The following is a 71,387-nucleotide window of genomic DNA, read 5'->3' on the forward strand; positions in this document are numbered from 1 at the left end:
CTCTTCTTTTCGAGACAGGGTTTCTCTGTGTAGTTTTGCGCCTCTCCTGGACTCTCTCTGTAGCCCAGGTAGGCCTCGAACTCACAGAGATCTGCCTGCCTCTTCCTCCCGAGTGCTGGGATTAAAGGCGTGCGCCACCACTGCCTGGTGAGAATATGCGCTCTTAAGATAACTAATTGCATCTAAAAAATTAACTAGTGGGTCTGGAGTGATGACCTGGTTGGTAAAGTGCCCACTGTGCAAATGAGGGCCTGGGTTCAGATCCCCAACACTGGTGTAAAGAGGTGGGTGCTGCAGTGCACATCCTTATTTACTGACTAGCCAGCCTAACTCCAGATTCAGTGAGAGAACCTGTCTCAGAAAATAAGACATAGCCAGGCAGTGGTGGCGCATGCCTTTAGTCCCAGCACTCAGGAGGCAGAGGCAGCTGGATCTCTGTGAGTTTGAGGCCAGCCTGGTCTACAGAGCTAGTTCCAGGACAGCCAAGGCTACACAAAGAAACCCTGTCTCAAAATAATAATAATAATAATAGTAATAATAATAATAATAATAATAATAATAATATGCAGAGGGCTGCAGAGATGGCTCAGCAGTTAAGAGCACTTCCTGCTCTTCTAGAGACCTGAGCTCCAATCCCTATAGGCAGCTGTTTAAAACTGCTTGTAACTGCAGCTCAAGGGAGTCAGATGCCCTCTTCTGGCTTCTTCAGGAATAGAAGCACACGCGTGCAACACACACACACACACACACACACACACACACACACACACACATATTTTTAAAGATATAAAACAATAGAAGACACCCAATGTTGATCTCAGCTGTCTACACTCACACACACATATGCATGTGCCCACATATATGCACATACATCTACACTCATGTGAACATGAACATACTCAAATCCCCCACACTCATATTAATTAGTAATTCAACCACCTTAAGCATAAATAATCACAAACTGATTTTTAACCTGAAGAAGATCCAAATGGTTTCAAAATGTAATTTTATCATTTTCTTCATAAACCTGGTTACTAAAAATAGAGAAAAAACCTTTGTCATAATCTTGCCACACACAAAAAAAGGGTCACTATTAAATATGTCCATGTCTGTATCTACATATCATTTTGCACATTTAAAGGTGTGTATAGCCAAATGTGGTGGCCTGAACAGAAATTTCCAGGAGTCAGAGAAGGAAGGATCATGTGAGCCTGTGAGCTTTGAGAAAAGTCCAAGCTGAATAGTGAGAAACTATCTCAGAAATAAAAAATAAATAAAAGTGTATCTAGGTTTCCACACGTGAGAGCATATTTCTTTTCATGATTAATGAATGATTTCTAAAACCAAGACTTCGAGAGCAAGAGACTCTCAACGAAGAGCTAAACAAGGCCTCTCGCAGGGTGAACAGCAGGCTAAATTCTACACAGAGCAAGAAGTCAGCCCCGTACACCTTGTTAAAGCTGGTGTCCCCAACGGGACGACCCATAACACACACAAGAGGGGTATCTGCTGTGTGCCCTGGTGTTTGAATTACCCTGTCACCTCCTGCCCTTCCTGACTCAGCTTCTTTTTTCCTGTGTGGCCACCCTGCACACGAGCTTTCTCCAGTATGACTGAATACCATCAGGCTGTGAATCTGGGTCGTTGTGCTTTTTCTCTTTACTGCTGAGGTCTCTACACCTTCCGTTTAGCACGTCTCTTTCCTTCTACCCTCACCATAACTGGTTCAAAATTGTTTTGTTTTGTGTTTGGGGGTGTGTGAGAGACAGGGTTTCTCTGTGTAGCTTTGCGCCTTTCCTGGAACTCACTCTGTAGACCAGGCTGGCCTCGAACTCACAGAGATCCGCCTGGCTCTGCCTCCCAAGTGCTGGGATTAAAGGTGAGTGCCACCACTGCCCAGTTTCAAAAACGTTTTTATATGGGGTATTTTATTAAAACATATCTCACCTCACACTTAGGGTCCAAACCAAACATCGCCAGTTCCCCTCACATTCCTTGTCACCTCTTTCTCCAGTGTTAAAGCTTTATCCTAACACTTGGGGATTGTCTCCAACTTCTCCCCTCCCTTTAACCTAAAGGACCTCTATTAAATGATCAGTGGGTACAGATGCTTGCCACCAAGCCTTACCACCTGAGTTTGATCCCCCCACCCCGCAACCCACATAGTGGAAATCAAGAACCAACTTCTTCAAGTTGTCCTTTGACCTCCATGTACATGCATATATGCACACAAAATAAGTGAGTGTGGGGCTGGAGAGATGGCTCAGAGGTTAAGAGTGCTGCTTGCTCTTCCAAAGGTCCTGAGTTCAATTCCCAGAAGCCACATGGTGGCTCACAACTATTTATAATGAGATCCTGTGCCTGCATGCATATATGCAAGCAGAACATTGAATACATAATAAATTTAAAAATCTTTTTTAAAAAGTAAGTTAATGCAAAAAAATTTGTTTAAAGATGTCTTCCAAGTTCATGTATTTCCACTTAATTTATCTTCAACTGAGCTGGGTCAAGACTGCCTAAGCAAACAGACTTGAATAAAATAACAATATGGTGAATGAAGTTAAGGTTCCTCTGCCCCAAGGCCTCTCTTCCTAGGCTACTCTGATGGTAAGGGTCATGAGATATAATGGAAGGAGACCTGGCCTTGAAGTCAGGATCCCAGAAGTATGTTCCATGTGCCCACTACCCTTAGTACAGCCTCTACAGGCTTCTTCCCTCTTTCTAGAACTGATTTCTTATCTGCAAAATTGATGCCTGAACTGTCCTATGGGCTCTAAGCTTCCTGCTCAAAAAGTGGTAACGACAACCTTCCCTCCAGCTAGGTCCACAGCTGGTACTGGGCATTTCCCAGCATGCACTGTTCTTTATATCCAGTCTTCTAATCCACTACATTGCCAGTGAGTCCTTTCCACCGTGAATGATGGCTCCTGCGTTCTCTTCCTTCTTCTTGTCTTTCCTTTATGCTACTCATTTTACAAGCGTTTATCAAGTGGGCACTGGTATACAGTGCACTTTCATACCCGTTGACAATGGTAGGTGAAGGAATGCTGTCTTCTATAGAGCTATAGTAATAAAAACAGCCTGACTGGTGTAAAAACAGACATACAGACCAATGGAATCTAACTGAGACCCTGACATTGATCCACACGCCTATGAACACCTGATATTTGACAAAGAAGCCAAAACTATACAATTGGGAAAAAAGTATCTTCAACAAATGGTGCTGGCACTACTGGATGTCAATATGTAAACGATTACAAATAGATCCATATCTGTCACCATGCACAAAACTCAAGTCCAAGTGGATCAAAGATCTCAACATAAATCCAGTTACACTAAACCTAATAGAAGAGAAAGTAGGAATTACTCTTAACACATTGGCACAGGAGATCACTTCCTAAATATAACCAACAGCACAAGCACTGAGCACAACAATTAATAAATGGGACCTCTTGAAACTGAGAAGCTTTTGTAGGGCAAAAGACATGGTCAATAAGACAAAAAGACAGCCTACAGAATGGGAAAAGACCTTTACCAACTCCACATCTGACAGAGGGCTGATCTCCACAGTATATAAAGAACTCAAGAAACTAGACATCAAAATACCAAACAATCTAATTAAAAAATGGGCTAAAGAGCTAAACAGAGAATTCTCAAAAGAATAATCACAAATGGCTGAAAGACATTTAAAGAAATGCTCAACATCCTTAATCATCAGAGAAATGCAAATCAAAACAACTCTGAGATACCACGTTACACCTATGATCAAAAACACTAATGACAGTCAATGTTGGAGAGGATGTGGAGCAAGGGGAACACTCCTCCACTGCTGGTGTGAGTGAAAACTTGTACAACCATTGTGGAAATCAGTATGGTGGCTTATCAGAAAATTGGGAATCGATCTACCTCAAGACCCAGCCATAACACTCTTGGGCATATACCCAAGGAATGCTCAACCATACCACAAAGATACATGCTCAACTATGTTCATAGCAGCACTATTTGTAATAGCCAGAACCTGGAAACAATCTAGATGACTGTCAACTGAAGAATGGATAAAGAAAATATGGTACATATACACAATGGAGTACTACTCAGCAGAGAAAAATAATGACAGCATGAAATTTGCAGGCAAATGGATGGAACTAGAAAATATCATCCTGAGTGAGGTAACCCAGACTCAGAAGGACAAACATGGTATGTACTCACTCATAAGGGGATTCTAGATATAAAGCAAAGAACAATCAGACTGCAACCCACAGAAACAGGGAGGCTACATAGCAGGGGGGATCCTAGGATGACTGTGGCTTATATAAGTTTTGGTTTTACTCAATTTCAGTGTAAATTGAAACATTTACACAGAAAACGTTTCAGTGAAACATTTCACTATTAGGATAAGAATTATACTGTATCAAGCTGATAATAGAAAAATAAATTATTTTTAAAAAGAATGCTTGTCCTCGGTTTATCTTTTATTTATTTATTTTTTTTTTGAGACTTGCATAACACAGGCAGATTCTTGTTACACTAGAGAGCTTCATACTAGTTGTTGGGAAAAACAGAAACTAACAAGACACACTGTTAAGGTTTTCTGAAAGAATGCGCTGATCTAAACTGAGGTAAAGGGGGAATAAACGGAATACGGATGTAAGAGGGATGTAAGAGGGATGTAAGAAGGAAGAAAATATGTGCTATATGCATGCTATTTTTGCCCCAAAGGCTGGAGAACAGCAGGGAAATTGGGAAATTTTTCTTCTTGCTTTTTTTCATTTTTGAGACAAGATCTCTATGTATCCCTGACTAGCTAAGGAGGAACTCTCCATGTAGACCAGGCTGGCCTGGAATTCACAGAAATCCACCTGCCTCTGCCTCTCAAGCGCTAAGATTAAAGGTGTGTGCTATCACGCCTACCCAAGGGAAATTTTTGTTTATTTGATTGGTTTGTTTTTTCAAGACAGAGTTTCTTTGTGTATCCCTAGCTGTCCTGGAACTAACTCTGTAGATCAGGCTGGCCTCGAACCAACAGAGATCCACTTGCTTCTGCCTCCGGAGGGCTGGCATTAAAGGCGTTTGCGTCTGGTCCAATGGAAATGCTTAAAAAGAGCATACCTGAGAATCCTGACCTGAGGACCGCAGTGGCAAGCCGCCAGGGGAGTTATGATAAATGGCCTTGACTATCACCCTAAATTTGGGTCTTATCCTAGAAAGATGGAATACTGACTGTACCTTCGGGCAATTCCTCTTTGGGTCTGTTCTGGGGCAGGTTGTGGTTACTGGACACTGAAATAATCAAAGATGATGGAGAGGGAAATGATGGCCTGCAAACCTTGTCCTGTCCAAGCTAACTGGCCTTGTCTGGGGACCACTAGTGAACAGTATCAACTCTCCTGTCAGGTGTCACAAAGAGCCAGTCCCCTGCTGGCCACCGGGCAGCTTCCCTGACGTCGCGAGACTTGCCCTGCGGGGGGTGGGGTGGGGGCGTTTTGGAGCATCTGGTCGCCTGGCAACCGTCCGCTGGCCTTGGAGGAGACTGGCACAAGGACACTGACCAAACCAGTTACAGACCGGATTGGACCCGGGAGCGGTGAGAAGTTTCTGCGCGCAGACTTTAATACTGGCTAAAATGCAGGTCCCTGGGCCCTGTCCCTAAACATCCAGAACCCCAGACACTGTCTGGAAGACTAGTTTGGACCAGCAGGCAAGGCTGGAAGCGTTCTAGAGGCCCGCGGCAGGGTGGAGAAGGGGTGAGAGAGCAGGACCCAGGCTTTGGAAAGTTTTAAGGGCGGGAGCCCGCCATTGAGAGCATCTGGAAGCCTCTGAGCACAGCGGCTCCCTAAGAGCGAATGTAGATAAAAACCAAACTCCAAAACTGCCCTCCCTGGGCGGCCTGCAGGAGCCCGGGGGATGAAAGGATCCATCGCATAGGTTCCCAGAGCGCCCCATACAGCTCTCAGCAATTCCCTCCGGCTCAGGGGAAGATGTGTCCTAGCAATTGAGCTGAATAACAGGTATCTAGGGATATTATGGGAAACGATTTCTTTTCAGGACACCCCACAAGTGTTACATCATTTTATTATAATGTTCTAACATGTATACAAATTCAACTACTGAGTGCAATGTAAGCCCCTAGGGCTTATTATTTCTCTAAAATAATGAAACTACAATTCTGGTAGTTTGAGTTGGTGCTGTCTTAATACAATGAGTGGTGGGCTTTTGACTAAACAGTTTTCATGAACGGCTACCTTGCATGCAGTTTATTATTATTTTATGCTGTGGGTTGATGTGAGGCTCTCCCTTTCCGTATTAGAGCCCTGGAAAATTTTCCTATAGTTTATTAATTACATCCATTGACCTTCTCTTGACTTAAAAACATTTTAAGTTTGCGTCTTCTTTTCCAAACAGTCTTGTGTAGCCCAGGCTATCCTAGCATTCACTTGTAGCCAGAGCTGCCCTTGAACTTGCTTCTTCAACCTCTTAAATTCTGGGATTATAAGTGTGTGCTACAAGCTCTGTTGCCTCTTTTCACATCTGATTAATTTTCAGAAGCTCCAACTTTTAGACCCAGAATTCAATTGTGGTGAAAGAATTAAGAATATACCACTCTGGCTGGGTGGTGGAGGCACAGGCCTTTAATCCCAGCACTTGGGAGGCAGTCAGTTGGATCTCTATGAGTTCCAGGAAAGGCACCAAAACTACACAGAGAAACCCTGTCTCGGAAAAAAAAAAAGAATATGCTGCTCTGGAATATGCCACTCTGGCACACTGACTAGTGTAGGTTATAAACACGTGAAATCAGGGCAGGGACAAGATCAGTGGCTGCCCACCTACCTGCCTGCCATCCTGCTTCCCATGTGAAAAGCCCTTTCCCGTTCAAGAGGGAAAAGAATCATTTTATCATCAAGGACAGGGCAATCTATAAAAACAAAACAAGCACCCCCCATTTTTATACTAACCCTTGTCTTCACTCTGGTCAGCTCCTTTTGCTCAAGCCCAAACCTTTCACGGTTTCAGAACCTGCTGGTCCTTTTCCAACCCAGCGTACAAGTGTCCTGAGTCTTCGTCATGAAGACTCACAACTCATTAAAAATCCAGGGCAGTTCCTAACAAACTCCTGAAAGGGTTTTTTCATGAAACATAAGAAAATAATGTTAAATATGCACATAAAAGAATTAATGACCAGGAATAACCAAAGAGAAGAGATGTTATTGGTTTGGACTTAGAAAACAGTGTTGCCATGCCAACAGAGGCATAAATGAAGGGAAGGAACAGTCATTTTGCGCAGTGTACCGGGTAACTAGTTCCCTCTAGGAAAAATACACATTCAAGTCTCTCTCACCTCATATGTTAAGTGCAATACTCCAGAGCTGTGTGTGGTAAACCAGAAGGCTCTCCAAAGCAAAAGACTAAACAGGAAGAAAGCAAGAGATAAAATACAGATACTGGTGACATGCAAAATTGTGAAGAAAAAACCCCGTACTTTTTAGGTATATGGGCATCTGAAACAAAACCAATATGTAAATAGCAATGTCCAAATTGAAGAAAATGTAGGGGGAGAAAAGTAGAGGGTTTTTTTGGTTTGCTTGTTTTAGTTCTCATACTGGGATGAATCCAGGACCTTGTGAATGCTAGACACACACTCAGACACACACACACACACACACACACACACACACACACACACACACACACACATAGACAAACAGACACACACACACACACACACACACACACAGACACACATAGACAGACACAAACACACACACACACACACACACCTGCATTTATTTTCTTTTTGGTTGTTTGAAGCAGGGTCTCATGTATTCCAGACTGGCCTAAAATTCATATATATAGCTGTGGCTGGCCTTGAACCCCTGATTGCTCCTGCATCCAACTCAGAAATACTGAGTTTATGAGCCATCATGTTAAACTTAAATTTATTAGTGTTTTATATTTTAAGCTTATGTATGGGCCTGTGGGTCTTATATAAAGTAATATTCTATTTGATAACCATGCCCCCATTTAATATAGTCCTGATGCTTTCAAGATTGAAGATTAAGATTAAATTAACTCCATCCGTGAACTAAACAGCAGTAGAATCATAATGATGATAAATATTTCTGACCTCTCACAGACACTGCACAGAACGCTCACAGACACAGCCAACCTTTTGATTTTGCAAGATGCTATTGTCATCTACAAAGTTCCCACTTGTGAGCCACACAGTTAAATTACAAAAAGTACAAAAAAAAAGACACTGGTTTAAAAAGTTTGCCATTTTGTGTTGCTTACATTCATAGCTGCCCTGGGGTGCATGCAGCATGCATGTTTGTTTTTGGTGTTTGGAGACAGGGTTTCTCTGTGTAGCCCTGACTGTCCTGGAACTCACTCTGTAGACCAGGCTGGCCTTGAACTCACATAGATCTAACTGCTTCTGACTCCCGAGTGCTGGGATTCAAGGTGTGTGCTACCACCACCGGGCCTTATGTAGTTATTTTAAGACAGGTTTTCACATATTTACCTGTCTGGCCTTAAACAGGAGAACTCAAGCAATCCTCCTGCCTCAGCCTCCCAAGCAGCTAGAGTGTAGGTAGTATCACCAGTGAAAGTTATTTATTTTATTAAATTTTTTTAGCATCGTATACATAATGAAACTACATAATATATAATCTACATAATACTATGTTTCGTTATATTTTCATAAATGCACATAAAGCAGTTTGATCATATCTCCCCACCCTTGTGACCTGCTCTTGGGCCCCCATTCCACTTTACCCCTTTCTTTTCTCAGCTAGCCCTTCCTCTACTTCTTTACCCTTTTCTGTCTGTTCTCAGTGTGCTTCATTCCACAGGAGCATGGGTACCTTAGCAGGGGTTACACCACTGGAAAAGAAAAGTCTCACCCTCCTCTGGATACCATTAGCGGCCTGTAGATCCTCAAGGGAGGTGGAGCCTGCTGAGACACACAGGCATCCAAACATCATGCGTGTGTGCATGTATACATGTATACACGTATACACACACACACACACACACTCACACACACACACAGATGTAATTCTAAACGGTCTTATTAAATAAGAAACACAGAGCCAAATAAAGAGTTAAAAGCCCAGAGATCAAGCAGTAGCCAAGAGCTAAGACCACCTTATCTGTCCACTCACTGCTGTCCTTCCCCTGAGAGAGACCTTCTTCCTATGTCCTGCCTTTTTATTGACTTTCTGTTCTGCCTTCTCATTGATTCTAAACCTGACTTCCTCATCACTGCCTGTCTATACCGATATCTCCAGGTCTTCTATGGTTGGTACTGGAATTTAAGGCATGTGTCACCATGCTGGCTGTGTCCTTGAACACACAGAGACTTTGCCTGTCATGTGACCGGATTAAGGGCGTGTGCTACCACTACCAGAGTTCTGCTTAATGGCTTGCTCTTAGCTCTGATGCCCCAGCAACTTTATTTATTAACATACAAATAAAATCACATTTTAGCACAAATAATTATCACCATACACACACACACATTTACACATGCGTCACAAAGGTCTGACTCTGTTTTTATTTATAATTTATTTTTTATGGTGCTAAGGATCAAATGTAGGTCCTCATGAATTCACCTTGCCTTAAATTTATTTTACAAAATACTTCAAGATGCTTTGCCAAGGAGCAGTGCCGCTAATATTTGAACTGTGCCATCTGCAGTGGAAATGTTGCATTACCTTGACTGTCGTTTTTCTGGCATGACATACAATATCTATGCATGTTTCTTATCATCCTGTGTGTAACTCAGGGTATTCACAGCATGTGTTCTGATTCGGAGATACTGCACCAGTTCCTGTGAGGAGTGAGACACTTGGCTCCTTTGTCAGCCGACACTTTGAAAAGCCTGGAGTAACTCTCTGGGACTTGGTTTCTCCACCTATGATCTAAGAGCATTGGACAGTTTTCCTGGAGGTCCTTTTTTACTCAGAGAGGATAACTAATCTTTTAAAAAAGCTGTTCTCCTCAGGGTAGGATATGTAGCCTGATAGTAAAGTGATTGCCTAGCATACAGTGACCCCCTGGATTCTCTCCAATGGAGGAGGAAAAGGAGGTCCCCACAACAAGTGGTTGATGCTCCAGGGGAGGAAAATATTGACAAATAGAAGGAAGGCATGGTGTGTTAAGCCTTTAATGCCAGAACTGGGGGCTAGTCAGAAAGATCCCAAATTGGAGACTAGCCTGGGCTACCCAAGTGAGACCCTCTAAAAATACAGAAGAGAAGGAGGCCAAGACTGCCACCAGTTTGTGTATTGGCTCAGGTCTATAATTCCAGAACTCAGGAAGGAGAGGCAGGGGCATGGCAGCAAGTTCCAGGGCAGCCAAGGCTACACAGCTAGATCCTGTTCCAAAAAAACAATAAAAGGCAAATAAGTAATGTGCATTTCATTCATTTTCCATGTTTTAAATGTTTTGTTCGTTCGTTTTTGTTTGTTTATTTTTGTTTTTAGATGGGGGTCTAACCATTCATGGAGCTAAGATACAGCTCATTGGCAGAACTCTAACCCAGTATGCTCAAGTTCCTGGGTTAATTCAATTGCACACAAAACTGCTTCTTTTGTTTTCTAATGAAATCTTGGATGGGACAATTATTGTTACTACTCAGAGATAAGTACTATAAACATTCTGAAATACTTCCTTAGCTATAGCTAGTTTTTTTTTTTTTTTTAAAAAAAGATTCATTTGTTTATTATGTATACAGTGTTCTGTTTGCACATATCCCTGCAGGCCAGAAGAGGGTGCCAGATCTCATTACAGATGGTTGTGAGCCACCATGTGGTTGCTGGAAATTGAACTCAGGACCTCTGGAAGAACAGCCAGTGTTTTTAACCTCTGAGCCATCTCTCCAGCCCAGCTATAGCTACTTTTAAGATCGTTTGTATAATAGCTTTATAACTTACCTATGTCTGTATGCATCTTTATATTTTTTATCCATTTATAATTAGTTTAACAATGATCTATTATTAAAATAGTCAATTTTTTCCAAATAAAGATGGGGGTCTAACTAGGTAACCTTGGATGACCTTGAACACACTCTGTAGATCAGGCTGGTGGTCTTGAACTCAAGTGATCCACCTGCCTCTGACTCCTGAGTGCTGGGATTAAAGGTGTGCTACCACACCTGGCCTTGGTTTTGAAGTTTTAAGGAAAGTATTGACTGTAAACATAGAAATTAACAGAAGGCATAAATGTCAACAGCCTAGCTTACTAAACAGTTGTACATGAGAAAGTTAAAGCGTCTCAACCTTTCCTAGAGATCTTATATCACAATACTCCCTTGTTCCCTTTAATTTTTAGAAAGTTGGAAGTAATACCTAAACCTACTTCTGGACATGGTGTTAAGACAGAGTTTTTGCTGAAAGTTTGAGTTACACAGAAACCATGGTTCGACTGACTCTGGATTTAATTGCCAAAAGCAACAATCTTAAACCCCGAAAAGAAGAAACAATCACACAATGCCTGAAGAAAATAACGCATGTGAATTTTTCGGACAGAAATATAGATGCCATTGTAAGGACTTTAAATTATTTTGTTTTTGCATAGTTAGCAATATAAACTTCATTGGTTTGAGGGCATACTCAATATTTTGATTAAACTTGTTAACTGTATTTTTACCAAGAAGCTTTATATTATGCTTCTATTTTAATTTCCTTCTGGTTACTTAGCATATTAAGTTTCTGTAAAATATAGCATTGTGTTTTACAAATATCTGTTAGACATACGATGCTATTTCTCTGGAATATACTTGTATATTTGAAAACTATTGCTTTTGTACCACACCAGAGCCCTGGAATACTTTTTAAACATCAAAATGTTAAAAAATAAAATAAAATAAGCTGGGCACTTGCCTGTGACACCAGCACTCATAGGCTGAGATAGGAGGATTTCAAGTTCAAAACCAGCCTGAGCTATACAGGGAGACATGTCTTAAGGAGGAAAAAATTAAGAATTCAAAAATTCAACAGTGGGGACAATATACCTCAGTGGCAGTGTGCACTCAGTGTATTCAAGGCCCTGTGTTAAATGCCCAGTCACTCCTTCTCTCCAATAAAAGTTCAAAGGTGAAGTTTTTGTATATAATTTAATTATGTTAATATATGTTATTCTCAGTCAGTTGTATTAGACAAGGTTTTTGTGTAGTCCTTGCTGTCCTGGAACTCTCTTTGCAGACCTGCCTCTGCGTCCCCAGTGCTGGGAGTAAAGGTGTGCCCCACCACAGCCTGGCTTGTTTTGTACTTTGTTTTGAGACAGTCTCTCTATGTAGTCTTGGCTGTCCTGAAACTCCATTTGTACGCCAGGTGGTACCTGAACTCTCAGAAACCCACCCGCCTTTATCTCCTCAGTGCTGGGATTAAAGGTGTTTCAAAACCACGTCAAGCTACTGGTATAATCACATAGTGGGTTGTAACGAACTACTGTTTTCACTGTTGTGAAGTCTGCAAGATATTACAGAGAAATGAAAGGTTGTTTTACAGTATGCAGATCAATAGCGCTATCATAGGTTTTTGTTTTTCAATTGATCCTCCTCCTTTTATTTGAGACAGGTCTCACTCTCTTGCTCTGGGTGACTTGCTGCTCACCTTGTAGACCAGGTGGTCTTGAACTTACAGAGATCCACTTACTTCAGCCTCCTTGGTGCTGAATTCAAAGATGTGTGTCGCCATTCCTGGCTTTAATCCATTACTCTTGACTACTGGATGGTTTCTAGTTCTCAGTATTAAAAGTTGTAACAGTTTCCTTCCAATCCAACAGAAGGATTAAACCTTGCTTTATAATGTTTGGACAATAATTTGTCCATTGTTTCAACTTTCAGGAGAGTCTCTAATTGTTTCCAAAGGAAAATTGCTTAAGAAATTCTTAAGAAACTCATTTTTCCTGGGAAAGTTACAGAATATTCTAAAGCCCAAAATTACATTGTGATCATTACAGTCTTATTTTGAGTGTGTGAAGTGCAGAGAGATGTTACTTTATCTCCTTAGGGAGATTTGTAGAATGCCAAAGTGAACATTTTTCTTAAAATTAAGCTTCCCGTGGGAAATAAATAGGACCTGTTTTGTTTTCTTTTCAGGATGACCTCTCTCTTTGCAAAAGCCTGAGTGTCTTATATTTATACGATAACCGCATTAGTCACGTCACTAACCTGAATTATTCCACCAATCTGACCCACCTGTACCTGCAGAACAACTGCATTTCCTGCATTGAGAACCTCAGGTCACTAAAGAAACTGGAAAAACTGTGAGCGCTTTTATTTGCAAATCCTCTTAACTGCTCTTCTTCTTTCTTTTGTGTGCATACTCTATGCAGGCAAGTATTTCCAGTGTCTGCATTAGGTTACAGAGCTACACTGAATGTATGCTTAAGTCTGATTCTCACAGGTTTCATGGAACAGGTCTCATTTTTGGCTTTTTGTTTTGTTTTGTTTTTTGTTTGTTTGTTTGTTTGTTTTGAGACAGGGTTTCTCTGTGTTGTTTTGGTGCCTGTCCTGGAACTCACTCTGTAGACCAGGATGGCCTCGAATTCACAGAGATCCGTCTGGCTCTGCCTCCCGAGTGCTGGGATTAAAGGCGTGTGCCACCACTGCCCAGCACAGGTCTCATTTTTAATTTTATTCTATTATATGTAATATATTCATATATAATATGACCATTTGTCTAATTAAACCTGACAAAGTGGTCACAGTGGCTCATGCTTGTAACCCCAGCAGTCAGAAGTCTGGGGCAAGAAGATTTCTACAAGTTCAGGGCTACATAATGAAGTCCTATCTCAAAAATTAAAAAAGTTTGATGTAGCTTTCTTTTGGTGAGGAGAATAAACTATTTAATGAGCTTTTCGGGATAAAGCATTCTCACATAAGTTTAATTGGTCAAAAAGGTTTTCATGGAGCTCAGGTAAATTCTGTGCTCTTCAGAATCACAAAGAGGCTTTGATTTCAAAAGGTTAAGGTCATAAACTGGTACAGATTTGATTGTTTACAAAATTGCTGATAATTATTACTAGAGAGATTAGAGAGATCACTCAGTGGTCAATTTCACACACAGCTCTCTCAGAGAACATGAGTTCAGTTCCCAGCACCCACATTGGGCTGCTCACAATGTAGCTCTAGCTCCAGGGAATCTGGTGCCCTGTTTTGGCCTCTGAGAGCACGTGAGCACACAAACAGCACACATACACGTACACATACACACATATACATAAATTGAAACTAAAATCATTTTTAAAATTATTATTACTAGGCAATGAAGATTGACAGATCCAGGTTCTCCAGATTGGATAGCTAGCATGTTTTTCTAAAAGTGGGCTGTAGTCTTCAGAATGGGTATAGAATGGCATGATGGGGAAACACTCACTAAATGTAGACTTCTGAGTTCCAGTCTAGATATCTAAACAGGCCGGACGGTGGTGGCACACGCCTTTAATCCCAGAGGGAGGCAGAGCCAGGCGGCTCTCTGTGAGTTCAAGGCTAGCCTGGTCTACAAAGCGAGTTCCAGGAAAGGCACAAAGCTACACAGAGAAACCCTGTGTCAAAAAACCATAAATAAATAAATAAATAAAATAAAAATAGATATCTAAATAGATCGTGGAAGTGAAGTTCAGAAACTGTTTGTAAACCCATAGTCTAGGTGATTCTTCTACACCCTAAGGTATGGGAGACAGTTTAGTACAGACTATTTCAACCCTCTCACTCAAAAAGTTGAAGATGTATATTATATACATGTATGAAATATCCTAATGAAACCCATTGGCTTGTCCAATTAATCAATGATAATGCATTTTAGACCAAATTAAGTATAACAATATAATTTGTGATTTAGATGAAACTTTCATTGGTTCAATAGAAAGACAACATTCTGTGCATATAATTCTTTAGCTGTGTGTGCATGCGCACATGTGCACACATTCTTGTGTGGGAATGAGGTATGAGCATGTGGAGGTCAGAGAACAACCTTCAGGGTTGGTCCTCACCTCCCACCTTGTTTGAGACAGGGTCTCCTTTATGCTCCAGGCTAGCTGACCCATGAGCTTCTGAGGATTCTTCTGTCTTCATCTCCTATCTCACTCTACGAGCTCTGGGATTATAGATGTGCACTAACAAGGCCAGCTTTCTGTGGGTTCTGGGGGTTCAAACTACAGTCCTCATGCTTGCAAAGCAAGTGGCTTACCCAGTGGCCATCTCCCCTGCCCTTCTTGTTATGTTTTTATCATCCTTAAAATCCACAGCATTCTCAGAACATCTGTTTGGAATCATGTTTATGTTTTGCAGGTATCTGGGAGGCAATTACATTGCGGTCATAGAAGGTTTGGAAGGACTGGAAGAATTGAGGGAGCTTCATGTTGAGAGCCAGAGGCTTCCCCTGGGAGAAAAGCTTCTGTTTGACCCGAGGACTCTTCGTTCTCTAGCAGTAAGGGCCATAGTGAAAGTCTGGACAGAATGCACTGATGGATGAGTCGCGGTGGAGCCAGAGGCGGGGAGGGCGTCCTTGGAGTGTGCACACAATCTTCCTGTTAATCTGCCCATTGAAAACCTGAGGTTGATTCTCTCATGCAGCCCCTCAGTGTGACAGAACTGTAAGACAGAACGGAGGCCTACCTCTCTAACTAGAAGGACTGAAAGAAGGTTTCGAACAGGTTATGTGAACTGAAGTTCTAATACAGGCCCATAATGTGGACACTGCTGATTATCATGGCTCATAGTTTTAGATTTTAGGGGAAACTTTAAGGAAAAGGGAGCGGACACTTATTTGGCCAGCTTTCTTTGTTTTTAGTTTTTCTGAGATACATCCTCAGGCTGGCGTCGGCCTCCCAAAGCTTGCGGGTGTGGGTGTGTGCACAAACCAGGTTTGAGGAGCCGGCTGTGGTGCTGGACAGCCAATCTTGGAGGAGGCGCTACTGTAAGGTGAGCTGCAGGAGTCATGGCTGGAGCTCACTGCTAGTCCTAAAACCCAGCTGGGTCTTTGTCAGTCCACCTTCACTTCTGGGCTGGGAGATTAATAAATGGGTCAGAGCTGTACAGCTTGCATCAGTTTTGATTAGAGGACCCAGAAATGGACGGACCATGTGTCTCAGACAACTGAGAAGTGGACCTTTAACTTAGAAGAAAGAAGTGACCCAGTGACTGTGCCACCTGCTCCCCATGGGCTCTGCTGTGTAGTCAGCAGCCACAGCTCAACCTCAGCTGCTACAGCTAGACTAGCCCCACTGAGGGGACAACCAGGCATGTCACCAACCAGTTCACCGGGGCTTTTCTCCTGGGTAGAAAGCATAGGTGCAGGGGGAGGCTTTGCAGGTGTGGCCTTTGGCGGGTGTTTTGTTTGGTGAATTGGATCCCAGCAGTAGGCACTGGGCCCCGGACTTGCCACATACTGAGTAAGTGTTCCGCCACTGCTCTGGTATCCATAGGCCTCTTTTTATTTTTTTGTTTTGAGACAAAGTGTCCCTAATTTGCCCAGGCTGGCCTTGACCCGAGTCTAGCACAGGTAGGCCTTGAACTTGTGATCCTTCTGCCTCTGCTTCCTGAGTGATGTAGGTTATAGGCTCTTTGGTAGCTCCATTTTGGACACTGGTGAACTTTGGGTTCGGGGACCCTTAGCTCTTTAAGTATTACAGCCCTCACAGAGGCCTGTGAAGTTCTGTAACCCTTGAAGTAACTGATGCTTCTGGGAAGGTGTGGGCATCAGGGTTCCTCATCCCTTGAGCGCAGCCAAGTGCTACAGCTATTGGGTCCGGATGTCTGAGATCCTTGTCCCTAAAGGCTTGACAGTTCTTCCGACGTCCAGGTCCTTCGGTCTCTCCTCTTTTCAGTAGCCTTCAGCTTCAGCTTCTCATCCTCTCCATCTTCCACACACTCTCTCTCCGCCTTGTTCCTGCACTGGCCACACTCTCAAACTGTCCAGCTGCCTCTACAGTTGTTAAAATGCAACTGGCCACCTTGCCCCTCTGCAGTCGTCACCATGCAGCTGGCTGCCTTGCTGCTTTTGCAGCTCCACCTGCATTGTTCAGCTATTGCAGGTGCTGCTTTGCTGTTTCTGCTGCCTCTTCCTTGTGTTACCATTTCAGCTCGGGGAAACTGCAGATAGGCACAAAAGGGGAACCGAGTGTGGCTGGCAGTGAGGGACCAATCACAGCACATCGAGCATGCAAATGAAGGCTTGTGTTTGCGCTCTCGCATATAAATGGAGATTTGGGTTTGCATCCATCGCTGCTTTGCCTGTTTATCATCAGTGGCAGTGGTCCCTCTGCTGGGCCAGGAGGAGAAATTGCTTCCTCTCTTGCCTATATGGAAATGGTTGCAAGGTCATCTACAGTTCACAGAGGTTTGTGTCAGCAAAATGTCTGGTATAAACTATTTGGAACAGTCCCGCACCTTTAGGAGTGGAGCAATTAGCAGTAATCCTTGTGTAGTTTTCTCAAGGTGTCCATTGGTGTGTAAAGCAGTTGATGCTGGCATATGGGTCATCTGGCTAGGTAGGTGGTCGGCACTCCTGCTAAAGGTTGTCAGGCAAGAAAGGGTCCAATGGCTGCCAGTTAGGAGTCAACGTGTGCTATCTCCCGAAGGATGTCTTCTGCTTATTCACAGGAAAGTGACCGTCAGAAGGAATGCTTCTATCAGGACCTGGCAGACCTTGTTAACACCAGTGGTGATCTTGTCACACTCCAGCAGTGCCTAACACACGCCGCCAGGAGGCATAGTGTCATCTTTGTTTCAGTTTTTATCACAGAAGACCACTGAAAACATTTTTTTGCTAGTTTAGTTTTTGTACAGATTCAAACAGATTCTGAAATTCTAAATATTAAAGCATCATTTTTTTCAATGATTTCAATTCTTAAAAAGTATTAGTGGCAAAGTCTCAAAAGGCCAGTGGGCAGGTGAATACAACAAAATCCATTATATCATGTACAGAGATGTCATAATGAGATGTATTATTTTATACAAATAATAGAGACTAATCATAGCTTCAAAATGTCAGAAAAGTTTTGTTTTTTGTTTTTTGTTTTTTGTTTTCTGAAGGTTGACTATGTGTGGCTGTCTTGGTGGGTAGATTTGATAGAGATTCCAAGGCCTCAGATCTTAAGATTGCTCATGTAGTATATTTATGTTCTCATTGTATTAGCTAACACTGAAATTATTACTATTTCAGTGCCTTCTGAGCAAGTGAATTCTCGAGAAAAAACTAAAGAGGGGAAGATAAAAATAAAAACCAGATATCCTTTCATGTCAGGTCATGTGAACTCTTCCCTGTATGAGATTTAGCACAAGAACAGGCATGTGCTAGACCTGCAGTAACCATTTTTATCTACACCAAGCTGTCGTTTCACTGGTTGTCTTTTCTCTTCAATTTGTAGCTTCCTTGCTTTATAATTTATATTGTATTCTGGAGGAGGAACAGGGGCCTTATGGAAGGAACCAGAGGCAAGTCAGTTCTATCACACACTACAGTTCTAAAAATTCCATATAAGAACAAAAACAAACAAACAAACAAACAACAACAACAAACCAGTGGAGCCAGGTGGCGGTGGTGGCACACACCTCTAATCCCAGCACTCAGGAGACAGAGGCAGGCGGATCTCTGTGAGTTCAAGCCCAGCCTGGTCTACAGAGTGAGTTGTGGGAAAGGCTCCAAAAGCTACAGAGAAACCCTGTAACCAAACAAATAAACAAACAAAAAACCAAACAAACAAACAAACAAACAAGCAAAAAAAAAAAAAAACACCCCAAACATTGGAACAGAGTCTCAGTGGCTTTTGTTCCTTGCCTGCAAAGCAGCTTGAACTGATGCTCTCAAAGCTTCTAAAGGACTGACACTTTTGTCCCCTGTATGTGGTGCTTAGATGACTTCCTAATGCTAATTTAGCTATTTTTCTTGCAGAAATCCCTCTCTGTTTTGAATATCGGCAACAACAACATTGATGACATAAAGGACTTAGAGATGCTGGAGAATCTCAATCACCTGATCGCGGTTGACAACCAGCTGGTACACGTGAAGGTAATGAGACGGAAGTCAGCCTCAAGTTTACACATGGAATTGTGGTTTTAAGATACACTTAGAAATATTCATAAAATATGTCACTTTCTAAAGGACTATTCTGTATTTATTCTAAAACTGTCTTTTGAATCTCTACTTTTTATATATAACTTCTTCCCTGTTTTCTCCTCCATACCCAAGGTCTCCATATCTCACCAATTTCTCTGAGGCGCTATACGCCTTTTTTAAATCTACATTATTTGTCCATCAACCTTTTTCTTCTAGAGGGAAAGTTTCTTCTTTTTAACTCTGTGTTCCCAGTGAATGAGTTTCTAGGAACTGTCACTACTCTAGCTGTCCCCTGATGCTATATGGATGGAAAGGTACAGAGACAGCAAGGTATTCTGTTTTGCACTAAGAACATGTCCTAGTGTACCATAGCATGTCATTACATTGATCATTTTACTCAGCTGTGTGTTGAACACATCGGATTTGTCTGGCATTGTACTGCAGAGGAAGGAAGAATTCAGGTCCAGGCATCAAGAATGTACAGGCTGAGCATAGTTTCACATACTTGTAATTCCCAAAACCTGGAAGACAGAAGTAGTATGGCTGATACAAGTTCAAGGCCAGCCTGGTCTACATAGCAAGACTGCCTCAAAAAGAAAAAGCTAGATGGTGAACATGCCAGGCATAGGGTATAACAGATGTGTTTCTCTGAGACGTTTGAGATGTTCGAAGAACCACAAAGAGGTCAGTTTACTATGGTAGGATTCCAGGGCTAGCCTTTATTTCTGATACATTGCAGGTGCCCAGAAAGTTCAGGAATAGAAGCAAGCCTGGAATATGAGATCAGAAAGAAAGACATAGGAGCCAGATCACAAGGTCCTCACAGGACATAATTATGACCTAGTTCTAAGTGCAGAGACAGTCATTGGAGGGAATGTATTTTTCAAAAGGATTTCTCTATCTTTTGCATGAAGAATCAATTTCAAGAATAAAGGCAAACATATGAGTTGGGAAGCTATTACAGGAAAGAAGTCACATAATGTGTTTGAGAAAAGAAGATGGTTGCTTGGAGATGAAGAGGAGGGGTGTGCTGGGTGTATTTTTAGGTAGAACCCATAGAATTTTCAGGGTGCGAGAATAAAATGTTAAGCACTCTATCCTAGTTAAAAGACTGAAGGCACAAAATAAACTTATTCAATGACATTATAGCAGAAATTTCCCCAAATCTGGGGAAAGAAATCCATATAAAAAAAAACAGGCGGATCTCTGTGAGTTCGAGGCCAGCCTGGTCTACCGAGTGAGATCCAGGAAAGGCACAAAGCTACACAGAGAAACCCTGTCTCGGAAAAACAACAACAACAAAAACAACAACAAACAACAACAAAAAAAAAAAAAACAAAAAAACCCAAAAAAAACCCCACAACAACAACAAAAAAAACAGGACAAGAAAAATGACTCTTTCACATCGTAGTACAGTTAAAATGTCAAAGTACAGAACAAAAGAAGAATATTGAAATCTGCAAGAGAGATGCCAAATCGATTACAAGATATGAACCTATTAGAAAAATGGGCAAAAAATGCCTCGGCTCAGGTTAGTGGACTCTGAATACAGACCCTGCCCAGGATGTATTTGAAGGTGCTTTTGTGATTTCAGTCTTCCCCTGAAGGCTTAGTGGAAGCTGGCATTGGGACCCAGCATCTGAATAGTAACTTCTTTCTTTGTATGTACTCTGAATCCAAGATCTCTGTTATGGCATGGAGTCTGCCATTCTCTTTGCCCTAACCTGCTGGTGAACGCTATGCCTTGGGGAAGAAATCTCTCGTGGGTGCCGAGCATAAGGTCACCGACTTCCATCCAAAAGGCTGTTAGCAGCAGACAGCTTTGTGCCATGGGGAGAAGACAGCCATCGTTAGAGACCACGCGCAGCAGCACGGTCATGACCTGAAGTGGTCAGCACTAGAGAGCAGCTGCTTCCGGATGGACACCAGAAGGTTCTACGAGTCCACAGGAACAGCTGAATGTAGTGATTACAGAGGGAGGTGGAATATGAAAATGAGGGCTTCCGCTGAGAACTTAGATTGTCTCTAAAAATAAAAATTCAGAATTTAAATTCAAATATATTACAAGTGGACTGTATAGTCACTCATCTTATTAAATAATCATAATTATAATAGATTACACAGTTCAATGAGAAATCCTGTTAGTCTTGTCCATAGATTTTTTTTATGTAGTATTGTAAAGTAGAAAATGATAGTGTTTATAGTATATTTTGGTGTGGAAAATAATTTTTTAAAATAGAAAAATGGCCAGGCGGCGGTGGCACACACCTTTAATCCCAGCACTCAGGAGACAGAGCCAGGTGGATCTCTGTGAGTTCGAGGCCAGCCTGGACTACAGAGTGAGCTCCAGGGCAGGCTCCAGAGCTACACAGAGAAACCCTATCTCAAAAGAAAAGAAAAAGAAAAATGACGACCTCTTAGAATGACTGTTACTGAGTCTTCCAATCAAGATTGCAACTTGAACAACGAGAAAGAAGACTGGCTATCTAATAGAACTTTATAAAAACACATATAGGGAAAAAAATAAAAGCAAGAACTACAAAGACTGCTTGGCTACTGAAATCTATGAGCTCAGTGTGGGGGAAAACAAAGAATTGAGTCATTAGGAAACTCAACACTCACAGACCATGAGCATGGCCTCACTTACTGACGCACGGGCTTTGGGCTTCAGGACATGGCCATAGCTCCTGTTTCTCTGGCTACCTGGAACTTCATCCCCTCCCGTCACTCCCGATCTACAGCTGTCAGGGGGTCCTTGTGCCATGTTGCTCTCAGCCTGCCCTCATCTCTCCGAAGCTGGCCCAGGTCAGGGACTTCTAGGCAAGAATAAATAAAAAGGTGTGTAAGATGCAGAAGAGGAAGCATGAGAAACAAACGCCTTCTTACCTTCCCTTGTGTGCACCTCTTGAAGACAGAACGTCTTCAAAACCTGCTCCATTGCACCTCTCCCTTTTAATTCCTGTCCTGCCTCTGATGCCAGGTCCTCCGCCCCTCTATTATTTATTCATCTCTTGTTCATTCATTGAAAACGCCTACTTTGTGGCAGTGCTGGCCAGGCAGTAGTGGAGACAACAGCCAGCGTGGAACAGACATGGCTGGTCCTTGAGAAACTCCTTGTAATAAAGGGAAGGAAAACATTCAGCATGTGATCACCAGGGGAAAAAGTAAAGTGAACATTGCAGACCAGCTGCCTTGGCTATAATAGTTTTGTTTATTCTAAGAGCACCCGGAGCCATTGGAGGTGTGAAGTAATTAGATGTTACCATTCAGAAAAGATTCTGCTTAACTAGGGTGTGAAGAATAGATTGGAGAAATCCAGGCCAACTAAGAAATGAGAAGTAGTAGAAACCTTAACAGTGGGGGTGGAAATGGAGGGGTCGAACAGTGGGCAAGACTTGGTTCTGAGGTGGATGTAGAGACTATTGAGCAGAGGTAAATGAGACATGGAAAACTCTAGAGTCAGGTTTGGGGAACAAGAAGACCGTGAATTTTGGTCATTCGGAGTCAGAGTGCCTTTGAAGCATTCCAGAAAAACACCTATGTGTGAGGCTACATACAGCATAGAGGCCAGATGATGTAGGACTCTTGAGCATATTGGTTGTCAATGAAAATGCCATCATGGATGCAAACATGGCGAAGGAATTATTTTCCGTGGAAGGTTTAAGCACAATGAACACCGAGGAGAACTTGTTCCTGTGAATGTGCTCTCTTCTGTGAGCCAGGGAGTGAGACAAGCATTGTTCTTGAAGGAGCAGACGGCAAGTGTAGAAAAGAAAGGGAATGTTGGATGGTTCCTGATGGGCTAACATGCCTGTTCTCAGTGGGAGCTGTCAGGCTCTGGAAATCCTGGTGCATTATGGGAGGTTTTATAGCACCGTCACCACACACGTTTTCTTCAGGCTCTTACTCAATTAAGTTAGTTCTTTTCATGAATGAACCCAGGTAACAGTTCACCATGCACACCATTGCCTTTTATGAGCTGTGCTCTCATTCTCAGAAACAACTGTTATAAAATAGTCCATTCATACATTGGAGATGTTGTGGCCAGAGGCTGGATCCTGATGGAGCCACAGACTCCTAGAGGCTCTGTGTAGCTTTCTGGAATGCAGAACCTCACAGGAAAAGTGAATGGTCCACAGATTATGATGCCCCAAGGAAGCGAGACTTACCGAGTCTGTGACTGGTAACACTTGATTCCCTGATAAGGTTATCAGGGCCTTTTCAGCCTGCGGGTGTACCCAGTGGTTGGGAAAAGGAAGGAATTGGTCTAAGCCCTCACTTCATAGCCTCCCATGGAGTCTAAGAACTCAGTAGTGGTAGTCATAACTTCTTCACCAGACATGATGCTCAGCACCTGCATTTAAACAAGGTCCCTTGTGATGCTTTTTAAGATTTAAAATTACATTGTAGTGTGTGTGTGTGTGTGTGTGTGTGTGTGTGTGTACATACAGCATGTGTGGTGTACAGAGGATTTGGGAGAGTTTTCTCCTTCAACCTTGTGAGATCCCAAGTCTGAACTCAAATAGTCTGGCTTGATGACCAGCGCCTTACCTGCTGACCCATCCCACAGGCTCCCCTTGGTGATCCGTGTGCATGGAAAACTTTGAGAAGCACTGTCTGGGGATGGTGGATAAAAGAAAGGATAACAGCCAGAGAAGGAAGACTGGAAATGAAGATGTAAGAGAGAAGACCCCAGAGGAGATGGCCAGGATCAAAAGGCTGATTAGTGGAGAAAGAAATAGCACTCTTCTTTTGTTGAGAAAAAGGGAAGGAGCTGTGAGATCACAGGCAGATACCTGAGAAAACATTAGTGAAACCTGACCTACTTCTCCTCCAGTAAAGTGCGGACCAAGGTCAGCTACTGGGGAGGAGGGCAAAGAGAAGTTTCAAGCCTAATAGTAATAATAATAATAGGAGAGGAAAGAGAAGTTTCAAGCCTAATAATAATAATAATGATGATGATGATGATGATGATGATATCTACTTTAACTCGTGGGCTCTACTTTAAATGACATTTCATGACTTTCTGATTTGCATTTCTTTCCTATAACCTCTTTAGATAGGCATGTATCAATATATAAAAACACCAAATGTTTTAATGATTTATAGTTCATCTTACATTGATGTAAGTTGCTTATGGGTACAGGTTAAGTCATGAGCATCACAAGACCAACATTATCCAAGTTGCTAGTGCTCTACGAAGTCAAATGCATGTCCAAAAGCAAACAAAACAAAACTTAAAAGAGCAACAACAAAAAATTCATAATCTCTGCCACAGTTATGTCTGCAAAGTTTGCCAAATCAATACGATGACCTGAGTTCATCTCACAGTCCGATTCATTAGTGATTTGCTCCATTGGTTTTCTGATGACCATTTATCATGAGGTATAGAATCTTCAGAATGAATGGGAAAAATAAAAAACTTGACATGCTTGCCTGTTATATAAACTAAATATTTGATTTATAATACACAAATGAACAAACCACAATAGCCTGTCATGTTTTCTTAGTTTCTAATTTATTCAACCTCTGCTCAATATTGATCCTGGCAAGCAGCGTGGCCCAAAGATAAATTTATTCATTCCACACTTTAGTCAGGAACAAGCCCAAAATTATAGATTTTCTCAGGCAGATGATGACAGGCAGTCAGAGCAATGACAAATGGCTGTCTTTAGACTTAGTAAGGACAGTTGGGCCAGACGTTTCCAATAAAGATTGGAGCGTGCTGGTCAGATACAGGTTCATCACCGTCATTAAAGCAGAGAACACTGCCTGCTACAGACACCCAAACGGGAGCAGGGTACCAGCCTGCAGGGGAAAGGGAATTGGCTCCTCAGTGTTTTGCGGCACTCTTCTGAACGATAGCATGACATGATCATTTATCAAACAGAGACTGTCCAGAAAAGTGTCTGGTTCCTTGAGTAATGTATTGAAGGGCAGGAGAGTGAAAGCATTTTATTAAGGACAGGAAGGCAATGAACAAGCAGAGCGTATCCAAAGGGTAATCGTATTTCAGAGCAGGATTAGTTTAGCCTTAAGTCAACATACGCTGGAGGGAGTATGTCCAGGGTCATTTATCAAGTGAGGAATAATTAACAAAACTCATGCATTGTTTTATCCATATCAGTTTAAAGTTCTCTTGTTATGGGTGTCATATTCAACAGCATGGGCATACAGCACCCAGTCCCTTCCTCATGGCTTTTAAAGTAAGAGATGCAGAATTTGACACGAAAAAGTCATGGCTGTGCTAAACATGGAACAGAGGTTTCAGAAAGGGCAAAATCTAAGGTCCAAGAATGGGGGTGAGGTCATGATTTTGAAGACTGCTTTCGTACGTGAAGGTAACTACTTGTTGGTCAATGGGTCAGAAGTTTCATCTTTAAATTTTGCTGTTAATCAAAATTAAGAGAAAGGGACTTAGTTGAAAAACAGCAGGGCAGGCAGAAAGGCAGAAAACAGACATATTTATGAACCTTCTGGTTTTGTTCTGGGCACTTTATATGCCATGACAATTAATTCTAATTGCAGCCACTTTATAAATAAAGACAGGAGGCTGGGTGTGTGGTGGCACATAGTTAATCCCAGCAAAGGCAGGTGGATCCCTGAGTTCAAGGCCAGCCTGGACTATAGAGCAAGTTCCAGGACAGACAGGGCTACACAGAGAAACCTGTCTCAAAAAGCCAAGTAATAATCATGATGATGATAATAATAATAAAACATCATGACATGTGCACAATGAGCTAAAGCCCGGGAGACAGAGGGCTGCTCCTGAAAAGACAGGTCCTGCCTTCACAAATGATTTTGATCCCACAGAGTCAAGCAGACTAAACTCTAGAGGTAGATATATATACCTACAGAAACTCACTATTTTGGAGAGATATCTACATTCTTATATTTGTTGCACCATTTTTCAAAAATAATAAAGATGCAGAGATGACTAAAGTGCATTATTTTCTTGGAGTAATTAATGTCCTTTATCTCATTTTTTTAAAAAACGAGTCTTTGGGCCATATAGAAGAAACATCCAAAGTATGTATCCTTTCCATTAAATAGTAGTTAAAATAGCATACTTTCAGAGAAGAAGGGGAGAAGGCAAGAAAAGGAACGGCAGGAAGATAAAGATTTGGTGCAGGTTTGCTACTGGCTGGGAAAAGAAGCGCTATAGTGAGGAAGAGGAGGTAAGGGCGGGGCAACCGGAAGCTGCCTCACGGTCACGTGACGTGTACACCGTGGATTAACTTAGTTTTTCTTGAAATTATCAACGAGTCCTCTTCTGGTAAGCTATAAAAGCATGCAAATGGTTATCACAAAAACTAGAACAAGACTGGATGTGGTGGTGCACGCCTTTAATCCCAGCACTCGGGAGGCAGAGGCAGGTGGATCTCTGTGAGTTAGAGGCCAGCCTGGGGTAAATAAAGATACCCTGTCCAAACAGTGGGGGCAACAACAAAAAAGTCAAAGAAAATTGTAACCACAGTAAGGTCATAATTTCAAAAGAAATCCCCATGTCCCCAACAGGTTAGCAGGGCGTCTAACAATGTGTTCAATGTGATCTATGGGTGATAAAGGGGCAGGTAATTTTCCTTTCTGTTTTGCGGTTTGACAGGGTTTTTTTCCCCACACTCCTCATTAAAAAATAGGCAACAATGCATATTGCCTCCAATGCTGACAGACTCTGCTGTTGTGTCATTTGGTGAACCAATGAGTATTATTGGGGTGACTTACAAGGAAGATTGGTGAGGGGTTCTTTACAGGAGCACAAATGACTCAGAGGCAGGGCATGATCAAACATCCTCTCTGCCTGGCGGCCGGCATGTGCACCACTCCTGAAAGCTGGGAACCCTGAGCACACTGCCCAGCCTGCAGGCACATCAACAGGCTGGGGAGTGTCCTTTGCAGGTGGCTCCTTGGTCTGAGCCTCTTCCTGGCAGCTCAGCTGGACCTGCTCCCTCCAGATAGTTCACCCTTTTGAGTGTCTGTCAGCAGTGGCTAATGGAGTGTTCACTCACTACTCTTCATTGACTTAATGAATTCCACTGAGAATATGGTATCTTCTGGAGAAAAGGTGTTTTCTTAGCTATAGATTGGGTCGATTTACAGGCAATGTAGTCAAGAGCTGTGATCCCCAACTTAGCACCTCAAATTGTGCCCCCTCCTTAGCCACCCCACTACAGTGTAGACCATGCTGGTGGTTGCACATGTGCTATGTGAGGAGTTAGAACTCCATGGGAAGCAGTTAGCAGTAGAAGAACTGATAATTCTAAAATTCCATGCCTTCCTCCCCCCCCCCCCATTATAGGATTTGGAGCTTTTACTGAAAAAACTGTTAAAGCTGTGGAAAATAGATCTAAATGGAAATCCTGTTTGTCTTAAGCCAAAATACAGGGACAAAGTGATACTGATGTCCAAGTCACTGGGTGAGTAGTGTTTTACATTAATCCAGCTTTTCAGAGAAAAGCATTTGTTTAACTTATACGTTATCATCAAGCTTTCAGAAATATAAATATAACATCTGGCTCTAGAAATTGGTCAACTTAAATGTATATGTTTGAATAATTACAAAGGTAAAAATAAGAAGTAATACTTGAAAAAAATTTTTCTATTCATAAATAAACCCCAGGCACACTTTTAGGAGAAAATGTGGCCACTACCTGCAAAACTGGTTAGCCATAAATGTGCTGACTTTCCTTGGAACAAATCCTTGGCAGACCCTTAGCCTCCTCAGCTCTTGGTCCTGCAGACAAACTGATGAAAGCCTGCTCACTTGTCATTGGCCAGACAGTGCCCTAAGAACGCATGGGAAGGGGGCCAGGGAGTCGTGCAAACTCTTTACAAACGACACCATTCCTGAGTCTACCCTATATTGGGGAAAATGGGCCAAAACACTTGGTTGGTGGTGCCAAAGTTATATGGCATCAGAGCGACAGGCAGGGCCATGTCACAAAGGAGCTTGAGAGAGTTTCCTGTGACAGAACTCTGGGCCATGCTGTACCTGGGTCTAAGAACTCATAAAAACTAAAATAGGGCAAAATGACTTCAAAACTCACAGCTAGTCAACCACAATGCTGGCTAGTGTGGTGATTCTCTGGTGTGGGAAGAAGCAGGTCAAATAATGCAAGACAGTTCTTCTCAAAATATATGTGCAGGAGCTGTCCACAGCCCACAGAAGCAGGGAATAAATAATACACAGAGATGAATGGTGTTGTGTTCCAAGTTCTGCAGAGGGCTGTGCTCTGCAGTCCCACCCTCTCTTATCTGATAGCACACACAACCGCGCTGGTCTGCTTTACTCAGCCAGAGGACAGAGGAGGTTCGGTTAATGTTTAGTGAGTAAGAATAGTCCACTATGAAGCCAGTGTGGTGGTGCCTGCCTTTAATCCTCACACTTGGGAGGCAGAGGCTAGAGAGTTGTGAGTTCAAGGACAGCCTGAGCTATATTGTGAGATCCAGACTCAGAAGAAAAAAATTCCAAATGGGCTGCAGTGTGATTCAGGGAGAGAGTACATGCCTACTACTCACTAGGCCCTGGGTTTAATCTTCAGCTCTATGAGACAGACAGACAGACAGACAAGAAGGAAGAAGAGGGGAGGGAGAACAAAAGATAAAAAACAAAATCTCCATTTTAAAACCATTTCTTGTCAGGCCGCGGTGGCGCACGCCTTTAATCCCAGCACTCGGGAGGCAGAGGCAGGCCGATGACTGAGTTTGAGGCCAGCCTGGGCTACAGAGAGAGTTACAGGACAGCCAGGACTACACTGAGAAACCCTGTCTCGAAAAACCAAGAAGGAAAAAAACAAAACAAAACAGAAAACATTTCTCCATATGCACGATTATAAAAGGCGTAGAGATAATTCTACTGACTTCTGAAAGCAAAAGTCATTCAAAGTTTGTCTTCCGTAACTCTTCTTATGCCACACTTTGTGACTCCAAAATTAGTACTTCAAAAGCCAGGGCTGACAGAGTCCAGTGGTGGAGTGCTTGCCCAGTGTGCACAGACCTGAGTTCTGTCCCTAGTACTGAGGGAGAACTACAGGAGAGGACAAGAAGTCACTCCTCCTTTAACCATAGCTCTCCTATTGAGACAGTCTGTGTCTCCCAAGTCTGTGCACACACACACATAACAAGTGATTTGTCTGTTCTATCTATCTTCTTATCACCCAATTTAAAACAAAATAACAACAATAAAAGTCAAAAGACTATGAGGGACCAGTTTAAAACAAGATTTATTTATTTATTATCTATACAGTGTTCTGCTTGCTTGCATGTACCTGAACACCAGAAGAGGGCGCCAGATCTCATTACAGATGGTTGTGAGCCACCATGTGGGTGCTGGGAATTGAACTCAGGACCTCTGGAAGAGCAGCCAGTGCTCTTAACCTCTGAGCCATCTCTCCAGCCCTGAGGGACCATTTTATGTTTTGCAACTTACCCAGTCTTCAACAAACACAGTAAATCCTACATATTTGGCTTACATAACATGCATGGAATCAAATTTCATGTTGAGAGCAAATCATTAAAATGAAATAAATGTCACTACCTATGTCAGTTACCTGCCTTTCTCTCCAAAATCACTTCTACACATAAGAGCCTTATGCGGGATTTTGTGCTAAAGGTGACATGGAATCAGAAAACTCAAGATAGCATATATATGTATACCCAAAATATACTAGCAAGTTACATAATTACCAGTAGAAGCACATATGTGAAGGCATCAGTAGAGACAAGCAGTTGAGAAAACTGAGCCTAAATGAATGATGGCAAAACATCTTGCCAGCTTCTTAAACTGCCATTTGGAAAGGGCTGTCGTTCACTTAAGAAAGGCAGAGAGAGCATGAAGCCATTACACCCTCAGAGACTGCTGCTCCAGTTTCTTTTGGCCGCAGTTAGAAAATAAGCCGCAGGGAGACACTTGTAGAAAGAGCATGTTTACGTCTCACACGACATCGCAGTGTGCCAGTCGTCCTGTCGGCAGCCATTCATCTCTGCCTGAGTCAAACATTGTCATGGGTGCGCCTGTACAGGATGGAGGTGTTGCTTCTGGGCTGGTACTCTCCCTGCATCCTAGAACCTCCTGAGGTGCTGGGGCCATCACCTGTGGACAAGGAACAGACTACCATATTCTCGGTTCTGTCAATGTATTTTGTAATTTAAACACAACCCAGTATTGCAAGTATTTAAGGAGCAGTATTAATACCTTCAGCAGTAGGATTAACATTTTATTAGAGTATTCTCAGGTTCCCTGAAAGAGCATCACTGAAAACATTTTCCTATTTCCTTATGACATTCTGGGCTCAGTGGAAGATGTCCAACAGATAATGAAAGAAAGCTTAAAAATTATATAGATACATTATGAGAAAAGATAGTCTCTTTATTAAATAAAGGCCACATAAACCACTTTATTTATGTGATACAAAATGTAATCTAGGTCAAACAAAGTAAGGGACTTGTTCAGCACTCTATAGAATATCCATATATAATAAATTATCACCCATCAGAAATTGTGTTTAAAGAAAGACATACTAAATATAATATTATATAACATTAAGCATTTGATATATGTTTGAAACAGGTTTTTTCTATGTAGCCCTGACTGGCTGTCCTGGAACTCACTCTGTAGACCAGGCTCAAACTCACAGAGATCTACCTGTCTCTGCCTCCCAAAGGCTGGGATCAAACCACTCCTGGCTATAATAAAATATTTTCAAAATAGTAGGTGAAGTTTTGTCTATAGAGAACTCCATTTTGTATAATATACCCATCTATATACATAAATACAAATAAAAATAGATTCATATTAAATATATAATACACGTAGAAACAAAATATTGCTAAGAAATAATCTAAAGTAGTATCTATCAGGGTATACAAATTATTATTTCTCACTACAGAATAAATTTTAATTTTTTGGTATTTTATATTTTTTCCAGATATCTTACATATACAAAAATTTCTTGTGTAATTGAAGCACCTGAATTTTAAAACCTCTTTTAAACGAGCAGAATGTAAAGACAGCTGAATTCTCACCTCCTGGAACCACAGGGTAGCTCTGGGGGTGGCTCCGTTACAGCTTACAGCCTAGCTATCATAAGCACTATTAAGGTGAACACACTTTACCATGACATAAAAATAAGATGGCTGGGCGGTGGTGGCGCACACCTATAATCCCAGCACTCGGGAGGCAGAGCCCAGGCAGATCTCTGTGAGTTCGAGGCCAGCCTGGTCTCCAAAGCGAGTTCCAGGACAGGCACCAAAACTACAGAGAAACCCTGTCTCAAAAAACCAAAAAAAAAAAAAAAGATGTGCTTAAGTTTTTATATACTTTTCTTTTTGTTTTTTTAATTTACCTTTATTTTATGTGCATTCGTGTGAGGGTGTCAGATTCCCTAGAGCTGAGTTACAGACAGGTGTGAACCGCCATGTGGGTGCTGGGAATTGAACCCAGATCCTCTGGGAGGACAGCCATCTCTCCAGCCTGCTTTTTATTTTCTTTCTTTCTTTCTCTCTCTTTCTTTCTTTCTTCCTTTCTTCCTTTCTTCCTTTCTTTCTTTCTTTCTTTTTGAGACAGCATCTTTCTGTGTAACCCTGGCTGTCCTCAAAATTTTTATGTAGACCAGGGTGGCCTCGAGCTCAGAGGTCTGCCTGCCTCTTCCTCCTGAGTGCTGGGATTAAAGGCATGTGCCACTATACCTGTCTTTTATATTATTTTTTTCCTAAGACCAATAATTACGTTTATAAAAACATGATTTTATTTGTATTATGACAACATTTTACTTTGAAAAACAACATAGCTTGCGTATGATCTTAGAAGGGATCAAATCCAAACTGTCTCCAGTGAGCATCTTTAGCAGTATGAGAGGCAGGGTAGGAATAATGAAAGATCCTTTTCCTGTTCTTTCATCACGTTTCCGTTGCTTCTAGTGCGTGCATATTCTTTTTTTTAATCAGAAGACTAAAAAGAAATAAAAACTCAACAAATGTAAGTTAAAGGCCAGGGAGGCACTGCAGTCAGTAACGTGCTAGCATGCCGAGCACCTTTCAGGACCGCGAATGGCGGTCACTGGAGGTGAAGCCTCTAGTTAGGCACCAGCTCAGCCCCTGCGTGTTTGACAGCTTATCTAAGTGTCGTCTTCAGCAATAGGCCTACCGTCAGTCTGTGAAGAGCCTCCAATAGCCTGGGGTATCTGAGAGATCCACGGTGCCTCTTTGGCAACAAATCAAGATGTAACCCATTTCTGGCACTGTTATTTTTGTTGTTGTTGTTTGGGATAAGATCTCACTCTGTAGCCCAGGCTGGCCCAGAACTCATTATAGTAGCCAGGCTAGTCTCAAACTCATGGTCATCTTCCTGCCTCAACTTCCAGAATGATAGGATTAGTTAACATGTCTAAGGTGTTTCTAAGAAGAACTTTATTGTAGCTTATGATGTAACGTGTTATAAGCGAGAAACATCTTTTTTTATTTACATACACACACACACACACACACACACACACACACACACACACACACTGTATTTTGTTTATTTTTTTGTTTATCAAGACAGGGTGTCTCTGTGTAGTCCTGGATGTCCTGGCGCTAGCTCTGTAGACCAGGCTGGCCTCTGCCTCCCAAGTGCTGGGATTAAAGGCATATGCCACCATTGCCTGACTGTACTGTATTTTTAACATACTTGTCTTCCCCAGAATTTCTTGATGGAAAAGAAATCAAAGGTATGGAAAGACAATTCCTAATGAACTGGAAAGCGTCCAAAGATGCCAAGAAGACCAGCAAGAAAAAGAACAGTAAAAGTGAGGATCCCAGCAGCTCCTACCTGAGTAAGTACGGTCACTAGCCTGCCACTCCCAGCGGGGGCACAGTCTACAGTCAGTGAGAGACAAGAGGGAAGTGGTGCCCAGGGTTTGGGGTGCTGCTTTTAGACGGTAGAGGTGTACCCAGCAGCCTAGTTGTCAGCAAAGGTCCATGCAGTTATTAGGAACTTTCGCCAGCCATGAAAGTGGTAATGAGTGTGAACAGACCCTGCACTAGGCTCACACTGCCTGTGTCTGTGTCAGTCACATACACATAGTCATGACACAAGTGTGGGGAAACTGAGGTTTCGTTCCAGAATAGGTGGATAATATCCGTTTCATAGGTGATAAAATAGTCGAGCTTTAAGTTGTGAAACCCAAGTCACTGTATAATTGACTTTAGTGCAAAAAAGATCCCTTTTTTGTCAGTAGGATGAAAAATTAAAACCTGTCACACATGGTTGCTCTCACCCATAAGCCCAGCTCTCAGGAAGCTGAGACAGGAGGAACTCAATAAGTTTAAGGCCAGCCTGAGTGACATGGCGAATTCCAAGACAGTCTAGGCAGTGGAGTGAGATCCTGTCAAAAGAAAATAACTATTAAAATTAAACATAAGTTAACCATATCTGACCTGCACTCTGTGGCTGGCCCACTTATGCACACACAGTAAAGTCTAAATGCTTGGATTATCATACGCTATGACTGTGTTAGAAAGGACACACTGACCTTTGTCTAATTAATGCAACTAAATGTAAATAAGAGTACTGTACCAGTTATCTTGCTGGATTAGGAAGCACACTGGAGTTGACCCCACAGGGTCTGTAGTGGAATAAGCCTCTTCTGACGACAACAGTCTGAATCCAGCATTTGCTTCACAATTCACGCTTCCTGGCACCTTTGGATGCAAGGGACAGAAGCGTTCCAGCGGGTAGTTAGGCCGAGGGAGTGGACACCGGAGAGGGACAGTTACACAGAGAGATGGAGGGATGTCACTCTAGGACAAGGTTGAGGTGAGAAGGGTGGGGTAAAAAGGCATGGAGGTCTGGTGATCTCGCCGTGTCGTGTCATTGAATACAAACTATTGAAAATCATTTAGGAGAACTGGGCCTTGGTAAGCTGACAGTCTGTCAATGATGGATACTGTGCTGGCAATGCGCATTTTTATGGACTAAATCTTGTAAAACACCCAGGAGGCATTTCTTCCGCTGTTCCTCCTGGCTGTGTTGTATCCTTGAAGCCCTGAGTAGTGGTGGTGCACACTTGTACTCCTAGATACTTAGTGGGCTAGGACAGGAAGAGCCCAAGTTTGAGGCCAGCCTGGGCAACTTATCCTGCCTCAAAATAAGGAAGGGCTGGGCACGCTAGCCCAGTGGTAGAGCACTGTGTGTGGAACTCGAGCTTCAGTCTCTCCACACACACACACACACACACACACACACACACACACACACACACACACACCAGCGTTTTATGGCTTTCAGTATCACATTGCAGCATCTTATTAATATTGAAGTACCATAAAATTAAACATCAGCCTTCACCCCAAACTTAAGCCCATGCTAAAAATAATATTCATTTCATCCTCATAGATTTCAAATTTTTTTTTTTTTGTAATCCACAGACAATTAAATGAACTAACTTTTTCAATGAAATTTGGTGAAATAAGAAAAATTACAAGGTGCCTTAAAGCTTTAAATCTTTAAAATTAATTATTTACTGTCCTCAAAAGAACCCTAATTAATCTCTTTATAATAGTGTGGTCAAAGCTAATTAACAAATGCAGTCTTTAAAGTTATATGAAAACGCCCACAATAAAGTATTTAACAGGAGGTTAGAAAACTGCCCCATTGGCCATAGTTGCCAAAGAGTCAGGTACTCAGAGATAAACCCACCTGGGAAGGTGGAACACCTGAAAACTGCAAAGCAATGATAAAAGGAATTAGACAGGACACAAATGAAAAGCCACTCCATGTTTGTGAAATGAAAGACTTAAAAGTTACAGTATCCGTCCAACCCCACACGATCTACAGATTCAGTGCAATCCCTGTCAAGATCACAAATAACCAAATAAATCTTGAGGAAGAAGAAAGCTAAAGGCATCATAGCTTCTGATTTCAAATATATTACAAAATTCAGTAATCAGAACAGTATGAAACCAATAGAAGAAACCTAGAGCAGCGGACAACACAGACCCCACAGACGGAGCCACAAACATACTTGAACTGAGTTTGACATATGTGGAAAGAAAGGACAGTGGCTTCGACGGGCTTGGGAACACTGCATAGCACATTCAAAAGAAGACACTACCCTCCTACCCACAGTCAACTGAAAGCGGACTACAAGTGTAAAGACGCGAAGCCCTAAAACTCCTAGGAGAAAACGAGTGGGTAAGCGCCATAGAATTCATCTTGGCAGGGACTTCATGTCTGTGACACTGAAGACACAGGCAGAAAAACAGAAACAAATCGATCAGACTAGACCCACCTGAGCAGCTTCTGTACAGGAAAGGAAATAAAGCGAAACCCATGTGATGGAAGAAAATGCTTCCAAACCATGTATCAGACAGAAGTTAATCTCCAAAATAATGAGAAACTCCTACAACTCAATAGCAAAGAAATATTAATAACCTCATTTCAAAATTGGTTAAGGACTCGAGTGGACATTTCTGAAGAGACACTAAGAACGACCAGCATGATAAAGTAGGCGGTACATGAAGAGAGGTCACGGCACTGAGCCTTCACACCAGCCAGAATGGCTATCATTTAAAAAAGTGTGTGTGTGTGTGTGTGTGTGTGTGTGTGTGTGTGTGTGTGTGGCAGAGGGGTGGCTGGAGAGGTGGCTCACCAGCTAAGAGCATGTTTCTTTTCCAGGCATGCATGTGGTACACATACATACATGCAGGCGAAACACACACATATAAAATTAAAATAAATAAATCTTTTTTTTTTAAAGCCAGGCATGGCAGTACATGCTGGTAATTACAGCACTTTGGAGGAAAGATAAGACTATCAGAAGTTCAGGACCAGCCTCGACTACATGAAACCTTGTCTCAAATGCAACAAATGCAGCAGGTGTTAGCGATGATGAGGAACATGTGTTACTTCCTTACTTCTGTGATTGGGAATAAAGGAGAAGACTTTATTTTCACTCCTAATGTCAGAGGGTTGATTGAGCCCTGGTTGCTCCACCCATGTGCTTAGGCAAAGCTTTGTGGCAGAAGAGCATTTGCTGGTTCTTCACTTCCTGGTAGACAGGAGGCAGAGAAAAGGAAACAAAGGAGCCAGGGCAAGTTAGAGCCACCAAGGACATGTCCCCAGGGGCCTAGTTCCTCCAGTCAAGCCTTGCCTCCTCCTCTTCAACCATCTCCCCAGAATGCCATCAGACTCCAAATCCACTCATCCTTAGGCCAGAGACCTCAGCTGTCCCTGTAAGCACTATCACAGACGTGTGCTTCTCTAATCCTCTAGCCATTTCTACTTGAATGTTTGCATGTGCACACATGTGTGCAAGTGCCCACGGTAAGCACTATCACAGACGTGTGCTTCTCTAATCCTCTAGCCATTTCTACTTGAATGTTTGCATGTGCACACACGTGTGCAAGTGCCCACGGAGGCCAGAAGAATGTAGATCCCTGAGACTGGAGTTACAGGCATCTGTGAGCTGCCAGGTGGGATTCATGATAAAGGAGCAAGTGTTCTTACACACTGAGACATCTCCCTATCATCCCTGCCCACTAAACCATTTCTTAGTCCACTCGAGGTGACAGTCAAAATCAGCCATGACAGAGAGAGGCAATCTTCACGCGATCTAATGGTTTTACATGTTTTAATATATTTTATATGTTGGAAGCCTTCTAGATGTGTAGCTCTATACTCAGAATTAAAGTAAAACTGTAGTCCCTGACTTCAAGACGCTCACAATTAAGACTAATCCTAAATACAGCCATGTAAATCAAAGCTGGAAATATAATCAAGGACTTCAACAAAATCAAAAATAATTGGACTTTTAAAAAGTATTGGCTTTCATAGCACATGGAAGATTAATATATCGATTTAATAAATATTTTTGAAGGCAGCTCAGAATGAGACCCTGAGTTTACTTCTAATACTCAGGACAAATGGTTAAGCAGGTTGGATACTGGGCTATTGAAGCAGTCAGGTTTAGAGGTAAACAAGGTGTTGCCGCTAGAAGGGACATCACACTGGAAACCGTATGTGATACAGAATGATAATTGCTGAAGTAAAAGTATGAACAAATCCCAACAACGTGACTGATCCACACCATAAAGATTACTTTGAAAATAAATTTAGAAAAGCAAAATTTAAGTCAGTGAATGCTAGCCTGTCCATTTTCTCTATAAGAATTAACTATGAATTTTCCTATGTGGTTTTTCTGTATAAAAGTCTGTGATATTTTCTTTTGGATGTTAACTTTATTATTGATTTTACTGATGGTTTATTTGTCTTTGTTTAATTATATTCCATAACATATAATTTAAGATACTGATATATGTTATTTGATAATTTAGTAATTAGTTTCAAAGCAGGATGCTTCTAATTCTTTGTATGCTACAGGTAACTTTGAAACAATACATCACATAGTTCCTGTTTATTACCCACAGGTGGGTAATCCAAAAGTAGTCTTTTTCTCTGATGTACAGAGATACTTTGTAAATGGAACTCCATCTTCAGAATGTCCCCAAGAAGATAAAACTAAAATCACTGAAGACATGGGGTAGGTTCTTTGAAATGTTTGTGTGGCTTTTCCCTTTTTGGGGGATGGGTGCCCTTAGTGTCCACACAGTTGCAGAGGGGTCCTCCTAACATCTAATCTCAGCCACAACTTCCGTGTTGGTCATCTCAAACAGTCAGAACTGCAGAGGTGGGGGATGGCTCTGGGAAACTTGGGATCCACTCAGTGAGGTAAAGGTAGGGGCAGGAAAGTCCCTGAAGATGTGGATAAAGATGTCTGAATGATCAAGGGGAAAGGGTCATCTCAAAGGAAGGTGAGGCCCCAGGTGATGATGGGCTCCATTGGATGGGGGGCCAGGGTTGGGCCGGGGTTGGGAGGCTGTGCCAGGAAGAGGTGTGAGAGGGAGTGGTAGAGGGAGGCACCCAGAGGAGTAGGTAGGACACTCTCCTCTGCTCCAAGCCAAAAGCGCTGAACCTGCGCTCTCTGAAGACATTAGAAGTTTCCTTCACTCTCAAAGGGGTTTATGACAAAAAAGGTTGAGTCTCCATTCTAAACTTTGATTCTAGTCTCAGTTTAGTTCTGTATAAATCTGTTATGAACCTCTTAATAAGAAACAGTTGTAGCCGGGCGGTGGTGGTGCATGCCTGTAATCTCAGCACTCAGGAGGCAGAGCCAGGTGGATCTCTGTGAGCCTGAGGCTAGCCTGGGCTACCAAGTGAGTTCCAGGAAAGGCACAAAGCTACACAGAAAAACCCCCGTCTTGAAAAAAAAAAACAAAAACAAAAACAAAAAAAAAGATAGTTTCTATACAAAGTTACACCATTCTGGGAAATAACCTCATTTATTCTAAAATATATGCTTCCCATACATTAAACAACACAACATAAAAATTCAAACAAAAATCAGGCTATGATAAGGCATGACTATAATCCTAGAATTCCAGAAGTTGAAGCAGGATGATAAGATGTTCAAGGTTATCATCAGCTGCACAAGTTCAAGGCCAGCCTGAACCAAAAGAGATTCTGTCTTTAAAAAAAAAAAAATCAAATTGGATAGTCCTAATCATAAATATTTTGCAAGTCAGCTGGGGGGCCAGATCTGCCACATTGCTGTATAATGTTGGCAGGGCTGTGGACATCCTTAGCCAGATATATGCTAACACATTCAATACGTTTTATTTCACCCCTTTTCCCATTTATTTTCAATGTCCCTCCCCTCTTGAGCAGTACAGGGATCGAACCTCAATGGTGAGTTGTACCATTGAGCTACTACAGCCCTTCCTTTGGATTTGTAACCAATCCAATGATTGCTCTGTTGATCTCCCGATCATACAGCAGTGTTCACTATGCTGTAATGAAGGGCAACACATATTTCATTGAGAAAGTAATTGAAGCCAGTGGCCCAACTTTGGAATTGTAGTCCTCTTCCCAGAACTGCCTGCTGAAGGGCCAGCGGGTCTGTCATGTGATGCTCCTTTCCCGGCCCTGGCAGTGTCTAGCCAAGCCCACCAGAAGAAGACCTGTGAAAAGTGCTGGGGCCCTCCCTGGTCTCCCCTGCCCGTTCAGAGCAGCTCAGGACTGCTTCGGTGCAGACTTCGGTGCAGGTCTGTCAGCCTGAAAATGCTTGATGGAGAGAGACTGCTAAAGGAGGTCTAGTTCTGCCTCTTCTTCGGAACAGTAACGTGGGAACATGCTTTGCTGTTCACACACAACCTCCCAAACCAGAGCCGTGCCCACAGCACCCCTAGAGTCTCTTAAAGACAGACAACACCTGTGCAAACTCCACAGCTCAATTTTGAGATTTTTGTTTCTTTTATTTCTTTGCCAATGGCTTCCATGAGTACTGTTGGTTGTAAGGAGTCTTTTTCTGCCCCGCCAGCCAGCTCTCAAATAATGACATGGAGACTGATTTATTAATTATGAAAGCTCAGCCTTAGCTTAGGTTTGTTCCTAACTAGTTCGTATAACTTAAATTAACCCATATTTTAAATCTACGTTTGGTTGCCTGGCTCGGTCCCTCATCTCTCTGGACTGCCCATCCTGCTTTTGCCGTCTGGCTGGCGACTCCTGTGCACCTCTATTTGTCTCCTACTTCCTTGCTCTGCCCATAAACCCCACCTACACCTCCTGTCTAGCTATTGGCAGTTCAGCTCTTTATTAAACGAATCACTGCAAAATATCTTCACACAGTGTGCAAACATCTCACAGTTGGTATGTCACAAGGTGGATTAAACAGTTAACAAGGATAGTCTACACAGCCTCAAGGAACAAAGTTGGTGAATGTTATACATTACCACATAGTAAATGGATCTCCAGTGTGCTGTGCCCTGTTCTGTATCCATGTGCAAAGTCCAAATCACCAGGAGTATGCCAGTGAAACAGCAGTGGCCATCCTGCTCTCGTCCTAACTAGGACCTCAGGGCTAAAGGCATTGGTTAAAGGGAAAACCCCCTCTCTGCTGCCTAGATAAACTGCCCTAACCAGCAGCAGAACAGAGGGCCCTTGGCAGCCCCTGCCATGGTGTGAAACTGAGCATGCTCAACTGAGTTTTCCAGTTTTATCCTGGGGGAAAAATGTCATGCAAATGTTCCCTTTTCAATGTTTATTATTTCCTCAGGTAACCTTTTCTCTGAAAGTATGCCAAATATTGTTTTTCTGACTCAGAAGATTTAAGTCTGATTAGATGGAAATATGAGTTATGTCTCTCTTTAATAAAAGGTGACCCAATATATTATGAAACTTCCTCAGTGCTTCACAAAAGTCTTTTTTAGGCATGCCAGTTGATAGCATGTTAGTAATTTGGAGAGGGAATCTTTGTACTTGCTCACATGAACTAGTTTCCATATCATGATTCATGTATGTAATTTCCATTTTAAATTGAGATATACCACAAATACAAGGCAGAAGGCAGATGTACGGCCCAGCACCTTCATTTGTGAATGCAGCCATGCAACCTTTAGTGAATTAATCTCAAAACAACAACAACAACAACAAAAAAAAACCCTCTAAAGGGCAGTGAGATTAGAGTTGGGAGACTGGTAAAGTACTGAAAATGGAGTGTTAATAATTTGGCCTGGAGAGATGGCTCAGCAGCTAACAGCATTGTCTCCTTCCAAAGGATTCAGGTTCAATTCTCAGCACCCACATGACAGTGTACACTAGTTCCAGGAGATCCAACACCCTTGTACAGACATGCATGTAGGCAAAATACCAATACATAGAAAATAAAAACAAAATCATTAAAAAGTAAAGAAAGGAAAAAAATTTTTGTAAAAACATCTTCTCTCCCTCCCCCGTAAATAATAATTTGGCCTGGAGTATTGGCTCAGTGGTAGAACATATTTGCCTAGCATGATGTGTTTACCTAGTACAAGCATGCACACACACACACAACAAACCCATCTGAACACAAACACAAAGATCAGATTTTCAGTTTCAAGAAAATCTATTAAAGCAACTCTTTCCCTTAACTATTTTAAAGGTGAGAATGAGCTGGCATCCATAATCTGTTTTTACAAGCTATATTAACATTCAAGGTGAGGGGCCTGCAGAGAGGTAGAAAACAGTACATGATCCAAAAACAACAGTCTGTTGCGCACGCCTTGAGGGCTCTGCACACTGGGAGTTGTGCCTGTGTGCAAAGTGGAGCGCTGCGAAGCAACATCTGTCCGAAGACAGGGGAATGTTTTCCCTGACTCTTATAAATGCATGCAGTCCTCACGTGTATATTTACACAAGCCTGCTTTCCCTGCAGGGAGAAAAAAGCCAGACTTATTGACGTTGTTTGTGACCCTCAAACTGAACTTGATACTATCAAAGTACACTTTAATTAAAGATTAGGTCTAAACTATTTTTTATTTAAAGGCTGATTCTGAACAAATGCCTTCACTGTTCAATTAAAAATAATGTATGGGATTAAATAAGCAAGCGTGGTACACATTATTGCTTTCCTCTGTATTTGTCACAGTAAATACTTGTGACACATGTTTCCTCTCTTTTCAAATATGCTAGGGGTGCTTGAACCTTAGTAATTTAAAAATAGACATTGAATCCATGCATGTTGCCCCAAGATCCACCAAGAACACTGTACAGCACTTCACCATAAAGAAGGCAAACAGTTACTAACTCCTCTAAAGTGCAAGCAATGCTGATAACCATAGACCCATGTGTTTTTGCTAATGGAAAAATACCTTTTTAATGGGTTGGGCTATGTTGGGTCTCAGATATCTTTTAGGAATAGGAATCCCTAGGACTCATAATTCACAGGGATATGCCCCCTCTGTTTTGGTTAACTATTTATGAAATACTTAGTTAAGGTGTTTGCTAAGCAGTGGGAAGAGGTTTCTTTGAATTAAAAGTGGATTCTAATAGTTAAGATACCTGGCTTTCACGACTGGTAAGAATATGTTTAAACAGTTGTAATAACAGATCTACGTGCTTCAAAAAGAATTTTAAGGAGTTGGGGATTTAGTTCAGTGGTAGAGTGCTTGCCTAACAAGCGCAAGGCCCTGGGTTTGGTCCTCAGCTCTGGAAAAACAAAAGAATTTTAAGAACTGAGGTGATATTTTTAGTCCTAAAACTCCAGGATGCTCTTACATAAACAAACATTGCAGAGTCAAATGCCTTTCATTTTGCTTTGCTAACCTTTCCTTCGGTATATTTAACGTCATGTGCCAAGTAAACATTGTGTGTATCAGTAATGTAGATAGATTGCTCCCATTTTGATTTGCAGTTCTCAAAGAGAGTAGTCTTCACCCCCAAGAGCAATAGTGGGAAATAACATAAAGATTTTCCATTTAAGGGACTAAGCGAGTGTTGGGGAATTCTGGCTTTATGCTGTCAATGGCTTGCTCTATGAAGAAGCTACGGAGGCCTGACTTAACCCAACTCTTACTTTCCATTTTAAAAGGCTTATATTTTGAAGTCTAAATCTTTATTTTCAAATACTAGAACTCTTAATAAAAGAATATTCTGACTCAAATAGCCAAGTTCTCAGCGACTCTGCTAAGGATTGTCCCAGGTTCAGGAAGGTATAGAAAGGCAAGCCAGTGAGGAAGTGACCAAGGTGGATGGACAAGAACATCCCTGTGCAGCTCAAGGCACCTTGCAGCCGCTCAGGCTAAGAGCAGTGTGGGCAAATGTACATGGATTTATGAAGTGAGAGCGTCTGGCAGGCCAGAACTCTAGGCTGGAAGTCATTTGATTTAAGTACATACTGGCCCAGTCTTTGTCTTTAAGGAGAACCCATTAGAGCAAGTGGAGAGAGGGTTCGGTCAGTAAAGTGCACGTTGCACAAGCAACAGGACCTGAGTTCAGGTCTCCAGCACCCACAGGAAGTCGAGCACAGCAGCACAGGCCTGTAGCTGCAACACTCCAGCACTAGTGGGTGGAGATGGGTGTGGATCCTTGAATCGAACTGGTTAGCCAGCCTAGCCGAACGGATGAGGTCCAGGTTCAGTGAAGAGCCTTTTCTCAAGAAAATAAAAAAAAAAAGTGGAGAGCAACTGACAAAGACACCAACACACACACCTGCTCACATGGGCACACACACACCCTGCTGTGCACACACACACCCTGCCTCTCACACACAGTTAGTATATTAGAATGATACACACCTGCTCACATGTGCACACACACACCCTGCCTCACACACACAGTTAGTATATTAGAATGGATACACACCTGCTCACATGTGCACACACACACCCTGCCTCACACACACAGTTAGCATATTGGAATGGATACACACCTGCTCACATATGTACACACACATACCCTTCCTTGCACACACAAAGTTAGTATTTTAGAATGGATAAGAAATAAAAATAAGTCTCCAAATACTGATTAGCTCGAAGCTGCTAGAACACACACACCAAAAAATGGGAATGCAAAATCAGGAGCCCTTAGCACAATAGTTTGATGCATTATAACGTTAAATATACAGTCCAAGAAATTCTCCTAAGCGAAATGAAAATCTGTACTCAAGAAACTCTGTCGGGCTGGTCTCAAACTCACAGATCTGCCTGCCTACCTGCCTGCCTCCCAGGTGCTGGGATTAAACCCCTGCACCAGGTTAAAAGTTATTCCTTAATTTAAACAATAAGGGAAATAATTGAAACCAGTTAATTATTTAATAGATACAAAATATATGTATAGTATAAAGTGTTTAAACATTTTAGTTTCTGCTACGTGATATTTGCTTTTTAGCTTTTATTATAAAGACAATCTTAACATTACAACTCGGCATGTTTAAAAGACTTAAAAATAATTCTGAGACTTACACTTTAATGAATAAAATCTACAGCATTCTAAGGTCATACTTTCCCAAACTAGACAACTACAACTTCAAAGAAAGATACACTATGAACAAATATTTGGACTACTAATAAGGTGTCAATCAAAAGTATGCAGCCTTGCAAAATGCGAACACTCAATAGTTATGGCAAAGATCATAAATATTAGGGACAATCTACTTGGTTTGACCGTCACTTTAGTCATTTATTTAGTAGGTATGGTACACTGGACAAGTTGCTCAGTCCCAGAGAACCCTATCCTCCCAACTGTAAAATGTAAAACCATCAGTTTTTGTAAACGCGAAGTGAGAAAATACCAATGAAGCACTCAGCGTATGAAAAGTGCCCTATGGCACCTGTTACTCTAGTTATTTAATAACGGAGTGTTAGGATCATCTACGCTTACAGGGACTGAAAATACTAGTCTCTTTCAGGAGCTTGGACTTAGCATCAGTCTGCCTATAGTAGCACAAGAGGAGAGACTCGGTGGTCTGGTCTGTGAACAACTGTCTCTTCTCCCACTACTCTCCAGGGCAGCAGGAGAGCAACAAGCTAGGCTAGATTGAGGTCTTTGAGATGCCAGGCAAACCTTTAGAGGCTCCGGGCACCTCTGCATGGCCACAGCCCGCCCAACCTCCGTATTTCCGTGTGTCTCCCAAAGCAGAAAATGTTTTGTTCTATGTCTGTCATCTTTTTTTTCCCCCTGCCTATCAAGTTAATTAAATGCTGGTGTGTTGTTTTTGTTTGTAAATACAGGAATCTGTCCTTGAAGGAATCTGAAAGCTTGCTAACAAAAAATGATATCCATGAACCTCACCTTCTCTGAAACCCAAAAGTAAAGGAAAATGTGTATGAGGAAATGGAGTAAATTCAGCGCTGCGTGGTTTGATTTCTTCCTAGAACTAGGCAACAGCGTGTTGTGAGGGTTTGTAAACTTCAGTTATCTCGGTGTATAAGTTCTTGTTCGATTTGTTTCTTTATAGAATCTGAGACTTTACTTTCCGTGTGTGAATTCCGGGATCTATTTACTTTATTAGTTGTTAAATAAAATTTACCAGGAAATAAAATGTGGTTTCGTATTCCACACGAGTCCTTGAATCAAGGGGATCTGGGCTTGCTTTCAAAAGCGTAAAGCTTAGTACAACCAAATGATCACTCTAGCTCATTAACAAATTCGCGGTGTAAGTAGTTACTATCTACGGCTTGGTAATCTCGACGTGGAAAGTCAGAAATCTGCTGGGAAAGGTTGCAGAATCTATACGCAAGCAGTGCCCCCGTGACAGTTTATATCTGATACTCGGAGGCCGCGGTTGGAGCACGTCTGGCTGGGCTGCGGTGAAGACCATGTCCGGGGCGGCTTCCCAGCAAAGGCCGGTGCGGGCTGCAGAGCTGGGTACCGCCGACGCCGGGACCCGCGGGTCCTCCGGGGCCGGCCTGGTCCCGCCCCAGCCTGTGCGCGCAGGTGCAAGGGCGGGAAGCGGGCGATGGCGGGGTCCCTGGGTCACGGTGTACCGAGGAAGCGGTTCTACCGCAAGAATCTTTACTTTGTGGAATAAAAAGCGGAGAGGGACGCACACTCGGCTCCGCTCCTCGAGGTGAAAATGAAGCTGTTCTGAACCGCGGGGTCCCGCGGGAATCGGCACGCCGCCGCTGGGCTCCCGGGCTCCGAGTCAGAGGGGGCGGGGCCAGGTGTCCGTCCCGCCCCCGAGCGGTTTGATTGATGAGTCTGTCCGCCGAGGGGGCGGCTCCGCCACGCTGTAGCCCCTAGCCTGAGGGCTCGGGTGGGCGCCCACCGCCGCCCGACGTGCCTTTGCGGGCCTCCCACTCGCCGGCTTCGTGCACCCGCATAAAAGGCGGCAGTAGAGCCTGCACGGCGATGGAGTGACCTGCTCGACGCCCCTGCCCGCCTCGCACTGCTCAGCCGAGCCCCGCACGGCCGCTGCGGGGAAAGGTGCGGAGGCAAGTCCGAGGTGAGGCCGGGGCCCGGGCCGGGGCGGGCGGGAGGGACGTGTCTGCGGGGACGGGAGGCTGAGCCCTGTGCGCCGGTAGCAGCCGCCCGCGGTGCCGGGTCTCACGGCCGACCCGCTCCCTTGCAGCACTCGCCGCGGGAACCGCAGCCGGAGCCGCTATGGAGCGCGGCCGCCCCGCCAGCGGCCCACGCAGCGCCGAGCCCGCCCCGTCGGCCGCCGCCGCCCGCGACTCGAGCCCGGGACGGACCGGGGCCGGTCAATCAGGCTCCGGCGGGGTGGCCGCGCGCTCCGGGGGTGGCCGGCCTGCCGCCGCGAACGCCGCTCGGGAGCGCAGCCGCGTGCAGACCCTGCGGCACGCCTTCCTGGAGCTGCAGCGCACACTGCCGTCGGTGCCGCCCGACACCAAGCTGTCCAAGCTGGACGTGCTGCTGCTGGCCACCACCTACATCGCCCACCTCACCCGCAGCCTGCAGGACGACACCGAGGCGCCAGGGGACCCCAGTCTGGGCGCCTTGCGAGGCGACGGCTACCTGCACCCAGTTAAGGTAGGCGACACTTCCGGGCTGGGACCCCGGGAGCCACCCTGTCGCTGCTGGAGCAGATGCCACGGAGCAGATGCCACGGAGCTGGCACTCTTCTCGGTCAGGCAGAAACACCTCTAGGAAGCTACCTGGGCCCGCGGGCTGTGGTGACAAGGTTGCCAGTACAAGACGGTTCTTAAGTTTGTAATCGGGAAGCTGCGGCTTTTAATCCTAGCTGGGCTAGTATTTCAAGCCCCTTAAAGATTTTCGCCCTTTCAGGGTGAAAATGGGAAAGCTGTTGTACATCCTAACGACTGCTAAACATCTAAGTTACATTCATTCTCTACGAGAGTCAAGTGTTTTAACATACATTAATTACATTTCTATTATAAAAGCTTCATGAGTTAAATGGAATAGTGGAATTAATTATTTGCCCCTAAAGTAATTGTAAAAAAGAAAAAAAAAAAACCATTGAGACCGTTCTGCATCCCCACAGAGTAAAATTTCAATCACAGTTAAATATTGTGGACTAGACAGCTACCAACAATGTTAGAAAAACCCGATAATGTCTCATATAACTGTCATATTAAGTTGGCATGTATGTCGAGTGAATCGGTCTGTGTTCAGTTAGGCAAGGGAAACCATTGTGCGTGGTTCATTCCGTATTCCTGAAGCGGTCCTGAGTGTGGCATCTGACCTGAGTTTTCACCTGTAGTAAATAGCCTCTGCATCATCTTTTTCTGGATTTCTTCTGAAACCTTCCATGGATCTCTTTTTCTCTTCAAAATGAAGAATCTCTGTATTTGCTAAATTTAAATGGTCACATTTTTGCCCCAACTATTCTGAAATATTTGAACACAAATACAATTAGAACTTAAGCATCTAAGCACTGAATAAATTATTGAGTAACAAAAATGAGGAATTACATTTTGTTGAAATGTAATAAAACACACCCTCTAATATTATTTGTACTTAAAATTGTGGAGTGCATTTTAACAAAACTTACTTTGAAAATACTGTCAATGTGGTGATGGAATTAAAGCCGTTCAAATGTTAAATGTGAAAACATGAAATGTTATTTGTAATAATGATAGAACTCGTTTATCACTGAGTTTTATAACGTAATAGCTGAAAGTCACTCATTACAATTAAGAATTTTGTATTACAATAACATTAGATTAATGCTGTTCAGATATCCCACAATAGACTTCTTTGACTTGGTATTTGTCATATATTCCAGGAAAGTTTATTCAAACAGTAAGATTCAATACCAAAAGCGGAAGTTAAATACCTCCCTCGTAGTTGGTAAAATCTAGAATGAAGTCAAGCATTTCACCTCAGCGCCACCCACGGCTCTCTTGAATGAGAGATGCTGGAGACATCAGTGTCAGAAAGGGGCAGAGCAAGCTGCACTTGACTCACATGCCAAATGTTTTTGTAGTCATAACTGTTTCGAGAAAAACCAGTCTAATTCGTGGTCTGATTTTGAAAGGCAATGTCCATAATATCTAAATTTCTAGACCTAGAGGTAATTATAGAAGGCCAAAGATTATCTCATAAAAATGAAGCTGGTCATAGTTAACAAGGGACTGGTGTATTTTAAAATCAAACATTTGATTTACTGTGTAGAAATCTCTGCTTTAGGACGGGGAATACTTAATCTCTGCCCTAAATGAATACAATAGAGCCAAAAACAAAAATATAAATTGTAGTATAGTACTGCAAAGAAGAATATTATATTGATTAAGAAAAACAGTCTAAACCACAAGCCTAGAGTTTCAGAAGACAGAAATTTTACATACTTAGTTGAAAATTGCCTGCCTCTATTTTGTGGACACTGTTGAAATTTTTAAATATTGAGTCTATTCTCAATACGAAGGGAATAAAAATATTCTGATCATTTTTACTTCCGGGGTAAGTAAAGCCTCATTACAAACTATCATAGATAGCCCTTAGTAAGTGTTCTAAAATTGCTGTTACTAAGTACCACACAAATTACTAAAGATATTTTAACAAATAGTCCAGTCTGTCACTTAGAATCAGCAATCCTTTTTTACCAATATATTACAAGCATGTTAAATGGTTGGGGCCTTTAGAGTACCACAGTTGACAGAGGAAGAGATAGCCGGGGTGGAGCTCATGGTTAGAGTTTACAAGGCCCTGCGCTCTGTGCATTAAACTGGAAGGGAGTTTTAAGAGCTCAACTTCTGGGGCTGGAGAGATGATGGGTCAGCACTTGAGGGCACTGACTGCTCCTCCAGAGGGCCCGGGTTCAAATCCCAGCACCCACATGCAACTCAAGACTGTAACTCCAAGATGCACTCTCACACAGACATGCCTGCAGACAAAAGACCAATGCATATAAAGTAAAAGGAAATAAATCAAAAAAGAAAGAAAGAACTGGACTTTTGGAGCATGGCCTAAACCCAATTTCATCCACTTGGAAAATTAGCAGTTTCAGTTAGCACTAGGGGCCAGAGGGACGCTTCTCCAGAACAGGAGTGTATTTCAGACCTTTAACTCAGGGAGACAAGCGCGTATGGCTCCGCTAATTGCCGGGCCCCATGGGAATCATTGTCCATAACAGCGATAAGCAAGAATTTAAAAACGGTTTGGGGGTCATTCAATTAGAATAAGAATGCATTTTTAAAGGTCTTCGATTTCAGCCTCAGTTCTGGTTAATTGCTTGATTTTTTAGAAGTTTAAACAAAACTACATAATTTCAAATATACTTTAGAATAGAGAACAACATAATGACACATATGTGCATATTAAGAGGCCATAATGAAGTTTATTTCTTTGTGTGCAAACCTAGGAACTTATAATACATATGATTTAAAACAAGCTGAAAAGAAAATAAATATACCTTAATAGAGAGAGCGTTCAGGGCTGCGTTTGCTAGTCATCCCTCGAGACATTAAAATGAGGCTTTTGTTGGCTGCCACAGAAAAGTAACTTTCCAGATAACAGCACACACCCACCTACTAACATTTTTATTTTCCACTGGACATGTGAAAGTTTTACATAATTGTGAGATACAATGCTGTGCTTCAGTCTCTGTGTGTATTATATGATGTTCAAATGAGAATAATCTCGCATCTATCTGTCTCTGTAGACATTGCCCATTTGTGCTATTAATATTCACAATCATTTCTTCGGGCATATTAGAAAATATAAAGTTACAATATCATCATCTGTAGTCACCCACTGTGAGACAGAAAACCCAGACTAAGGAATGTGGGCTGCCTTGTGAGGCTGCTGCCCTTGCTACCCAGAGGCTGTCTAATCCTTTCTGTATAATGCCTTTCTTAAATGTCTACTTTGTATTTACCTGAGTGCTGCTTCTTCAGAACTGATGTTTTCATTTAGGTTTAACTTGGAATTGAAATAGCGGTAGACTTTCTACATCTCAGCAATGTTCATTCTCCTTAACTTCCTGCAGTTCTTGTAAAGCACGCACGTGTGTTATACAGTTATAATCAAAGCCTTCTTCACTTGTATACGTGTGTTATACAGTTATAATCAAAGCCTTCTTCACTTGTATACGTGTGTTATACAGTTATAATCAAAGCCTTCTTCACTTGTATTGCTAACATTGCTAACAGTCTTCATCTTGCCCCGCAGACTTTGTACTTAGAATCCTTACCAGCTACATAACCTCACTACCATTAATGTGTTTTCAAAGTTTAGATGTTATACACCTGTGTTGTATGTCAGAGTCTAACCTTCAGATTCTTACTTAAGTACTCTATTTTTCAGAAGTGGCCCATGCGATCAAGATTGTACATCGGCGCTACTGGTCAGTTCCTGAAGCACCCTGCCTCTGAAGAAAAGGCAAATCATAGCAACCCTCCCACAGCCTCACGGCCGTAGGCTGTCTCCCGAGGGGTCTGCTGGAAGCGGTGGCTATTGTTTTTAAAGACTGTGAACTAATCCCGTATTTATTATATTGGACATGACAAACACTGTTTCAGAAGTTTACATTGAAACCTGTAGTTGAAGGTCAAGATGTATCTGTCTAAATAAATGTGGAATGGGATAATCAGCCCTACATTAAAAAAATATAGCTTATTTAATCATCATATCACCGCTACATAGTAAAGAGAAGCCATTAGGAAAAATGAAAGGCACACAAAAGCAGATAGTTGTACATACCTGAAGAATGTACACATTTCCTTCCACATTTTCTGTAATGTGTCTATTACTTAAAAGCTGATGTGAATACAGCCCTTATGTGTGGTGTTGTGTGTCTGTAATCCCAGCACTCCAGGACGCAGAGGCAGGCAGATCTCTGTGTGTTCGAGGCCAGTCTGCTCTATATAGAAAGTTCAAGGCCAGCCAGGGCTACACAGTGAGACCCTGTCTCAGAAAATAAATGTGTTTGTATGAATATTCAAATTTTGTGAAAGTCAGTGAGTGCCTTGAGTTGGCCATTTCAGTTAGAAGATGTAAGGTAAGATCATTATTCAGCTGGGAGGTGTGTGTGTGTGTGTGTGTGTGTGTGTGTGTGTGTGTGTGTACAAAGAATGTTTCAGTAACTTCTGTCTGTAGTTACATTTCCCAAATGGAAAGTGTATATGGAATATGAGAAACGGTTTTCTCTATGAAACAGGGTGTGACCGCCTCTCAAGAAGTTGGTCAATATTAAGATCTGACTTCCATTCCAAATTGTGGAAGGCACTAGTAATACACGCCGACATGAGTAGGGGCTCAGGTGTCACTGGGGGTGGGGTTCATCACCCTTTCTACTGGCAGCACCATATCACCCCATCTCCTTTCCCATCCTGGATAGTTGGGCAGGCTCAGATGTAGTCTTCCTGGACGTGGCATTTTCAGCACTGATTTGGGAGTTCTGCCAGTGATCTGTACCTTGACAGGCTAAGGACGCAGAAAAACTCAGGCTTCAGTCTGTCCCCATATGAACCAGTAGACTTCTTGCTGCTGCGCCACGCACCACCACGGGCCCCGAGAGCATCTCTCTACTGACTGACTATACCCGGGATTTCTGAGTTCAGCAAGAGACTATTGGAAAATCAGCTGGGCCTGGCTTAGCAGGTCAAGATGCTTGCCACCGAGCCTGACGTCTCAAGTTCAGTATCCACAGCCTACACAGTGGGGAGAACCGACCCTGAATCTTGTCCTCTGGCTCCATGTGACGGTGTACACAAAACAAACAGATGTGATCAGATAAAACCACGCTGAGAAAGTTAGCAGAGCTCTGCCCTTCATGATATTGGTTTTGATTTCTTGATGTTACAACTGTTCCAAAAGTTAAGACGTGTAACTTACATTTTAGATTTGTGTAACATTAATTAAGATGTTGGATAGGCTCACAGATTTTAGGAAGTTAGAGACTCTCAGAGAAGTCCCGTATGGCCAGAGCCGTGAGCACACAGGGGTTTGGGGAACATACTGAACCCCAAGAGTGGAATCTAACGGAGATGAGACATTCCCCTCAGTCCTTTGCCAACATGTCCTCCTCACTTCCTGCTTTGTGACACCCCCTGCCAGCTGTGAGCTCATTCGTTGCTTGAGAGCACAGTTTTAAAGTTGCCGGACTCAGTGTAAGATTAGCAAGGAAAGAGATGTTAGCAGACTCGGCTGAATTTAAATAACAGTAAAGAAAAAAAAAAAACCAATTATTTTCAGCTGTTTTCCTGCAGCCTGCAGCTTCGACGTTAACGATCACATGACAGCCTGGCCCGCTGTTCCGGTGACTCGGTGTGTGGCCACATTACTTTATATCCAATAGTTTGTAAGTTTTATTTATTTTAGTGAGCCTATTTCCCTTTGAATGTGACCAATAAAATCTCTCTGCATACCATGTTGCTTTCTACACATTAGTGTGTAGCACAATTGCTTGTGTACTTAAATTTTTATGAATACATTCACCCACTCATCTAACATTAAGGGGAAAAAGTAAAATATGATTTGGACTTAGCCATTTGCTCTTACTTTATTACAGGAAGTGGTAGCCTAGTTTTTATCATAAGGAATGGAATTAAAATTTCTTTTTATTTGGAGTGAATTATAACCTTGTGGTTATTGTCTTCATAACAAAGTGGCTTAGAACAAAACTGGATCATTTGGCCCTTTCTCTTATCACCTAACAGTTCACAATGCTCCCATCTCTGGTGTGTCTGTGTTCTCTGGGATCTGCAGTGGGGCGCGTCCACTCAAGCCTCAGCAGTCTTCATAATTCTAACCCTTTGCAGCAGAAAATAGGTGTAGTTGACACTCTGTGGGTGCTCTGCCTCCTGTCATGGTGCTCCTGGCCCACTGTGGGTGCTCCATCTCCTGTCATGGTGCTCCTGGCCCACTGTGGGTGCTCCGCCTCCTGTCATGGTGCTCCTGGCCCACTGTGGGTGCTCCGCCTCCTGTCACGGTGCTCCTGGCCCACTGTGGGTGCTCTGCCTCCTGTCACAATGCTCCTGGCCCACTGTGGGTGCTCTGCCTCCTGTCACAGTGCTCCTGGCCCACTGTGGGTGCTCTGCCTCCTGTCACAGTGCTCCTGGCCCACTGTGGGTGCTCTGCCTCCTGTCACAGGGCTCCTGGCCCACTGTGGGTACTCTGCTTCCTATCATGGCACCCCTCTCCCTGGGTGTGCAGAGAACCCTTGCCTCCTTGTCCTGTGTCACTTTATGGGTTGGGTGTTGCCAATTACTTGAAGAAAGACTAGAGGGTTTTAGATAATGTGTACCATGCCTGCCAGATGTCTACAAGCCCAGACAAGGTAGGCCGGACATGAAACTGTCAAACTTTCTTTAAAGTTACCTTGAATAGACCTGCAAACACGACATTGGGTAGCAAAAAATTCATCAAATGATTTTTTTTATTTTTGCTAATTCTGCCAGTCTATTAGTTTGGCCATAATTTCATAGCGTTTAAAGGGGGAAGATGGGACTTTGGTTGAATTGTTTCTAAGTCACCCTATGAAGCAGAACCTTGCCTTTGATATTGTAACTTATTTCCATTTACCTACTTAGAAATGTTTTCATGTCCCAGAAGTATATTTCATAACACTTTATCAAATTGCTAATTATACTCACAGCTTTAGGAAGATTAGAAAATCTCGAAGAAGTTGAATCTTTTCAACTAGAAGTTCAAAAGGCCAGGCTGTTTTAATTCATGATGCAGAATAATGGGTATTATTAAGATAAAGTGTGAAAGTTCGTCTGTTAAATTTGCACTTGTCTCTTTGGTTAACTAGAGGATGGACAGTTACTCAGCGTTTGCTCTCCGCCATGATGTCCTCGGCATATAGGACAAGGACAGATATATTTGGGTCACAGTGTTACCCCATAATCTGCACAAGAAATCCTCAGTTAAATTTCTTTCACGTCATGCAGCTTTCCTACTGGAATTTCTCATTTAATTTTATTATGATGATAATTTGAGGGCTGGAAAATGCCATTTTAGAAAGAAAACTAGGAGTTTTTTTCTTGTTGTTGTTTTTTTTTTTTTCTAACAGGAGAACTAGTTTCATTGTATTTTTCCTGACCATAAAAATATGTACATTACAGTTTGCTGTATGTGAACTATTCACCAATAAAGTTCCATTAAAAAGTGTGTGTGTCCGTTCACATTCTCATCTCCGTGCTCAACTGTCTAACAGGAGCAATTCAAGAGAGAAGGCCTTTCTTCTGGTTCATGGTTATAGGGAATGCGTGTGACTGACCTTGTGCCTGGTCATGGAAGCTGGAAAATGAGGCAGCTTGTCACATCCAGGCTGGAAACAAGCAGAAAGCACAGGCAGGATGCAGCCGGGTTACAACTTTCAAGACCCCGTGTAGGATGTTTCACAGTCAAAAGAGAACAGCATCTGCGTACACCTGTTTCTCAAAACGTCAGGAGTGAAGAAGAAAAGTTCAGTTGTGGGTGTCCAGGAGAGGAGAAGGGTATTGCCTGTCCACAGCACTTGGTAATAAAGAATGGCCGTGCATTTTTACAAATGCTAAAACAACCAAAACCAAAACCTAAGCATAGCAATCTGACTCGAGTGTTAACTTGAACAGTGACTTTCTTATTGGTCATGGATACTTTTTTTTTTTTTTTTTTTAACTGAAAAGAAACTATAAAAGAGCCAGGTGTAGTGGCGCATGCCTTTAACCACAGCAGTCAGGGAGACAGAGGCAGGCTGATCTCTATGAGTTCAAGGCCAGTCTGGTCTACACAGTGAGTTTCAGAACAGCCAGGGCTACACAAGACAAAAAAACAAACAAACAAACAAACAAAAAAAAACCCAAGAAATAAAGAAAAACTTCAAAAGAAGAATAAGTTCTGATTGAAATGCAGAGCTAATTAGTTGAAATTGTCTATTAGTTTAAATTATTCAATTTCTTTTTCTCAAAGAGCCTCACTTTGTAGTCATGAAAAGAACCATTTATTTTCATTTAAAGAGAAAGTATTCAGGCATTAGAGCTTATTCTTTTAGGGGGCAGAGCAGACAATTCAGGACATACGTTACTTAATATTTTTCCCCTTAGGCCTCTGTCTCACAGTGCCTTTCTGAGGAAATGTTCCGCAGTGGCCACATGAATCACTCATAACTGGTGGATCATATTTGTCATTGGGATAAGACATTTGTTTGTTGGCTGTATGTAAAAATGTCTTGTTGCTCATCTTAGCTGGCAAAATTATAAATCAGATTGCTTCTGATCAAAAACTATATATTAGCTGGGGAAATGGCTTCATCAAAATGTTTTTTTCTATGTGTTATCTCAGGTTACATTTATCATATTCTTCATTTGAAAAAGTAGATTCGGCTCTAATCTGGTAATAATTCATGTTTTTTTAACATCATTGCTGCAGGATTTACAACAAGCCTTCCAGACAACAGCTACAGTGGTGATAAAATATTGCTGTCTTTTCTCCAAACTGTATACACTTTGGAGTTTTTATTTTTTCTTTGTTTCTGTAACTTAAAAAAAAATCCCAAACAACTAAGTTTCCAAATTTTTAAAAGAATCCAAGAGAACAATTAAAAAATTGTATACTTCGGAGAAATGACTGTGTACTTGTAGAGTGGTAGCTGGTGGTCTTACATGTGACTGTTTTACCCCCCAATTCCTGTGAAATTCTCAAATCCTGTAGATTTGCTTCCTGCAGGCTGAGGGCACCACACAGATGCTGAGGCAGCACAGTGGGGAATATTCTTGCCTAACTACATAAACCCGGAAGGGTTTCCCTTCCTATGTTTACACAAGTCTTAATTTCAGCTCATCAGAGAAACCAGTTCACTGAAATATACATCAGTCACTCAAATGCTTCATAATAAATTATGCCAGAACATTTTACAAACTGGAGAATAATCTTGAGTATTATGCTTAGAGATTATGTCAATAGTCATTTCCTGTGCACATGGACGTGATTCCCACGCACATCTGCCCCCTGGGGACCAAGTATGTTCTGAAGATGAACCATACCCACCTCCCTCCTTGTGTATGGCCATTGGAAACAGGGGCCATTTCAAACAATGAAAGTTGATTTCAAACATTTTAATTTTCAAATAAATGCTGACATCACTTGGTTTAATTTTTAAAGTATACTCTACTATAAACCATCTGAATTCTTTATGTAGATGAGTAGATAGATCATGTGGAACAAAAAAAATTAATGCAGTTAAAATTTCAAAACTGGTAAAGACTGTTTCCAGTCTGCACATCTGTACCTTCGCTGCTGTAAACCTGTGTCCTGGAGTCATGTGACACCAGATAACAGCTAAGTGAACATCAATAGACATCAACAGGGACAGGAGTGTCAAGGGAAGGTAAACGGTGGGGAGCCATTGCAGATCCTCCTTTTAGAGAGAGGCAGCCAGTCAGGCTACAGGTGTGATTGCATTTTGGGGGGAAAACACATGAGAAACTGCCTTGAAGAGGCAGACCAAAATAAGAGTCTAAAGATGATTGTTCCGGGCCATGCCTGACCTGAGAGACCCAGAAAGCAGCAGCATCCAGATGCACGGTCCTCTCCATCCATCCAGAGTCTAGAGTAAGTGAGGATGGTAGTGGACATACCTTAACACAACACACACTTGCCTCAGTAAACAATGGTCTTTCCTCTCCCCTTACCTTCTGTAGTCATGAGGGATGCACACCTTGCTTAGGTTAGGGACCTTTCTTCCTCCTACAGCAATGGACAGTCCCCTTCAGAGCCTGGAGCCATTGCTCAGGATCCCTGAAGAACGGAAAGAGAGGAAAAATAAAAAGGATTCTAGAAAAGGACCTAGATCCTACTTCATAGGTAAGTTGAAGAACATCTGTGAGTGAGTGGATACCTTTGAGGCAGACAGCAGTTTGCTGTGGAGGGAGTTGCTTATTTTTAATTAATAATTATTTAAAATAATTTTTAAAAATAATTAATAATTAATTTTAATTTAATTTCTAAATCTTTAATTAACTTACCTTCCTCTTAATTGAAGGCCTCTAAGGACAGATTCCTTCTAGAATATAAAGTCATGGCACACCTGGAAAATGCAAACTTCAAGCCGGGCATGGTGGCCCATGCATTTGATCCTAGCACTTGAGAGGCAGAAGCAGGTGAATCTCTGAGTTCATAGCCAATCTGGTCTACAAAATAAGTGTTGTGTGATATTTTGATTGTGTTCTGACAAATAGAGCTTGTGTGGAGTCAGAGGGTGGAACTAGCCACTAGTTGACCAAAATGGACCATAGAGGTTTAGAGGACTGTAGACAGATAAGAGACAGGAAGTAGTAAGGCAGGGTTGAGAGGATCTCTGCCTTTTTGGAGGAAGGAACAAAAGAGGTAGGAGGTGACTAGTGGCTGCTCTCCTGCTTCTCTGATCTTTTAAGCTCTTACCCCAATATCTGACTCCTGATTTTTTATTGATAAAGAATAATTAATTAATCATTAAGGCTTCATCTGGCACCCAATATGGGCCTCAAACCCACAACCCTAAGATTAAGAGTCTTATGCAGAGGAATTGGGGACCAGAGTTGGCCTGACCAGACCTTAGAGACTCTAGACTCAGTAGAAGGCAGAGAGTGGTACCCAGGTTTCAGATACTTAAGAACACACATGGGGGGCTTGTCTAGCAAGTGCAAGCTGCTGCGGGTCAGAATTCCAAGACTTAGGAGGCAGCAGAGTAGAGTGTATTCAGAGTTTTCTCCAGTCCTGCCTGGCCCGCAGCTGCTCAGACCCAAATAAACACACAGACACTTATACTATTTAAACTGTTTGGTCTAATGGCTCAGGCTTCTTGCTAGCTAGATCTTACACTTAAATTAACCCATAATACTTATTTATGTTTAGCCACATGGCTTGGTACCTTTTCCCAGTTCTGCCTTCACATCTTGCTTCCTCTGTGTTTGACTCAGCCTTCCTATCCCCAGAATTCTCCTCTCTCTTTGTCCCGCCTATACTTCCTGCCTGGCTACTGGCCAATCAGCACTTTATTTATTAACCAATCAGAGCAACACATTCACAGCATACAGAGTGATATGCACAGCAGTTGAGGCCCTGAGAAGAGGAGTGTCTTAGTTTGGGTTTCTACTGCTGTGAAGAGACACCATGATCACAGAAACTCTCACAAAGGAAAACATTTAATTGGGGTGGCTTACAGTTCAGAGGTTTAGTTTACTATCATCATGGCAGGACATGGTGGCATGCAGGAAGACATGGTGCTGGAGAAGGAGCTGAGAGTTCTACACCTTGATCTGTAGGCAGCAGGAAGTGAACTGTGTGAGCAAAGGAGACCTCAAACACCATCCCCACAGTGACACACTTCCTACAAAAAGGCCACACCTACTCCATCAAAACCACACCTCCTAATAGTGCCATTCCCTTTGGGGCCATCTTCTTTCAAACCTCCACATCCCACTGTCCAGCCCCCAAAGGCTTGCAGCCATAGCATAATGAAAAAAAAATGCATTCAGTCCAACTTCAAAAGTCCCTAGGGTTGGGGATTTAGCTCAGTGGTAGAGCACCTGCCTAGCAAGTGCAAGGCCCTGGGTTCGGTCCTCAGCTTAAAAAAAATAAACCAAAAAACAGATCTAGACTCTACCAACTCCATAGCTAAAGATACCATCAGACAGTCTGTGAGGTCCATAGCCAAGACTCTGCCTGATGTGCTAGAATCAGCTTGTTGATGTTTCCACCTAAGTATTTAAGAAATGTGTTGTTGATATGTTTGTTTGTTCCATTACTGTAAAAACTTCATGAGCTGTTGCCGTCTTGATGGAGTGACCTGGATCTTTGTTCCTGAGCCATAGTCACTCACATGTGCCTCCAGACTAAACTGTCTCTTACTCTTTTTGAAATGTGAGCTGTGTTTTTTGTTTTCCTTTTTTTTTTTTTTTTTTTTTAAGATTTATTATGTATACATTGCCGAACACCAGAAGAGGGCACCAGATCTCATTACAGGTGGTTATGAGCCACCATGTGGTTGCCGGGAATTGAACTCAGGACCTCTGGAAGAGCAGCCAGTGCTCTTAACCTCTGAGCCATCTCTCCAGCCCAGCAGTGACACATCTTATATTTGATTTTGTTTTGTTCTGGAATCCCCAGCCCTGAGGAGGAAAACCAAACAAGACAGCTCTGATGTTTGTCTGTGTTAAGGCTTTCTTTCTTTGAAGTAGCCACTTAACTATATAATATATAAGTTCTTTGACATTTTCACGGAACTTCTTTTGATCATATTCACCCATCCCTTCCCCAACTCTTTCCAGATCTACTTCCTCTTCCCTACCCAGCCAATTTCATGTTCCCACTCCTCCCCCCAAAACGAAGTCAGTTTTTCTGCCCAAATATTCTTGAATGTGTGGCCTTCTGGCATTGCTGACGGGCTTATCAGAGTTTCTCTCTCAGAGAGAGCTGACTCTCCCTCTCCCAGCAACCAACACTTGCCAAGAGTTCCTCAGCTCCGGGAGAGACTTTATTTCAACTGTCTTTCTGCTTTTCCTTTCTCTTCCATCCCTAGACAGTTTTAGGGGAAAGTCCAGCACCAAGGACACGGGAGGGACCCAGGAGGGACCCGGGAGGGACCCGGGAGGGACATGGGTCTCTGTGTTATCTGTCTCCTCAGTCTGTAATGGGCTCAGCCTCTGACCAGCTGCTCCCTAAGTTGAACTGGCACTAACTGCTGAGGGCCCTTGTTCTGTTTACAACCTCCTTGTGGTGGTTTGAAAGAAAATGGCTCCCCAAGGGAGTGAGTGGCACTATTAAAGAAGTGAGCAGCAGAGGTGAGAATTCAGATTGACTTCGTCAACCAGGACCAGACTTGGGAGTCTGATGCCAGGAGGTTCATTGTCAGCATGTTCAAAACACAGTGCGATTTGGGAGAACATTTCTAGGCAAATCATTACAATTTCAGGTTTCCAGGCAACAATCATTCCAATTCCAGCTGTACAATAAAGCTTAAGGGGTGACTACATAGAAGCTCCTTTGCAAAGTACCTGTGACCTTGAGGGTGGGTTCTATAGGTAAAAAGCCTAGCATCTAGTGTGGTCTCTGACTGAGCCAGCATGGAGGTCAGCAGGCCATAAAGTACTTGTGCCATCTGCCCTGTTATCTGGGATCTAAAGATAAAGGTCTAGGGAGGGAAGAGCCGGGCACAGACATTCTGGGGGTTTAGATGAGGTCTGCCTCCACAGAGAGCAGAAAGGTCACCAGGTTGTTAACAATATCCACTCCCAGCATTCTGACCAGAAAACAGGTAATTCTTCCTCTGAGTAGAGGCCCCTGTGTGTTTAATGTTCCTGGTTCCCTAGTGCTCTGAGGGCACAAGGACCTTTGCGTCCCCAACAGACATGCACACACATAAAGAGAATCACAAGACATCAGGTGAAGAAGAGATGTGTAGTTTTGACTCAAAAATACATTCACCACATAAAAGCTCTAAGCTGGGCACTACTGTGGAATGCACCCATTGTATTAGGGAGGCTGAAGTAGGCAAATCCCTTGAGCCCAAAGGGTCAAGGCCAGGCTGAGTAATGCAGTCAGATCTATCTCTAAAACAAACAAACAAAACAGACAGACAGAACAAAGATCAAAATCCAAAGAGCTGGAAGGAGACCAGAAAAAGTAACAAATGAAAGAGTTGCTTCCTTTATATAAATCAGTTCTAGTATTCAAAAAGAAAATGAGTGAGTAGAAAATCTCCCCAGATGGTATGAAGAAGCTATTTGTAGAAATCAGACAGCTAATATTTTTGTGAAAAGTTACATATAAGCATTTAAAATGAAAAAATGAAAGTGTAAAAGACAGCTGGGCAGTGGTGGTGCATACTTTTGATCCCAGCACTTGGGAGGCACAGGCAGGTGGATCTCTGTGACTTCAAGGCCCGTCTGGTCTGTATTGTGAGTTACAGCCCAGTCAAGGCTACATGACGAGACGCTGTCTCAAACAAAACAAAACAACAAGAATTAGATCCGAAGGCTGTTGGAAACCTTTCGGAGTAACGCAGAGGTGCTGGCAGCCAGGGAGATGTCTGGATGCTGAGAGAAGGGCATAAGTTTCCAAATAACTCAAGATTCCCCAAATGCCCTGAAAAAATAACAGAGACGAGGAAAGGTCATTTACAAAGCCTCTAATTGTTCATTGATGATTATTATTCAGAGTAAGGAATATGAAGAAATCCCACAAATCAATTTTGAAAAATAAAAATACCCTAAGAAACATTGGGCAAAAATTCATGAAGACTGTGATTTATAAAAAGCAAAACCAGATGATTCAAAACATGAGAAAATGTTATTAAAAACACAACAAAACAAAAGCATATGTGCAGTTATCTTTCAACTTCATAGTCAATGCAAATCAACATGGCAGCAGACACAGCTTTAAATGAAGGACTGGCCTGGCCTGAGACCTGAAGAAAGTGAGTCAGAAGCAGGCTGTGCTGTAGAGCTGGGACCAATCAGTGTTGCTGCTGGTTTTTTTTTGGGCCAATCAGTGTCGCTGTTGATTTATTTTATTATTCACAATGCTGGTGATCAAAGCCAGGGCTCAAACACACTGAGCCACATCCCAGTTTTTGCTGTTGTTCTAGAAGCAAATTTTATGCCAAGGATATTTTAAGAAGATGAGTCAGTGTGCCAGGTGACTTAGACTGGGTGAAGGGAGGCAGGCTGCCACCAATCTGAGTGTACCCTGACCCTCATGCCCGTGGCATCTGCCAGGTCCTGGGATTTACATTTTGTCTCACTTAGTGGTCTTGATAGTCTTCTATTGAGGAAAAGGGAGTCAACTTAGATCATGTTCTGATATGTCCAATATAAGAAAAGAACCAGAAGAATTTGGTGGCCAGATTGAACAGGAATTGACAGAGAAATGTTAAAGTACATCTGTCACCGAGAAAGCAAAAGGAACCCACATATGAAACGCTGTTTAAACTGAGAGCCGCAAGATTCATAAATCATTCTGAACGGGAAATGAACGGGAAATCAAATGAACGGGAAACAGAAGATACTTGCTTGTCTTCTTTTTATATTTTTAGAAATTATTAGTATTAGGCTGGAGAGATGGCTCAGCGGTTAAGGGCACTGGCTGCTCTTCCAGAGGTCCTGAGTTCAATTCCCAGCAAACGCATGGTGGCTCACAACCATCTGTAATAAGATCTGGTGCCCTCTTCTGGCCTGTAGGCAAACATGCAGACAGAACACTATATACATAACAAATAAATAAATAAATATTTTTTAAAAATAAAAAAAAAGAAATTATTAGTATTAGTGTGTGTGGACACGTGTGCATGCCTTGGTGTGTGTGTGGAGGTTAGAGACAATTTGAAGGAGTCAGTAGTTCTGTTTTTCCACTTTTACATGGACTCGGGGGATTGAACTCAGGTCTCCAGGCTTGCCGCCAGGCACTGGCCTCTTACTGCCTGAGCAATCTCAGTAGCTTTCGTTTGCTTTTCTTGCAAAGGGTGCTTGCTCATTTGCATTTGCGCCCCGTGTGATTGACTAGGAGTCGGGCAGGGTGTGTCTGCATATTCCTTGCCAGTGAACCAGGTTTTCCAAGTTCTCGGGAGAGGGTGGGTGCTCACAAAGTATGACACCCTCTGGGAGGCAGACGCAAAGGTCTCTGACACACACGCATAATATACGGCAACAAGTGTGTAAACATACACACCGAGGATATTTCAGTTCTCTTTCTGTGGTGCTGTAATTGCAGTCTTATGCCCCCCAGTTAACTTTCCTTTCCGTTAACTTGTGCCTTGTCAATCATCCTGTTTTCCCTTGGAGACTTCTGAGAACAGCCAGCGTATTGTCCTTTAAAAGGGAAGCTGGCAAAATTTGAGAAAAGAGTCATTAATTCCTTATTGTAACTCACAGGAGGTTTAATGGGATGTTAATTGCAGGACATAATTTATATTGGACTATGATTGAGGTATAAATAACCTTAATTTAACCTTAGTTTAAAATTTTCAGTTACTTACATTCTTGACTATGTAATCATTCTTGAATAACTTGTTTTAAGGCAGTAAGAAAAGCTGTATTATTTCACATTACAGGAGGCCGACGCTGGTGGCTCTGAGGTTAGGAAAACTTAGTTCATGCAGTGACTTAGCAGGTCTCTAGGATGCGCCGCCTTGGCACAGGCAGCAGCAGCTCCAGGCATCCCTTGAGAACAGGCAGGGAAGGAGGAGCAGCCACTTCCTCCCGAATGTGTCTCTTCACAAAAAAGAAAAACCTCCCTGAAGTCCCCTAGGGACTTCCCCTCACGTCCCCTTGGCTAGCTGGAACAATTTTAAAACATCCCCGTATGCGGAGACTTTCTCACGGTGGGATTTAAGTAGTTGTTTTCAAAAGTTTATTAACATGAACGTTCAGTTAAGCCGAGAAGGAAAATCCTTGTGTTTCACATTGACAATTAAACCACACGGCTGTTTTAGATCCAGGCAGAAATCATAAGTAATTTAGGTAATTTTCAGCAAAATTATCTCAGTAAAGTTCATGGGCTTTAAGTATTTGAGCATCAAATTTCATCCAGATCAATGCCCTATTTTCTGATAATTTAATGTATTTTTCCACAGATTTGGAATTTTAAATTGAACAAAATATATAAATGCTATGATTACCTCAATGTCAATATTATGATTAAAAATAATCTTGCTGGAGGGTGAGAGGATTTTATATAGGAAAGTCGTGTGTTTCTGACTCGGGTCATTTATAATTCTCCCGCATTAACACTGTTTTGACATGCTTACTACTGAGCAGAAGAGAGCACACAGATGTGGTTATTACATCTAGCTCCCACCAGTGCCCACCAGTGTTCTGTCAGAAGACCTAGAGGGTCTTCAAGTCACTCACCCCTATGAGCAAGGGCTGATGGCCAAAAGGATTAACTTACTAATGGGAGTTACATGTGGAAGTATTGATTACAGATTCTGGCCACCTGGAGAAAAATAATAAAAATGTATTTCTAGAACTAATAACCTTTTTCTTTTCTTTCTTTCTTTCCTTTTTTTCCTTCTTTTTTTTTTTTTTTTTTTTTGGCACAGGATTTATGTATGTAGTCCTGTAACTTACTGTGTAAACCTGGCTATTCTTTAACCCACAGAGATTCACCTCTCTCTGCCTCCAGAGTGCCGGGATTAAAGTATGTACCAATACACCTAACAAAATAGTAAGCTTTTAAAAGTAATTCTGGTCTCTATTATCAATGGATAGTTGTTTTTTAGTTCTATTATATTTAAATCATGAAGTTCCCCCCCTGAGGTACATTTGCAGATGGCAGCAATTCATCAGTTTAGGGGCCAGCAACCTCCACAGATCAGCATACTGCTGGAGAATCCCAGATCCTCTTCATGAGTTTAAATTACTGTGATTAAGAGATCTATAAAACAAAACCTCTAACCTGTAAGCCCCACTTGCCCAAGGACAGATAACTTCCTGGAATGCTGGGGCTGTTGCTCATGTGAGATAACAAGCCTTGTGTTTTCACTTCTATAAACAAGATTGGTTGCTGTATCTGTATAGGATATAGGCAGGAGGTACCCAGGCAGGAAGTATGTTAGGACGAGTGCTTGCCCCTTATGGACAAAGGTGGAAAGTACATAGGTTTTACCTTTATAAACCCCTGACTAATGTAATTTGGGACCATACTCTGGGAATCCTAAGCCTAAGGTATGGATCTGGCCATCCAGTTTTCCCAGTGCCATTAATTGGAAAGTCTGTCCTTTCCCCCACTGAATGTTTTTGGCCCCTTACCAAAAATTAGTAATATATGTGGTGGGTATTTTAAAATACCATGAGAAGTTGTTGACATTAGTAATTTTATTAGTTACTTTTCTCATTGCTTCATAGAAACACAGAAGAAGGATACATGTGAACTCAAGGCTTAAGGAGGAGTGTGTTGCAAGGACACAGTAGCTGTTGTCTTTCTGCTCTCTCTCTGTCTGAAGAGAGGTTGCAGGTGTGGGAACAGATTTGAGCGGGTGGGTCTATCATCTAACACAGATGTGTGTGAGTGTGTCCACGTTCTGTGTGTACACATGCAGAGGCCAGTGGTCAATATCAGGTGTAGTCCTCAACCGCTCTCCACCTTATTTATTGTGTGTGTATGTAATATGTATGCGTATTACATATGTATGAGGGCCAGAAACAGACCTTAGATGTAGTCCTCAACTAATCCCCACCTTATTTATTGTGTGTATGTGTGTATAAATGTGTGTTACATGTGTGTGAAGGCCAGAAACAGACCTCAGGTGTAGTCCTCAACCGCGCTCCACATTATTATTTTGAGACAGAGTATTACTGAACCTGGAACTCATAGATTAGGCGAGATTTCAAAGCACAGAGTAAAGAGAGAGAAGGCAGGAAGAGACCTGAGTCTGACCTCAACAGATAAAACTGTTTATTTCAAATAGCGAAGGGCAGACATTATAACAGAGAGTATGTGAAGACTGCTGTGGTCTTTGCTTCCTGGAATTGTTTGCTTGAGCAAGACAGATTGTCTTGGGAGACAAGTTGTCTCAGCAAACATCCCTCTCTAGGTTGTGACTGACCAATAACTGTTGAGCTAAGTCAGCTGTGCTCTCCTCACAGGATCCTATTTTCACAGCTTATGTTTTCTATCATTGGCTAGCCACAGAGCTCCGGGGATCCTTCGGTGTCCACATTACCAGTGCACTGGGATTGTATGGTGTCCAAGTTTGCTTCTCTGTTGCTTTGTGTAAACATTGACCAAAACCAACTTAGGGAGAAAAAGGGTTTATTTCAGCTTACAACTCTACATCACAGTTGACTGAATTCCAAACAGGAATTCAAGGAAGGAATTGAAGCAGAAACCACAAATGAATGCTACTCACTGGCTTGCTTTTTTTACACAACCCAGGACCACCTGCCCAGAGGTGCAGCACAGCAGTGTGGGCCCTCCCACATCAACTATTAATCAAGAAAACGCCCCACAGATACAAGCCAATGGAGGCACCTCCTCAGTTGAGGCTCCCTCTTCCCAGCTGACTCTAGTTTGGGTCAGATTGACGAACACTACCTAGCACACAGCGATCTCTTTTCCCCAGCTCCTTTTAAAGATGAGATGGTCTGCTTCTTTTTTTTTTTTTTTTTTTTTTTACCAATTTAATAATGTGATTTTACTTTTTGATGTATATCTTTCAGACAAGATCATAAACATTTCTTTTTCTGGCAGAAGCCTAATGTTTTGTAGCCAGGACTCAAGTATAATGATTGTGATAAATAAGATTGGTAAATATGAAAGTTCAGGCTATTGAGATGGTTTAGCAGATAAAAGTGCTTGTGGGCAAGGCTGCCTTCCTGGTTCCAGCCCAAGAATACATATAAAAGTAGAAGGATAGAATCAAGCCCACATAGCTGTCCTCTGGCCTCCATGTGAGCACACACATGACACACCCACCCCCAATAAAAAATAAAGACAATAAAATCAATGGTTAATCATAACATGTTCATAAGCAAACTAACTGTGGTGGTTAGTTTGATGTCTACATGACACAAACTACAGACATCCTGGAGGAGGAGCCTCACTGGAGAAAATGCCTCCAGGAGGTCAGACTGAAGACAAGCCTGTAGGGCATTTTCTTAATTAGGGATTGATGCGGGAGGCCCAACCAATTGTAGGTGGGAATACCACTGGGCTAGTGGTCCTGGGTTCTATAAGAAAGTAAGTGGAGCAAGCCCGTGAGCAGCACTCCTCCCTGGCCTCTGCATTGGTGTCTGTCCTGCTTGAGTTCCTGTCCTGACTTCCTGCAGTGATGGAGTGCTATGGAATGGTAAGTCAAAGAAGCCCTAAGGAAAAGTTCTATTACTAGTACAAGTCAAAGTAGTTAACAACCAGTCTCTCTTTCTGTGTGTGTGTGTGTGTGTGTACCTGCACGCTGATTCCAGAACACTAACTCTAATGGAGTTGCGGTGGGCTGGAGATGGCTTAGCGGTTAAGAGCACTGGCTGCTTCCAGAGGCTCCAGGCTTAGGCTCCTAACACCCACGTAGTAGGTTGGCTATACTGTAACTCCAGGTCCAGGGGATCCAATACCCTCTTCTGAATTGTCAGCACCAAGCTCACAGGTGGCACACATACACACGTGCAGGCAAAAGACCTATCTAGACACATAAAATAAATCTTAAAAAAAAAAAAAAAAAATTAAATGGGGTTGCTAATACCACCAGTTTTTAAAACACAGAAGCAGGTGAGGATTTAGAAGACAAAGCGGGTACCAGGGATTTAGAAGACCAAGATAAGCACCGGGACTGGAGACTGTCCCATTTTAAGGCACTATTCATCACTTGCAAAGTCAATTAAAAAGCTCTAGCTGAGGCACTCCTGAGCCTCACGAACCCCCACAACCTGCTCCCTCCGCCCCACCAGAAACGGGGGCGGGGTAAATGGCCGGAAGAGGCGGGGCCTACAGAAGGCCTTAGGGGTGCGGGAAGCTCGGGCACTTCCTTTCTGCGCAGCGCCTCGGAGCGCGGGCTGCAGGGCAGCATGGCGGGCAGCGGAGGCCCGGGGCTGCGGATCCCGGCCTGTCCTCGGGCTCTTCCAGGTGCGGATCCCGCGGTCTGGCCACCCGTCGGTGCGGAGCGGGGCTCGCAGCTGACGGCGCCGGTCCCTTGCCGGGTACGGTGGACCAGACGGCCTGGTCTGCGCGGCGGGTCGCGCGCCTTGCCCCGCGCTCGGGCTTTTCAATCTGCAAATCTTAACTGAGGCTGCTCCGAGGACAACAGCGTTTGGCGGCCCTTAGTTAAAAGGCCTGCGCCGCCTCGCTACACGTCCAAGTGCGGGGAGGAGCGGCCTCTTCTGGCGGCAGCTTTCGCTGGGTCTGCATGGTGGCGGGTGTCCTTTTTGTGTCCCCAAGAAAAGCCACCGTGCAACCTGTTTCAGGCTTCCTGAGTAGGTGACCTATTTTTCTGCAGGACATTTCTATGGAGGTAGCGAGTATTGTTGCCTTTTAGATATTAAGACGGCCAGTTTTAGGTCTTGTAAATATACTCTAAAAGAGGCATTGAAGTTGGAGCAATATTTGCGCACATCTTGAAAGCCCACAGGGTGGGAATGCCTGCTATAAAAAGGTAGTGATTAAGTTCTGAGACAATACAAAAGAATGCACCATTTCAGAACTGTGGACGAATACACTTTCCTGTTAGCATTATAAACTAGGTTAGGCTTGAGTCCTACTGACTCAAGCACTTCAGGACATGAGAGTGATCAAAGTTACCAGTCAAATCTTACAGGCCTTCATAAGTCATCTTCAGTAATTGGTTCGGTGATTTAGTCTTGGGACATAGGTGACCTTGGCCATGCTCTTTGCTGATAAGGATGTGCAGGTGGTGGTCTGCACAACTGTAGTTAGGATTCTAGCTTTCACCTGTAAGCCCCGAGACTAATGAGCAAAGGCTTGGTACTCCGAATCCTTGTCTTAAATCTGCCACAGTGAAGGGTGTGAATAAAATGTTTTTCTGTCCATGATTGATGGATGACAGCCGGAGGCCGGAGCTGATGCAGAAGCCATGCATCATTCAGAAGGAGTGCTTACTGGCTTGCTCTCAGGTTCTTACAGAGCCTGGGACTTGCTGTTTACCCCACCTACAAGGGGCTGGGCCCTCCCCCAGCAATTACTAACTCATTAAGAAAATGCCTTACAGGCTTGCCTATGGCCCAGCATTTTCTGCTGGCATTTTCTCAATTGAGGCTTCCTCCAGTGAGTGACTAGCTTGTGTCAAGTTGACATAAAACTAGCCAGCACAGTCATACAAGGTGCTAAACATGGAATTACAAATGAAGAGTTCACAATCAAATGTTTAATTTTTAGGTGCAACAAAACCTGTCTCTTGAAGATGCTTGAACAAATGTTTTCCAAAAACTTGTCATGGAAAGTGATGTAAACAAGCCATCAAGAGGACACTTGCCACTAACAAGGTACAAATATTAAGGTGTGTGCTGGTTTGATATTATAGGACCTGTTCTTGAGATGACTTAGTAGCTGGCACAATGATGACTTAGTTTTTGCCGTTTACCCAGCTGAGGGCTTCTTTGAAGAAGTAATCTAAAAACTGAGATGCCAGCAATGCATGGATTATTTGAATTACTGAAATGTGATGGAGTTGCTAAAACAGGTGTACTGTCTTCCCCCCCCCCCCCCCATCTAGCACATTGGTGGCTGCAGGTGAATGTCCATCGACAGTAGCTGTAATGTTTACAAACACTTCATTGTTCTGGGTAAGTTTGCTCAAGCAGTCACATCTCTTGATTGAGCAGTATTTGATAACACTCAGGGACTGGGGCCAGTTCCTTTTGAAATCGCCTTTGAATGTCTGTTTACTTGACATTCTTTCGAAGGTCATTAAGATGAATATCTGGGCTTAGCTTTTGAGCTTGAGGGGAAATGATACCATGGGCTTCTGACTGTCTTTTTCTTTTTCCTTTGGGAAGGTGCAGCACACGTTTTGGAATGTAAAATGAAGAATTGGTCAAGAAACTGTGAGCAGAAGCAAGTGATGAGAATTAGTATTTTATTTGATGATAATAAACAATAAATTATGTAGAAATATAGCTGATTGTTGTGGGCAGTAATTTCTTTAAAATGTTCATCTTTAAAGCATCGTTCTCATAGTAAGTTCTCACCTTTCATGAGCTATTTTGTTTACTTTGTCAACAGAAGTAATCCTGATTGCTAGTAGAGGAACCAGCATACACTGTAGGTGTATGGGCAGTCTGCCTGGGTCACTTGACAAGTCTAAATAAAACACTGCTAAATCTTCAGCCTCTTGAGTCCCTAGGTTTAGTAAACAGCATAAGAATACAGCAACGTTCTGATGCCTTGAGGCATTGAAAAGCCTTTGTGTCAGCTGGGGAAGCGGTTGCTTCACTGGTACAAGGCCCTGGGCTTGATCCTCAGGAACCAGGAAATTCCTAATGTTAGACTTTCCAGTTTGAGAGGTACTTTGTGTGTGTGGTTTGTGTTTGTTTTACCTTCACTCCAGAGACCTACACTTCTCACACACCATGAAAAGAAACAACGTGTTAATGTACATGTACTGTCATTGACTTTGCAGAGCCAGTACCTAGACATACCAAGTCAGGTACCATGTGACCCTAGAGTGCAGCTAATTGGAGGCAGGATGACCTCTTGCCCCCAGGAGTAAATAGTTGTCTTTAGAGTCACTGGTTGTACAAAAGGTGTATGTAAGAGTTACACAGCTTTCCTTGACTGCATACTTGGGCTTATAAAACAATATACCCTTAGTGCACTTGTTAAAATAGAGAAAGACCTTACATTAGACACGTTGGGTCATAAAAATTGCAGTGATTTGAAGTTGATCAGTTTGGTAAATAAACAAGCTTAAACTGGTATGTTTGTAGGTAAAGTGTTGCTACCTGATGGGTGGAATGAACAACTTTTTTTCCACACTGCAATGTTCTCTGTGTGTATCATTGATACACTGGGGTAACCAGGAAGTTTTTGAGGTGAATCTCCTAGGTAGCAATGTTTAAATATAAAATTTTGTTACTGGTTTTAGATACTTGGGTTATTTGTATATATGTTCCTTATAAAGGGGCCACATTTCCTACTCTGAATGGCATTCTGATAGATACCCTGAGGCAGTACACACCTGAAGCATTACTTCGAAATCACTCATGTTTAACCAAGGCTTATAGAGGTGAGAAAAGTAATCCTTTGCTCAAATTGCTTATTCATCACTAGAAAAGATGGCCGTCCCGGGTCCACATGCGGCGATAAACTGTTGGAGCTGCTGTTGGTACTGAGTCAGCTGGAGGTCTCTTTGCTCCAAGTGTTCTTCATCATACAGTTCAAATGGGAAGAGTGCATTGGGAGCGACACAAAATGCAGTGGCCCCTAAGTGAAGACAACAGTGTAATGAGACTTACAAACTAAAAATGGAAGTACATTTCAACAAAAATAATAAAGGTTTAAAAATTCTGAACTGTCGAATAGAATCTGGTCCTGTTTAAGTTTTAAATTTTATTTTTGAGGCAGGCTCTTGCTATGTAGCCCTGGATGGCTGATTGAAATATATTTTAAATATAAAATAATCTTTAGTATATATCGCCCAACTTCATTCTGATCAGGCCCTTCTCATGTGCTCTGTATTACGGAATCCTTACGTCCTAGTACTTAACCTCTGATCACTCCCCAGCATTTGGGTCAATCTTACACTTAGCACCAGGCTGCTCTCCACTACAAACCTAGGCCATCATGCTCATTGTTGACAACTGTGTGTAATATCATTAGTTCACTGTATCATAGATACTTAGAATTTACATTTAAAAAGTCCCTGTATCATGCATCCATTCCAGCTCGTGCCCCATTTTGTTCCTTCAACATTCAGTTGTCTGTGCGGGCTGCCTCCATAGCCACACATCCATTCTCTCTCCACTCCAAACAGCTCTGATCATGGGTACTACAACCTCTGGGGAATCATAATCTCAATAGCATGTGTCCAGTGACCACTTAGTTTGAAAACCTTTTCTTGGCACCTAGAGTACCACACCTTCCAATATTAAAGCTTTTGCTTCAGGAACTAGCCTTTATTCAATTCATTTTTTTTTTTTTTTAAATAAAGATTGATTATGTATACAATGTTTTGCCTGTATGTATGTCTGTAGGCC

General features: G+C 42.6%; 3 protein-coding genes, 1 long non-coding RNA gene and 1 other non-coding gene across 10 annotated transcripts in view; 4 read left to right on the top strand and 1 right to left on the bottom strand.

Annotated features, from left to right (window-relative positions):
- Nucleotides 1-5,514: 5,514 nt before the first annotated feature.
- Nucleotides 5,515-44,897, top strand: Ppp1r42 (protein phosphatase 1 regulatory subunit 42). Of its 4 annotated transcripts, none has more exons than XM_036178869.1 (9): nucleotides 5,515-5,584; nucleotides 11,332-11,544; nucleotides 13,103-13,269; nucleotides 15,296-15,434; nucleotides 18,900-19,016; nucleotides 27,364-27,481; nucleotides 32,747-32,878; nucleotides 37,426-37,585; nucleotides 44,592-44,897. In XM_036178869.1, exons 2-9 carry the CDS (start codon nucleotides 11,416-11,418, stop codon nucleotides 44,659-44,661), a joined length of 1,032 nt encoding a protein of 343 aa, XP_036034762.1. In that variant the 5' UTR covers nucleotides 5,515-5,584; nucleotides 11,332-11,415; the 3' UTR covers nucleotides 44,662-44,897. The 4 variants fall into 4 exon arrangements, with proteins under 4 accessions (XP_036034762.1, XP_036034764.1, XP_036034765.1 ...); XM_036178870.1 differs by lacking the exon at nucleotides 5,515-5,584 and adding an exon at nucleotides 5,599-6,008; XM_036178871.1 differs by lacking the exon at nucleotides 44,592-44,897 and having other exon boundaries at nucleotides 37,473-37,539.
- Nucleotides 44,898-45,605: 708 nt separating this feature from the next.
- Nucleotides 45,606-50,366, top strand: Tcf24 (transcription factor 24). The gene is made up of 3 exons (XM_036177358.1): nucleotides 45,606-45,805; nucleotides 45,932-46,350; nucleotides 50,086-50,366. Exons 2-3 carry the CDS (start codon nucleotides 45,964-45,966, stop codon nucleotides 50,197-50,199), a joined length of 501 nt encoding a protein of 166 aa, XP_036033251.1. The 5' UTR covers nucleotides 45,606-45,805; nucleotides 45,932-45,963; the 3' UTR covers nucleotides 50,200-50,366.
- A 16,815-nt stretch (nucleotides 50,367-67,181) lies between these two features.
- Nucleotides 67,182-70,707, top strand: LOC118578803. Of its 3 annotated transcripts, XR_004944290.1 has the most exons (5): nucleotides 67,182-67,302; nucleotides 68,569-68,675; nucleotides 68,906-68,975; nucleotides 69,189-69,368; nucleotides 70,462-70,707. It is a non-coding gene; the product is annotated as an uncharacterized LOC118578803 (long non-coding RNA). The 3 variants fall into 3 exon arrangements; XR_004944291.1 differs by lacking the exon at nucleotides 70,462-70,707 and having other exon boundaries at nucleotides 67,182-67,376; nucleotides 69,189-69,308; XR_004944292.1 differs by lacking the exons at nucleotides 67,182-67,302; nucleotides 70,462-70,707 and adding an exon at nucleotides 67,388-67,649 and having other exon boundaries at nucleotides 69,189-69,308.
- LOC118579026 lies at nucleotides 68,739-68,822 on the top strand. The gene has a single exon (XR_004944396.1). It is a non-coding gene; the product is annotated as a small nucleolar RNA SNORD87 (small nucleolar RNA).
- The window catches only part of Mcmdc2 (minichromosome maintenance domain containing 2), a 37,229-nt gene continuing 35,135 nt past the window's right edge, over nucleotides 69,294-71,387 (bottom strand). The window contains exon 15 of the mRNA XM_036180018.1: nucleotides 69,294-70,614. Coding sequence (XP_036035911.1) covers nucleotides 70,448-70,614 — 167 coding nt within the window. The 3' untranslated portion in view covers nucleotides 69,294-70,447. The remainder of the gene's footprint in view (nucleotides 70,615-71,387) is intronic.

Source organism: Onychomys torridus, chromosome 2 (assembly GCF_903995425.1).
Source record: "Onychomys torridus chromosome 2, mOncTor1.1, whole genome shotgun sequence".
Taxonomy (NCBI): domain Eukaryota; kingdom Metazoa; phylum Chordata; class Mammalia; order Rodentia; family Cricetidae; genus Onychomys; species Onychomys torridus.

Coding starts and splice junctions, on each gene's coding strand:
- Tcf24 (XM_036177358.1), top strand. CDS start 45,964: ATGGAGCGCGGCCGCCCCGCCAGCGGCCCACGCAGCGCCGAGCCCGCC. Junction 46,351..50,085: donor GCTACCTGCACCCAGTTAAG/GTAGGCGACACT, acceptor TCTATTTTTCAG/AAGTGGCCCATGCGATCAAG.
- Ppp1r42 (XM_036178869.1), top strand. CDS start 11,416: ATGGTTCGACTGACTCTGGATTTAATTGCCAAAAGCAACAATCTTAAA. Junction 19,017..27,363: donor ACCAGCTGGTACACGTGAAG/GTAATGAGACGG, acceptor CCCCCATTATAG/GATTTGGAGCTTTTACTGAA. Junction 37,586..44,591: donor AAAATCACTGAAGACATGGG/GTAGGTTCTTTG, acceptor TTGTAAATACAG/GAATCTGTCCTTGAAGGAAT.